The sequence below is a fragment of the Cibotium barometz genome, chromosome 50 (genome assembly GCF_041138505.1).
Source record: "Cibotium barometz isolate CiBa-2024 chromosome 50, ASM4113850v1, whole genome shotgun sequence".
Taxonomy (NCBI): Eukaryota; Viridiplantae; Streptophyta; class Polypodiopsida; order Cyatheales; family Cibotiaceae; genus Cibotium; species Cibotium barometz.
The window spans coordinates 33,565,700-33,637,788 of record NC_141095.1 but is presented as its reverse complement, the minus strand read 5'-3'; the positions used below and the strand labels follow the sequence as shown (position 1 = coordinate 33,637,788).

The 72,089-nt window shown below is 40.3% G+C and overlaps 1 protein-coding gene across 1 annotated transcript; it reads right to left on the bottom strand.

Annotated features, from left to right (window-relative positions):
* Positions 1 to 16,723: 16,723 nt before the first annotated feature.
* On the bottom strand, positions 16,724 to 18,501 carry LOC147610043 (uncharacterized). The gene is made up of 2 exons (XM_086786846.1): positions 17,252 to 18,501; positions 16,724 to 17,128 (listed from the first exon to the last, which is right to left on the bottom strand). The coding sequence occupies exons 1-2, from the start codon at positions 18,370 to 18,372 to the stop codon at positions 16,771 to 16,773; spliced, it is 1,479 nt and encodes a 492-aa protein (XP_086642972.1). The 5' UTR covers positions 18,373 to 18,501; the 3' UTR covers positions 16,724 to 16,770.
* Positions 18,502 to 72,089: the final 53,588 nt, after the last annotated feature.

The window sequence follows — 72,089 nt, the reverse complement described above, 5'->3', positions numbered from 1 at the left end:
ACGCACCTGCCGTCGCCCGTGAGCGTTGCCGTTCCCACACCAGCATGGGAGCCTGCGTTGCCGTTCCCTTCCGCCTGCTCGCCTGCCCGACACCAGCATGAAGCGCCTTCCCGTTCTGACCTGTTCGCCCGACACCAGCATGGGAGCCTGCGTCTGAAGCGCCTTGTCGCCTCTCGCTCACCCGACAGCTGCACAAGGCCCGTTTCTGCTGGTCCGCCTCCGTTCAGAGCATTTTTCTGCTGGTCCGCCACTGTCCAGCGCCCGTCTGCTATTCTCCCGCCTACGACTGGTCCACGGCTGCCGCCTCCGTCTGCTCCGCCTTGCTGTCCTCTGCACACCTTGTGACCTGTGTGCACCCATCTGCAGCTCTGCACGCCTCCGTCTTGCCATCCGTGCTCTGCAACGACTCTCTGCAACAACAACTCCCTCCAACGACTGGCCACCTGCAACGACTTGGTCCATTGCCCTTGCCTGGAGGTCATATGCCGATTTTGCAGACAATGAAATTGCAGATGAAATTTGGGGGTTTTTGAAATTGAGGTCAAAATCAGCAAATTGAACCTCTCTAATTTGCAGAAATTTGGGGGTTTTCAAAATTGAGGTCAAAATTGGCAAATTGAACCTCTTTCACTTGCAGAAATTTGGGGCTTTTGTGAAAATTGGCCAATTAGATGCACATTGAAGCGATTGGAGTGCATACAAATTGGGGATTTTCTGATTGGAGCATGTAATTGGGCATTACAGCTGCGATTTGTCGCGTATGTATACACATTGAGTGTAATTGGACAACTTGGTGCAGGTTTACACTTGCTTTGGTTTGCAGGCATACATTTGCACAGGACATTTGGTTGCCTGGCAGTGCACATTGGTGCTTGGTTTGCTTGCAGTTATACTTTGTTGACATGGCACAAAATGCTACAGATGTATTTGGTGTGCTCACCCAGGAGGACAAGCTGGATGGATCTAACTACTCCCTCTGGAGTTTTATGATCCGTAATTTGCTGGTAGCCAAAGGGCTTTGGGGCATCGTGTGTGGTGATGACACACGCCCACATACCATTCAACCAGCCACGCCTCAAAGGGGAGGTGCTCAAAGAGCTCCTGATGCAGATCCTGCTCCCACACAAGAGCAGAAGAGATGGGACTCTAGAGATGCACAGGCCATGTCATTGATAGCCCTTTCAGTGAAAAGGACTATTATTCCGCACATTCGTTCATGCAAGACATCGAAGCTTGCATGGGACACATTGGAAGCAATGTATCAGGTACGCAACGAGGCAAGAGTTGCCTACTTGAAGAGGCAATTGGATCTTCTTTCTATGGATGAGGGTGACTCCATGGCAGATCATCTCACCAAAGTGAAAGATTTGCAGGAACAATTGCTCAACATTGATGAGGTTATCCCAGACAGACAGATGGTCACCAACACTCTTCATTCTTTACCGCCTTCCTACTTGGGCTTTCATACCTCTCTCAACCTCTCGATGAGAGGAGGTGGTGATCCCGTCACTTTTGAAGAGCTCGTGGGTTTACTCTTGCAGGAAGAGCAAACAAGAGCAAACATATCGAGCAACCGTGGTGGAGAAAAGGCATTTACAGCCAAGGATAAGGGTAAAGCAAAGAGCTTTAAGCATGGGGGACAACAGTCTAGCAAGGCTGGTCATGGACAGCCCTCTTCTAGTGGTGAAAAGTCTGACAAAGGGGATGCAAACAAGCCCAAAAAGAAGGGCAAATGTCACTACTGCCATAAGCCTGGACACTACATCAGTGAATGTAGAAAAAGGATTGCAAAAGAGAAAAAGAAAGAAGCAGGCAATGCAGTAGCAGACTCTTCGGATGACAAAGCAAAGCAATCAGCTAATGTAATCCAGGAAGAGTACACTTTTTTGGTCACATGCACTAGTGACACACCAAGTGCTTCGAACACTGATATGTCTTGCATTGCATCTGACAGACAGAATGCATCATGGTATTTTGATAGTGGTGCTTCGAGCCACATCACTTCATGCAAAGATGTATTTCAGCACTTGGATTATGCTTCAAATGGCCGCACTGTATCATGTGCAGATCATACCACATATCCAGTAAAGGGAATTGGTAATGTCATACTTATTGCAGCCAATGGTGCCAATATATGTATGAAAAATGTATTGTATGTTCCAGGAATAAAGAAAAATCTGCTCTCCGTCTCAGCCATAAACGATCAAGGTTTAAAGGTTGAATTTGAAGATGGGAAGTGTTTGGTAAAAGACCCATCAAAGGGTTATGAAATAGTCACTTCTGGAACACGATACAAAGGCTTGTATAAGCTGGACAGCTATGACAAGCGCACTTATGATGCAAATACAGTGGCTGCCCACACTCCTGCTATGCATCATGCAGAGCTATGGCATGCTCGTTTTGGGCATGTAAATTTTCAGAGTTTGATGCTTTTGCAGAAGCATCATATGGTTGATAATATGCCGCCTCTTGAGTCTCCGCCAAGACATGTATGTGAGGGGTGTATTTTGGGAAAGATGCATCGGAAACCATTCCCCAAAGATGGAGCTGTTAGAGCTGAAAGTAAATTACAGCTCATACATAGTGATGTATGTGGTCCAATGAAGACACCATCCATAGGGGGGCATCTTTACTTCGTCACATTCATTGATGACTACTCCAGGTTTGCTTGGGCTTACCCTTTGAAAGCAAAAGAAGATGTGTTTACATGCTTTCGACACTTTGTAGCAATGGCTGAAAATATGTGTGCATGTAAAGTCCAAACACTCCGCTCAGATAGAGGTGGAGAATACATGTCAAATGCATTCAAGGATTATATGCTTCAAAAGGGCATCAAACACCAATGTACTGTGCCTTATACACCGCAGCAGAATGGTGTAGCTGAGAGGAAAAATAGATCTCTCATGGAGATGGCAAGATGCATGGTGAAAGCACAAAAGTTGCCTCACAAATTCTGGATGGAAGCTATAATGTGTGCAACTCATGTGTTGAACAGGTGTCCAACAAAAGCTTTGAAAACCATAACACCATTTGAGGCTTGGTATAGCCGAAAGCCAACAGTGGATTATATGCGTACATTTGGGTGTTTGGCATATGCACATGTGCCAGAACAACTCCGAACAAAGCTTGATGACAAAGCAATTAAATGCATTTTTGTGGGCTACAGCAATGAAAGCAAAGGATACCGTCTTTATAATCCAACTACACGAAGGATTTTTGTGAGTAGAGATGTGGTATTTGCTGAAAATTCAGAACAGCCCATGGTCAGCTTGTATAAAAGCAATGATACAGGCATACAGGACATGTTTGATGGACTTTTACCCATTGCAATTAGGGGGGATTCAGATCAGCCAGCCCCTACACAAGAAAATCCACATGTAGAACATGTGGACCAGCCAGCCATTCAGCCCCCTTCTGTAGAAGAAGTGGAAGATCTTGTCAGGGAAGAGCAAACAGCCATAGACACAGCCAAGTCAGTGCCAAGATGGTTGCTGAAAACTTTGCAAGAAAGCAAACTTGCAGCTCCACTCACAGGTAGAACAAGGGCTAGTTCCAGCCATGCCTTGAATGTACATCGTGGGGAGTCTGCATTCGCAATGGGTGGTCTCTTTGATTCAGAAGAGCCTTCTTCTTATGAAGAAGCACATGAGAATGAGCATTGGTTGCAAGCTATGCAAGCTGAAATTTCTTCTATCATGAAGAATAATACATGGGATCTTGTGGAATTGCCTAAAGGCAAGCATGTAATTGGCACAAAGTGGGTGTACAAAGTCAAAAGAAAGTCTGATGGTACTATTGACAGGTACAAAGCAAGACTTGTGGCTAAAGGCTACTCCCAGAAAAAGGGAATAGATTATGAAGAGACTTTTGCTCCTACTTCGAGAATGACCACAATAAGATCAGTGATTGCATTGGCTGCCCATAAAAGATGGAAAGTGCATCAATTGGATATCAAAACTGCATTCTTAAATGGGGATTTACAGGAAGAAGTATATGTAAATCAGCCCATTGGTTTTGTAGTTCCTGGTGAGGAACATAAAGTATGCAGGTTGCACAAAGCATTGTATGGGTTAAAACAAGCTCCAAGAGCTTGGTATGATAAGATACATGCTCATCTAACCAGCCAAGGTTTTGAGAATAGTTCAGCTGAAAGCACATTGTATGTGAAGAAAACCGATGACGATATTCTCATAGTCATCTTGTATGTAGATGACATGCTCATTACAGGTACAAGCAAAGCACAAATTTCAGATTTCAAAGCTGATTTGAAAGCTGAATTTGATATGTCAGATTTGGGGCCTTTACACTACTATCTCGGCATACAGTTTATGCATACAGATGATGGCATTGTTATGCAGCAAACTAAGTACATAAAAAGTTTGCTAAAAAGGTTTCACATGGATGAATGTAAGCCCATTTCTACTCCGGTAGAACCAGGTGTACGGCTTACTATGCATGATATTGGAGAGCCTTTTGAGGCTGGCCTTTATAGCCAGGCAGTGGGATGCCTCATTTACTTGTGTAACACGAGGCCAGACATATCTTTTGGGGTGTCTTTGTTGAGCAAATTCATGCACAGCCCAGGCACAAAGCATTGGCAAGCAGTCAAACGCATTTTTCGTTATCTTAAGGGTACCCTGGATCTTGGTTTGTTCTATCCCAGGGGGGACAGCTTGCAGCTTTATGCATACAGTGATTCAGATTGGGCTGGTGATTACGATACCAGGCAATCCACCAGTGGGAATTGTTTTTTTCTTGGCAGCTCATGCATATCTTGGTTGAGTAAAAAGCAACCCACTGTTGCTACATCTACTTGTGAGGCTGAGTACAGGGCAGTCTTTACAGCTACAGTAGATTGTGTATGGTTGAGGAGACTATTGGCTGATCTTCGTGAGTGTCAGCAGACACCCACCACCATTCTCACTGATAGCCAGAGTGCTATGGCTGTGGCACGAAATCCAGTATTTCATGCACGTACCAAGCACATAGAGATTCATTATCACTATGTCAGAGAGAGGCTACATGCAGGGGAGATCAGTTTATCTTATTGCCCTACACAGGATAATGTTGCAGATCTATTCACAAAGGCTTTATCTCGAGAAAAGTTTGAAGCTTTCCGCAAAGCTTTGGGCTTACTCTCATACAGAGAGTGATCTGCTACCTTGTACAGGTTCACACTTCCACTACAGGGGGGATTTGTAGGCATATGCTCACTTATAGTAGTGCTATGTGTGAACAGGGCTTAACCAAGGGCACTTTTTCCCATGTGGTTTTTCCCCTTGGACATCAAGTGTGAAAGGACACTCAACATATAATATTTTGTACTTCTATATTATATGGATGTGGCACACATGCAAGAGTTGACTTGCATTTTGTGGATACCACACTTTTGGCTCTCTCTCTCTCTCTCTCTCATTTCTGTGTGTGAGCTTCTCTACCCTGCACCTAACCCTAATGTGCAGGTTTGTGTGTGTGAGTGTGTGAGTCCAACACTCAACAAGCTATATACTCTATGGGTGATCTGTATTCGGGATATGATCAGTTCCAGCTGGATATGCAAAGCAGGGACTTGACCACAATGAGAACTCCTTTGGGATTAGTAAGGATGTGTACCTTACCACAGGGAGCCACTAACTCAGTGGCACATATGATGAATGGAATGAATAAAGTCTTACGGGACTTCATACCACAAAAAACTATGCCATTTTTGGATGATGTGCCAATAAAGGGCTGTGAGGAGAAAGACAAAGATGGGAATTTGGATTCAAAAGGGTGCCGCAAGTTTGTGGCAGATCATATAAAGGATTGTGACATGATTCTATCCAGGCTTGAAGAAGTGAATCTTACTTTATCTGGGCAGAAATCAGTGTTTGGGGTTGGTGAAGTGCTAATAGTGGGACATCTTTGTAGTACTAGTGGACGCCGTCCTTGTCCAGCCAAGATAGATGCAATACAAAGAATGAAGGAAATATGCATTAATGTTACAGAGCTGAGGAGATTTCTTGGAGCATGCGTCTTTTATGTTATTTGGATCCCACATTATGCACATGTAGCAGATCCTCTTTATCAGCTTTTGAGGAAAAATCAAAAATTTTTGTGGAGTGCAGTACATATTAAAGCTATGCGGAAGCTGAAATATTTGCTCCAATCATCACCCATTTTGAGAAAGGCAGATTATGAGTGTGGCAGGCCTGTGATTGTTACAGTTGATACTAGTCCTACTGGGATTGGATGGGCAGTAGGGCAAGATGATGAGGATGATCATAGGTATGTAATTAGATTTGGAGCAAAGGTATTAAGCTTTCGACAGCGAAAGTATCCACAGATCAAGAGAGAATTATGGGGGATAGTCACTGCTCTAAAATGTGAAAAAGAATATCTTATTGGGGCATCTGTACTTGTGGAGACTGATTGCTTGCCACTTCTTGGGATGATAGCAAGTTGTACCACTCCAGATATTGCTATGCTTAGGTGGATTGCTTATATCAAGTCACTAAATCCTGAGTTTGAGCATATTGCGGGAAAAGATAATCCAGTTGCAGATATGCTATCAAGAGCCAGGTATGAAGATGAGGAAGAGATGGTTAGTGACATTGATGATGTGGGTACAAAGTTTTATACTACAGCATATGCAAAGGGGGATCATATTTGCTTATCAAATGCACTTGAGTCTTTTATTGAGGAAATATATGAAGGAGATTGGTTGCTCATTGGTCAATATTTGAGCACTCTAACAAGGCAAGAAAATTGGTCTGACTCAGAATTTAAGAGGATCCGCAGAAAAGCATATGGTTACTTTCTAAAGGATGGGTATCTCTGGAAACATCCTAAACAGAGGAATGCTATGCCACAGAGAGTCATATGTGATAAAGAGACTCAAGGGAAGCTTGTGAAAGAATTCCATGAGAGTCTCTGGGCTGGACATAGAAGTGTGTGGGCCACCTTTACCAAAATAAAGGAAAAATATTGGTGGAGAGGAATGTACAAGGATATTTCCCAATATGTGGAAACATGCATGGTATGCCAAATGTACTCAAATGTGAGGCATCGTGATGGTTTGCAACCAACCTACCCACCTGCCATGCACTACAAATGGGTAGTGGATCTAGTTACAATGCCTTTGGGAATTTGGCAGATGCGGTATATAGCACTTGCAAGAGAAGATTTGACAAATCAGGTAGAAGGGCGTGCCCTTAGAACAAAGAGTACGGAAACAGTATGCAAATTTCTCTTGGAAGATGTGATCTGCCGATATGGTTGTGTTGGGAAAATAACAGCTGATAGGGGAGAGCTAGATGTTGAAGAAGCAAAGGAATTCTTCTCTAGAATTGGTATCAAACTGTCTCTAACATGTGCTTACAATCCTGAGGGCAATGGGAAAAGTGAGCGAGGACATCCTCCAATTATTAAAGCTTTGGCTAAGGCATGCAGAGAAAGGATGAGAGTGTGGCCAAAGCTGTTACCATATGCCTTGTGGGCTGACCGTACAACTCATAGCTCAGTGACAGGATACATGCCTGCTGAATTAATGTATGGTCAGAAGCCAGTGATGCCAGTTGAAGAAGTAATTCTAACTTGGAATGTATTGCCCTGGGTGGAAGGATTGAGCAGAGATGACCTCCTTGCATTGAGAATAAGACAGTTGGAGAGGAGGCCTGAAGATGTAGAGCTTACTAAAGCTCGCCTGAAAGATGCAAGGTTGAAAAATAAAGAAAGATTTGATAGTAGACACAGACTCCGGCCAAAACCTATTGAAGAAGGAGATTGGGTTCTAATGTATGATAGTAGCCTTGACAACCAATTCACTGTTCAAAGAAAATTTGCAAAAAGATGGTTTGGCCCTTACATTGTCAGGCATGTGCATGGAAATGCCACATATACTCTGTGTGAGCTTGATGAAACAGAAGTAAAGAATCTTGTGGCTGGTAAAAGAGTCAAGATATTTAAAAGAAGGCATGATAGTGATCCTTTTGATTCACAAGAGATTCAGGATGAGAGGCTTGACAGTGGAAGTATGGATATGATTGAAGAGGAAGAGGATGATCTTCCTGGAACTGCAGAAGATGAAGACGACATTCAGTTATATGTGGACCTTGATGATGATTTGGCACATACCAGAGGATGTGCAGGTTTAGAGGGGGTGGATGTCGTGCCATGGCACGTCTATGATGTGAAACCGTGCATGTGAGGCCGTCAAATACACATCCAGATGTATGGGGATAAGTGCCATGACGAATCATTATATGATGCTTGAGTATATATGTTCATACTGTAGATAAGGTTCAATAAGATGAGCTGAGGCTGAGCCAGGTTTTGAAGCCTTTGACAGTGTGGTGTGAATTGTGGAGGATTTTTTTTATGCTTATGGAGAATTTTGGAGCTAGCAGATATATTGTGCCTTGATAGGACTGGCTTTTGCTTGTGACATTAGCACTGAGACAGAGAACTTAATGGTGCATATTGGTCGGGATCTTGATCGTATGCTTTAAATAGCAAAATCATATGCACAATAAGGATGCTAAATGGAGCTAAGGCGTGAGAAAAACCTTTAGAAAGGTTATGGTATAAAGGTGAAAAAGAGTTGATTATATATATATATATATATATATATATATATATATATATAGGGTCAACACTCCATAACAATGGAAGAAAGAGAAACAATAGGTGCATTGAGGATTTTAACCTTAATGCTAAGGTTATGTTTTATAACCTTAGTGCTAAGGTTAACAAAGCATTGGGGAATTTCTGGAAAGAGCGCAGCTTTTAATGGTATATACAGCTGGCGGGTATGGGCACCGAAATCGCCGCGGGAAAGAGAAAAAACGCCGGAGCTTCACGGCGGAAACCAGTGGGAAAAAAATATTCTGCAGCGTTGGAGGAACAGTGTCCATCCAACCAGAGTTTAAAAAAATTAAGAGAGTGCTTCTGTTTATGTCGTGTAGGAGTTAGAATTATAGAGGATAATGAGAGCTATCCAATGATAAAGCTTCCATCAAATGTTTGTAAATTGCCTTCAGTGGTCTGCAGCGAGCCGCCGTCAGAGAAATAAAGAAGAAAAACGATGAAAATCCCATCTATCCTTACTTGCAGTTAAGTGGGATTTATTTTTACTTTGAATGTATAAACCAATAAATGGGAAAAATCGCATGTTTAATATACCTTTGAAGGATTTGAGAAAAGGGAAACCTTTGAAGGATTTGAGAAAAGGGAAGATCTTGTGACTTGGAGTATTGTGGAAATTAAGGTTCCGAAAGGTGGTTTACTTCCTACTCGATCGGATTTTTTTTGAAATTCAAGCCATGGAATTTTCTAAATCTCATGAGCATGATAAAGCTATGCAAATTGCTATATTTTACTTGTGAAATGTTAGTATATTAAGGCAGGTTTTCAGGTGATAAAGTACATCTCGAAATAAAGGATTTGAGGGCACTGGATGTAATGGATGTAACTGGCTACATGTATATTGGAAAAATTAGAAAGCTTTATTATGCCCACATGTGAAAGGTTCAAAGGGATTTCATGCAATTCTGTGCAATCATCTGGATAAATTCAAGGATGTATTGAGGGAAGTGGACACATGTATTTGTCATTGGAAATAATGATGTTCAATACTCCTTGGGAAATCTTGTACGTGAAATTCCTTGTTGGATTTGACATTCACTCTCACAGCTAGAAGTTTCGTACTTTCCTGGCTGTACCGCACACTTCACGACAACGTCACCTCAAATGCAGCCAGCCACCAAATCTCATTTTCGGATTATACACTAAACTGCTTCTCATCAGCATTACTGATACTTGCATCCAAAGCTCTGTTCATTAAAGTCATGCTAACCCTTTCCAGCTTCTATCCTTTGATCACCTCACTCTCATCAAGTTTTAAAACAAATTTCAGCCTTCCATTGCACTCATGTACACTAATGTCATAAAATTTCACCACATAGCCATTTGTAATTTCTGAACATCCATAATGAAATTGTTGAACTCTGTAAGCTCTATGATTTTTTGTTCCCTGCTCTTTTTAGTCACTGTCAATGTACTAGACACGTGACAAGGCTCTCCAACAAGTTCGACCATTCCCAACTTGAGAATATTTCGAGCTTTGTTCACGTGAAATGGTTTTGGAATGGGAATTACTATTTTTTTTCCAAGCTTAGAATTGAAACCTTCTTTAACTTTATTAAACAACATCCTGTAAGACTTTGTGCTTATACCAGCCATGTCACATATACCTTGTGCATCTGCAGGAGTGAATGCTTCACTCACCTCCTACAAGGATTGCTTTGCTATGTCTGATCGAAGTCTTGCAAACTTAGGATGATGTATTGCTGACTCCACGATGTCTTTTGTCAGAACTTTGCCAAATATATCAGAACCTTGCTCTTTTGGACCCACAACATCTGCTGAAGCAACAACGATAGCTATTTCAGTCCATCATTCATCTAACTATACCACCCCCACACCCAATCCCCCATCTCCAAAAAAGGAACTAAAGATGAAAATAAAAAGTGAGTGCTCAAAGAAATTATAGATCCCAATACCTGCAAGCTTTTACACGACGCTTCCATTGGCCACCTCCAACATTGAGTTCTTCCAATGGTTTGATCTGTCTCTTGCATAATCGAGCACCCAATGGTGTGTCTTTCAAATATTGTAATTTTTTATTGAACTTTTCAAGTTATTTTTGAAGGTGTGCATTCTCACTTTCCAATGTGAAATTATTGATTTCTCGAACTGCCAAAATTTCATTCTTCTCTTTAATAGTATCCTGCATCTTACGATTAGTCTGTTTTGCAAATGATCAAACTCTTTTTGTAACCCAGCACAAACTTTTGCTTTGTCCTCATTTGAAGCTTGCAAAGCTGTTGTGATCGATGCCAAGTAAAAATTCGCACCTTCAGGCATTTTTATTCTGGCATCTCTATCACTCAAATGTCTTTTAAATATACTTTGACATTGGCCAAACAATCTTTTGTAATATCCAAGCAATCCATTTTCACCCTCACACACAAACTTGAAGAAACTTATCAACCCAAAGAATGATGGAGATTGAGAGAAGGTTGGATCTGGTGGGTAAATACTACCATCCAACCATAGGTCCATATTTTTCTTTCCTTCATTTCGAAGCTCAGTAATGTGGGCTTCGCATGCTGGCCTAGACCAATTTCTCTTACAGAGCAGGGAGCATAATCGGCTTCTACTTGGAAGTGGATGTCCACCTTTTTCTTCTTTTGTTTCACAGGTTCCATTGCATTGTTCTGTGCTCTAATAACACCAAAAAGCATCATGAACTCACACTTTAACCAAAAGAAACCAAAGATATTACACTTATCTCCCATGGATGTAATGGCCAAAGCAACATGCCCTTGTCCATGTACTCACGCAAGCAAGCAATTATACAAATAGTTCTTGCCTGATCCCCCCGGACCATCTAGGAAAAAATTGTCACCTGCATCTGTCACAATCGCATGCATTACAGCATCAAAAGCAACACGCTGGCTATGTGTTAATGTTGACTCCATAGCACTTGACAGGTTAGATTATTCATCGATAGTATCAAAAGATCTCTCTTCCAAAAGCAATCTATTTTCACCCAAGACTTCCAAATCAGTTCTGTTTAGTTCAGGCATTCCTTCAAAATCTACCAATGTCCGTCTCTGAGCACGAAGAATTTCTTCTAAATGCAGTAGTGCATGAGTTTCGGCTAATTGTTCATCAATACCAGTGAACTGACCCTTGCTTCTCGATAACTAGTATAGAAAATCTTCTATCATTTCTTCTCGATAACTAGTATAGAAAATCTTCTATCATTTCTTCTCGATAACTAGTGCATGAGTTTCAACTAATTGTTCAATACCAGTGAACTGACCCCTGCTTCTCGATAACTAGTATAGAAAATCTTCTATCATTTCTTCTCGAAATCTCTTCCACAATATTCCTGGACAGGAAGGCTCACAAAATAGCAATATAGTACCAAAAAGACATCTCAACTACAAGGAATTTTGCATGGATGATGCTTCCTCCATACATGCAACCCATTTAGAATCATCTTCCAGTATCCCTCTGGCAATGCAAGCTGCCTTGAAAGAAGGATAGATGTGACCATTGAGCGAATACAAATCTTCAAATGACTTAGATCCTTTACATATTGTAAGAAGAAGGCCAACATAGTATGCCTCACCTGCCAAAAAAGCTACAAAGTACATGCACCCTATAGTGTTGCAAATCTTTCTTTTGGTCCATTTCTTCAACCTGGAGTTCCAAACCCATTGTTGAGGGAAATCACTATACAATGTATTGTTTGCTTCAGGATGTTGATTATTACAGGTAAACCATTTAGTCATAGTAGTCTTGCCTACATTTTTCCTTTGAAAAACATCTGTAATATAATCATCATCTCTGAAGATAACATTATGACCCCCATCTAAGTGTACCTACAACCGTTACACATCAGGCTTCTAATTGTGTAAATCATACTCAAAGAGTCTCCAACATGCCTCTGAAGCATAGACATAACGTGCATCCAAATACCTCTAAAACGCATCGACTACGCAAGCAGCATTAACATCCCCACCTTGTAGAGTGCTAAATCTTATTGTTTCTCTATCATTCCTCTTGTATATGTACTTGTAAAGATATTTCACTGCTGCTATTGTTGTGAATATTTCCACATTTACATGAGCATTATATGTGATTAAAAGATAAGGGTTATATGGCACAACCCATCTATTACCAACATTACACTTTTTCAATGCCACATTTCTTCCATCATTTCGACGCATATACACAGGGTAACCATTCTCATCCACAGTAGTCTATTGTGCAAAAGCTCGTGGATAGTTCCTTGTGCATTTCCCTTTATCCATTCAAATTGTACTTGGATTGAATGGCCCACAGGGCCCATGGATATTGCAATGCAACACAACATCATGCAGAGTACGAAACATTTGCTTGTCGGGCAATTCGGCACATACTAATCTGTCATAGTCTTGGACAGTCTTAGGTTTATGGGGACTATCCAAGATCAATAACGTGTGAAAATGAGGCAATCCTCTTTTTTGGAACTCAATGACACTCACATATCCAATCACCTTACCAAAGAGCTCCTTATTCACGATATTTTTCATCATATCTGAATGTTTTTGGTGAAATACTCTAGTAGTCAAATCAAGCCGGTCACATGCACTTTGCCCCGGGAGTAAAGCATCTAATACCTCTGGCCACTTTGGGTTACAGGTGAAAGTAATGAATAAATCACGCTTGTCCTTTGAACGAACAATTGCCATGGCATCCTGATAAAGTTGATACATTTGTCATGGCCCACCAGTAAAACTGGAAGGTAACACTATTCTGCTTCCCACTGTCCGTCTTGCAATACCACTTCCACTTCCTTCTATAGGAAGCATGTCTGCTAAACCACTACAAACCTCTGAACACAAACTTTTTTTATTATGGCCTAGCCAAGATAATCATAACTCTTCAACACTACAATAGGCATCAACCACTGTTGCAACAACAACCTTCCACCACGTAGCTGCAAGCATGCATTTGTATCTGGGTGAATTTGCAATCGATAAGCATAGTATTATCGTTGAGTAGACACCTAGTCGATTTTGTAATTCGTGCTCAGTATCAAACACATACAACTGTGCAAACTGTGGCTTAGGATTGTACATATTATTGGGGAACAAGGACCCAATCCGATGATAAACAGTCCCATGCACCTTGAAAGTATAGACACTACTATTGCAAAAGAGAGAGTCATCTATTTGTGCACCCAATGATAAAAAAGCCAACACACTATTATAAGCCTTGATGTTTTCTCGAAATTTTTTACTTGTAGTGTCACTACCAATCAAAAGAGACCTTAATGAAGGAACATACACACACCCATGTTTACAATAATATTTGCCAAGAACCTATCCACAAAACCCACACTCATGTGTCATCCCTCCTAATGAGTGACTTAAAGTGCACGAATATACCAAAGGCCAAGTAGTTGCATGTATACCTTGTACGTGCAGGAGTTCATGGAGGATAGACAAAATCCCTCCCTTTCTTTTTTCAAATACATAAGAGGGAATTTCTCCGATACTCTCCCTTCTTATTGTATTAGCAAATGGCACTTCTCTCTCTTCATGGGCAAAAAAGGAAGACATTGTAATTGCACTACCCTCATTTACTCTTCTAGCTGCATTATAAGAGGTCCTATTTCTAGCGATGAAGCGACGGTACCTTCTTATAAGTCTCAAACTTTCAACCAGTGATATCCCTAATAAATAAACTCCACTTGCCATTTTCCTTGTTATTTCTTTCAAAAGAGTCCTATTCCTAGCAATTTCACGGCGAACACTTCTAGCACTCTTGTTAGATATCCTTTTATCTCCACCTAGGGTAATTTGAGACCTCTTAGTACTAAATTGAGGTAAATACATCAAAGTTTCTTTTGCTACTTATTTTTGTGCAAAAAAAGGTATCGTTTTCTACAAGAATTCTATGAGTCTCTTGCATCAGTACATCACCGATATTACAGGTAACATTATGCACCCTTACATCACAACAATGAGGTTCACTATCCCTTGACTCCTGTGCACATTTTATTTTTTCATTTCTTCTTCTTTTCCTTGGAGCATTCAAGAAAATGGTCTGAAGAGGATACCTCAAACTACCTGTCTCTACCATTCTTGCTATAAACCTAATTCCATCAAGTATTCAATTAGAAGAAGTGGCACATTGAGTATAAAGTCATTTTCTTTATTATAAAATAGTAAACATTGAATAAAAATAATAATATTTTTTTTCATAATATTTGTGTATACACATAATATACAATCCCTCATGAGATTTTCTCCAATCTTCACATACATACTAAAAGATTATAAAGCTCTCTCTCTCTCTCTTAAGATGACATTTACCCACCTAGGTTCAAGTCTCCCCGTCGATTGGTTAGAAATAACCCTCTAAGTCGATGTTATGCGGTCTAGTCTCAAGTGGGTGTGTGTGTAAAGAGGACAATTCTCACTACCTTTCTATCACCTAAGCGTGGTAGAAATGGCTAGTGGAATTGCCCTTGGGATGACATTTATCCACCTGGGTTCAAATCTCCTCGTCGATTGGGTAGAAATAACCCTCTAAGTCGATGTTAAGCAGTCTAGTCTCAAGTGGGTGTGTGTGTACAGGAGGACAATTCTCACTATCTTTCTATCGCCCAAGCGTGGTAGAAATTGCTAGTGAAATTGCCCTTGGGATGATATTTACCCACCTGGGTTCAAGTGTCCCCATCGATTGGGTAGAAATAACCCTCTAAGTCAACGTTAAGCAATCTTGTCTCAAGTGGGTGTGTGTGTAAAGAGGACAATTCTCAAGTCTACCTTTCTATCACCCAAGTGTGGTAGAAATGGCTAGTGGAATTGCCCTTGGGATGACATTTACCCACCTTGCTTTAAGTCTCCCCATCGATTGGGTAGAAATAACCTTCTAAGTCGACGTTAAGCAGCCTCGTCTCAAGTGGTATGTGTGTGTTAAGAGGAAAATTCTCACTACCTTTCTATCACCCAAGCGTGGTAGAAATGGCTAGTGGAATTGCCCCCCTTGGGATGACATTTACCCATCTCGGTTCAAGTCTCCCCGTTGATTGGGTAAAAATAACCATCTAAGTCGACGTTAAGCAATCTCTCTCTCTCTCTCTCTCTCTCTCTCTCTCTCTCTACACACACACACACACACACACATATATATACACATGTATATGTACATGTATATATATGTATATATATATATATACACACACACACATATATATATATATACATCTATATATACATGTGTATATACATGTATATATACATCTATATATATATACATGAATATATACATGTATATATATATACATATATACATTTGTATATATATATATACATTTGTATATATATATATATATATATATATATATATATATATATACATATACATATATACATATATGTACATACATATATACCTATATACATACATATATACATACGTATATACATATACATATACATATACATATATGTATATACATATATATATATATATATACATACATATACATATATATATCTATATATATATATATATCAATCCCTCTGACTCAAGCTAGATCGTGCTTATATGTAGGTAGGTAAATGTCATAAACTTATTTGATCTTTACCAAGTTTCATCTTTTCTCATGAGCATTAAAATCCTTATGCTCTTTTCAAACTATACCGAACTATTCGTATTTAAAAATCATAAATTCTAAAAATAAACATACAATTAAGAAGAAAAACAAAAATAAAACAAAGTTTTAGTAGCTTACCTCAAAAGACTAAGGAAGACCCAAACTATATGACAAATCAACAATATGGCAGCCCTATGAAAAGCTAATGTACCTACATTGATCCACAAAGTAAAATAGATGAGAGCTCTTTCCATCCCCTTAACTTCATTTCACATTTTTCCAGTTGTCAAAATCTATGGTTCCTAATCCTTAAAACCTACATATATAAAAATAACAGACAAAATCTATAATCCTAAAAAGGATGCTTATTATCCTTTTCAACATGAAAAGCCTTCCTACTGCAAGATTGACAACGTTGCTAGCGAGTGGGTGTCTAGTGAAACCACAATAGCTAGCGAGTGTCTTCCGGAGAGAGTGACTCGTAGCCATTACAATCCAGTAGCACCAAATTCCAATACATTTTTACTAGAAACAGGTAATTAGTTCTCTCTTAGTTCTGCAATTCTTCACAAATCTTCTTTGATTGCGAACTTTTTCCCCTTTACATCCTTAAGTATCAATGCATTTTTTTCAAGCGGTCGTAGATCAACTTGTTCCCTTAACTCATTGAGCATCTGCAACTCCGACTCGAAGATATAGCTGTCCTCTGTTGGCTCGATAGCCTCAATGACAGATTTGCAGGCTTCATCATTAACGTTGAGCTCTTCCATCTTCAATAATAAAGTTCCCGCTAATACTCTCAAACGATGTACTTTGGCACCTCTAAACATGGCTTTAAGTTTTTCTACCAGTTCAACAGACTGCCTCATGGTGTCTTTGCTCAAGCTTACCAAGCTGATAAGCGCTCTTACAAAAACCAAAGACCTGTAAGATCATCCGAAGCAAAGATGTAATGAATGCTTGAATTTTGCAAGTTCAAATGCGAAATTTCACGTGTAGCTATTTGATTTTAAGGTGATGGCAAGAGGTTTAAGGAAGTATACTGACCGCATGTTCGATGGATCCACCATTTCCATCAGAGTGGCCAACACTGTAGTGTTGTCGCTGCCCGTGCTCTTGAGCACTACATGGGCGTCAAGCTTGGCTAAGGCGTCGAAGCTGTTGGCCGCTGCCCAACCCACTTGCCCGGGCCCTAGCTTGTCTGCGAGCTTGGTGAGCAATGACTTGGATAGCCTATTAACGGGCAGCTTCTGCACCGCCCACAAACCCACCACGTTGGCCGCAGCTTGCTGCACAAACGCGTTATCCCGATCCATGTATATCTGCAAGAAATCAACCCCTTGTCGATGAGCATGCATGTACTTCAAGAGCTGCTTGTAATGCTTGAGCACAGTAGGCGGTTGAACATTCCTTGCACACTCCTTCCCCAGCAGCTTGAAGGCGAAATCAAAGAACTCAAAATCATCTGCTTGAACAATGCCACTTTCCAAAGTTCTTTGCAGATATTCATCATAATACTTCTGGATGCTCTGCTCTGTCTTATCAAACAGGTGGATAAGAAGCACGATTGAGCAAAGCACCGCTGCTAAGCCTACAGCAGCGTTGATGAGGGCAAGGATGTAGAAGATCTTGAGAGAGAATAGGAGATTGGGTACATCAGAGTGCAATACCCTTAACCTGATGATGGGCAAGACAATGCTGGGCGAGATGAAGAATGTTTGCCCGACTTGGGAGAGCACTCGCAGTGCTGTCAACAGGGTGGGTTGGTTGTCTTCTAGCTTAAGAAGGGCTGGATTTTGGCTCAGCCTTACGAGGGCTTTACTTGCAAGCTTGCTGCAGAAGATTGCAAAAGCTAGGCGCCCGGCTTCGAGCAGCAGCAAGGTGGTCACAATGCGGAAGTCTGCAGGGCCTAAGTTGGACACAAAGCCCCCTAACAGAACCACGGTAGCCCAGGTGAGATTGCAATAAGCCAAAAACCTGCAAACACCCTGCAGAGCTCCTACCCCGTGCGCCCCCCACTTTGCCTCGGCCAATTTCTTCTCGTAGGGGTCCATCACTTCAGATCTCTTCACAGGCGCTGCTTGAGGCGCTGCTGCTCCTCTAGCGCAGTCATTGACGGCAGGCATGGCGATTCTCACATCTTGCTCATTCGAGTGAACCGCGGCCATGATGTCGATCAGAGAAGAGAAGAGACGGGTCACGGGAGTACACAGCAGACCGGCAGCATACCATCAATTTGATATCTTTCGGCACACGGTAATAGATTCTACGGTTCCAGCCACACGCTGGGCTTGAAAAGTTCCCGAAAAGACAGGGTCCGCACCTGCGTTCTCTCTCTAATATATTACTAATATATTATTAATATTTGACAGGCGCTTTGCTAGTAGACGAAGGTTTCAGTAAAGAACTCGTTGCTCAAAGACCAAGGTTGAACCAACGAGTGCCTCAAGGTCTTGTATTCAAGTCTTAGGGGCCTGTTAGGTACCTACCCTTGATGGGTTGATTATAAGCATGCACGATGGGTTTGCCAGCCCTCATCCTTGTAGGGCCGCCTCCACCTCACGGAGGCTGGGTGTGTGTGTTTCTAAATTTTCTGTACTTTCGAAAAAAAAAACCAAGGTTACAGTAAAGGACTCCCTACACCCATCTCTCTCTCTCTAATATATTACTAATATATTATTAGTATTTGACAGGCGCTTTGCTAAGAGACAAAGGTTCCAATAAAGAACTCATTGCTCAAAGAGCAAGGTTCTAGTAAAGGACTCCCTACACCCATCTCTCTCTCTCTCTCTCTCTCTCTCTCTCACGCACTCCTAGGCGTCCTCCCAACTCTCTTTTCCCCCCTCTAGGCATGCCCCCCTCTCCCTCTCTCACACACATGCATATGACCCTCCCTCTCGTCTCTCTCTCATGCACACACACTCTCTCAAATGTTAAACTCTCTCACACACATGTATACACCTGCACACTCTCTCTATCTCTCCCCTCCTCTCTCTCTCTCTCTCTCTCACGTACACACATACACTCATAGGCACATGCAGGTATACACACTCCCTCTCTCTTCTCACACTCTCTGACACATAGAAGCTCTCTCTCTTACACACACACACACACACACTCTCTTTCTCACACACACACACATGTAAATATTAGTATATACAATATTCTGTTTTAGATACATATACCTATACATAGACACATATAGTTACACATACATATATATGTGCATTTAATAATATAAATACACACATACATAATTTTAATTAATTTTGATCGAATTTTAATGTGTAGAAATGAGTGGTAAGATGTGCTCATTTTTAAATATATAGATAGATATATTATACACACACACATATGTATATATATGTATATACATACATACATACATATATATATATATATATATATATACATATATACATACATACACACATACATATATATGTGTGTGTGTATGTATAAATATATAAATGTAAATAAAAACACACACATATACATATATATTTTTTAATTTAATTTTTATTAAAAGCTACTTTTTATTCTCTATCTATCACTCTTTCTCTCTCTTTTCACCCTCTCCCTCTTCACACCTCTCTCCCTCTCTCTCTCTCTCTCTCTCTCCAGGCTTGCTCCATCTCACTCTCTCTCAAGCACACATACATAGATGCAGATATACGCACACATGCAAACACACACATACTCTCTCTCTCTCTCTCTCTCTCTCTCTCTCTCTCTCTCTCACACACACACACACATGTACACCCGCACATGCACTAATGCAAAAACACTCTCTCCCCTCCCACACAAACTATCTCACACATAGGAATTCTCTCTCTCTCTCTCTCTCTCTCTCTCTCTCTCTCTCTCTCTCTCTCATGCACAAACACACTCCCTCTCTCTTCACACACACACACACACATACTCACTCACATAAAGAAACTCTCTCTCTCTCTCTCTCTCTCTCTCTCTCTCTCTCTCAGACACACATAATTTTAATGGTGGGGATCCATGGTGAGGTTTGCTCACTCTCAAATAAATGCATCTTACATATAATCTCTCTCTCTCTCTCTCTCTCTCTCTCTCTCTCTCTCTCACACACACACACACACACACACATGTACACACCTGTACATGCACTAATGCACACACTCTTTCCCCCCCACACACTCTCACACATAGACTTTCATGTCCTTGTCTCTCTCTCTCTCTCTCTCTCTTTGTTTGTTTGCTTCTCTCGCTTGCTCTCTCTCTCTTTGAATTTAAATGAAAGGGATATGAGCATTTTTCCAAAAAAGATAAGTGGAATCAAAAAAGTCAACCTTTTAATGACACACCTTACACCCTTCATAAATGACCCCCAAAATGGACAAATTGACAACTCATGAGCATCTTCTCATTGAATGCTCATTAGCCTTAATGAGTCATGTAAAAAGATGATTAAAGATTAATCCAAAATTAATCCTTACCTCTTTTACACTAATCAAGGACTCTAATTAACCATTAATCCCTAATTCAAACAATTGAGCACACCATTGGATAGAGCAAGGAAAATCTAATCTTGATGCATCAAAAATTGTATAAATCAATCTAAATTAAGGGAGTAGTTAGAATCTTAATTATAGTCTCCTCTTTAAGGTAAAATTAAGCAAAGATAGTCAAATTTCTTCAATTGATCAAAAAATTGATGTGATTAGGTGTTTTGATGCATCTAGATGCTCTTGTAACACTCAAAAAATCAATTTCGACTACTCATATAATCAATTTAGACCCCAATTAATATATTTTCTAAATTTTAGCCTCTTGAATACGATTAATCACCCTTAATGACAAAAACTAGTCCATTAAGAGAAATTAATCAAATTCAAGGATTTTTTGATGGTTTTAAGAAATTTTATGAAAGATTAAGCTACTCCTAATACTTGCTAGCACTCTAATCCAAATAATTTCAACAAAAAGCACATAATTAAATTAGAATTAATGATCTTAAATCTATGTTTAAACTAAAGAGCTCTAACATTCACTTAAAATTTCATTCTGTTGCATTGTTTGATGCAATGGCTACAAATCAAGCCTAATACAAACTATTTGCAAGCCCTAAGAACATGAAAAACCACCAAAACAACAACAAAAACAACAATTTAATTTAAAAATTAAGCAAAAAGCATTCTTTTCAAAAACAAAAAAGAGAGCTATTCTACACCAAATCTCACACAAATCACCATTAAATCCACATCTTTTTCATGGAAAACTATTAATCAAGATGATGGGCAATGGGTTATGCGTAGTTTAGAGGCAAAATGATGGAAAAAACCAAGGGTTGGCTCCCCGGCAATGGCACCAAAAATGTTACCCTAACCCTCCTTGAAACACATCCAAAAAGAGCTTACCTAGTGAACTGCAATTGTCGTGAGGATCTTTCCAATGGCCGAGCTCGCATATTCCCCATAATTTTGATGCTCTCTTCCTCTTCTTTGTTTTGTTTCTTGTGTTCTTTCTCTCTCTCATATATGTTGCTTTCTTCCTCTTCTTTGTTTTGAAATTTGTGTTCTTTCTCTCTCTCATATATGTTGCTCTATCTTGCCATCAACTATTGCTTCCGTTGTACATATTCCCCATAATTTTGACACTCTCGTCTCTCCTCCTCTTCTTTGTTTTTTTTCTTCTTCTTATGTCTCTCTCTCTCTCTCTCTCTCTCTCTCTCTCTCTCTCTCTCATCTGCTTTATTTCTCTCTCATCTGCTCTCTCTCTCTCTCTCTCTCTCTCTCTCTCTCTCTCTCTCTCTCCCTCTCTCTCTCTCTCTCTCTCTCTCTTTGTGTCTTCATCATACATATTGATGGTATTAAACAAATATTTACCTCTTCCACTTTGACACACTCAAATTTCATTACATCAGCAATTCTTTAAATTTTTCTAGTAACATGTCTCATTTATTTCAATTTCAATAGTACAATAGTACACTCAATATTATTCTTCTAGTTGTTTTCTTTTTCACATTTTTTCAAGCTCCTCTTGAAGGACAATTACTTCATTCTCGATTATGTAGCCATATGCATGCCATGTCCCTATTTGCAGTACTCAATTTTTATTATGGAAGGTTGACATGAATCCAAATAATCAATTGCACCAATATTAAATACCAAACATAAACAGAATAAATAATTTCTCAAGATATAATATTGGATCCAATTTACCCCCACACAAGAGTGATCCCACGCTTCCTCTTGGTGTACTTAAATATATTTCTTAAGATAGATTTTGGGGCTTCAAATACTATACTTTATAAATATGTTGACTTCTTCAAGAATAGCTTGCTTCAAAAATAGCTTGCTTGAGAAAACTATTTTTAAAATATATGTAGGGTAAAAAATAAGGAGCATATCCTATGGTGGTTAAAGTAGAGATGGATTGAAGAATCTTTCTTTTTGATAGAAAGTAGAGTTTGTAGGAAACTTTGGTGAATGTTTGAAAATTTTCAAGATACATGTTCATTTTTAGTGTAAATTTGGTGATTTTTTCTCTAAATTTACCAAAAATGCTACCTTGGGCTAATATATTAAAAGAGTCACCATTTGTTTGGGTCTAAAATAGCCCAGGACTTTTGGAAGACCCTTGAAAATCAGCCTTTGGGTTGAATTTTGCCCCTAATTATTTCCTTAAATATATGTGATTCTAAAACCATATAAAGATGTACATATCTTGAAGAATTAAATATACATATCTTGAAGATGTACATATCTTGAAGAATTAAATATACATGATGGAGCTTTCACATGTTCCAAATAGTATATACATCGTCAATAAGTACGGATGGCACCCAAAATAAATTAATGGTGCTTGTTGTCACAAAATCATATATTATTTATCGACACTCAAAATTGATCATCTCAAAATATTCATGACCACCACCAGCTTGTCTCCATTATCCAATCCAATGATCTGCACTTATATCATCTAAGCCAATCAATTAATTTATTAAAAACGACATGAAACTTATATCATCAAGATGATGTAACCAATACTCTCACGCATGTACAGATTTACCCATGTATGTGTAAAGTAAGCTAAAATCTCTCGGATTTAGAAAAGTGTCCCAATCTAAACCCATTAGGGAGAATTCATAAAAGTGTAAAAATGTGGAAATATATATTCCATGGATTAAATCCAATCCATAAATAATAGAAAACGTGGGAATATATATTCCATGAAGTTACTCCTAACAATTTCAAATTCCATTGATAAATCTCGTTCTTTGAACGACCCTTCTTCATTCATTTTGTCCCACAACTTCTTTGCTTCTAAAGTTTACTTAATGTAATCCAAGATCTCCCGATCATCTTATTCCTTGTCTTTCATATGTACCTTCATCTTAGATATCGGATCGTAGAGATGGTGTGTTTGTTGATGGTTTGTCACCCAACATGTTGTTGGAGATGTGGTTAGGGGTTTGAGATCAAAGATAGAGTGAGAGCCAAAATGTGATGGGTGGTGGCATGGAGATATGTAGAGTCTTCATTAAGCAAAGAGAAGACTCTCGACAAGTATCTCTTCTAAAACCAAAGCTACATCAACGAGCCTCATCACCTTAGCTCATGATTGTAAAAGGCCACCAAATGAGTAGACCTAGTCTTTTGTTTTTATCGCACTTGACTATGTGAGGGTATGTTAGGTTGCTGTAACACCGCCTCCTACGGGCACTACCATAGAGGAAGAATGAGGATTGCCCCTCATCCCCCAGGCTATATAGTGTGTGGCCTACCGTCCACACTAGCCTGGCCGCCCATGACTCCGCATGGGCATCCTCTCCCGCTGAACGGATGGCCACGTCCTTGGCCATCCGGTCTGCCGTCGTCCGTCAGGCGTTACACGCTACGTGACATTACCCCCCCTTAAGAAGAGTTTTCGTCCTCGAAAACAAACTGGGAAAACCTTTTGGAAATTGCACCACAGCGTTCCCAGGTAGCTACCTCCTCATCCCTATCTGTCCATTTAACAAGTACCTCCTGGTACACTTTATGTCGAGTTTGTCTGTCATCATGATACTTTAGAACCTTTTTAGGTTCATGTGGTATCTTTGGTGGCTCTATCAAGTCCACCAAAATCTCTGGAGAAACTGCGTTCTCTAACCCGTGAACTGATTTCTTCAGTTTACTGACATGGAAGATAGGATGGACTTGAGAACTCTCCGGTAACTCAAGTTTATATGCTACGTCCCCAATCTTCTTAAAAGGACACAATATCTCAGAGAAAGTTTATCACACTTTCCCGTTTTCATGGTTTCTGACTGCGCAGGAACCTTGAGGAATACAAAGCCACCTTCTGCAAAGGTCACCTTTCTACGTCCTTTATTCGCATAAGTTTTAGCGCGATCCTGAGTGCTACGAATGCTCTCACGTGCGGCTCTGAGCATATCATTCACATCTTCAAGGAAATCCTTGACAGATTGAATCTTCTCCTTTTCTAGGTCTACAGCCATCGGAGATCTCGGCTGGAATCCATACATTAACATGAATGGTGTAAACGTCGCTGAGTGTTTGGAGATGTTATAGGCAAACTCCAATAAGGGCAAGTACTCTTCCCAATTAGATTGCTTCTTACTAACATAAGAACGCAACATATCCTCTAGAATTTGGTTAACTCTTTCAGTTTGACCATCAGACTCCGGATGATCTGCCGTACTCTTACTCAGAGTAGTATCTAACTTTTTGAAGACTTCCCTCCAAAAATGACTATTGAACTTTCTATCTCTATCCGACACTATATCTGCGGGCAGGCCATATAGCTTGTAGAGATGTTCAATAAAGAGTTTTGCCAACTCTGGCATTTTAACAGTTTTCTTCGTGGTGATAAACTTTGCCATTTTAGTTAACCTATCCACTACCACCCACACCGAGTCATTCCCTTGACTGATCTTGGGTAAACCGGTAATGAAATCCATAGAAATGCTTTTCCATTTCCCAGCGGATGGAATAATCCTCCAACCTTAAGATGTTCATATTTATTGACCTGGCACTTACTCCATTTCAGCACATAAGTCTGGACGTCCTTAAACAAACTAGGCCAATAAAACTGTCTTTTTACTAGTGCATAGGTTTTCTGAATCCCGGGATGACCCGCACTTGGACTATCATGACTTTCTTTAAGAATTTGGGCCCGAAAGTCACCAATAGTTGGTACACATACTCTACTCTTGTAGAGTAAGTACCCGTCGTCAATGGAGTAATTAGCATATTTTTCCCCCCGATGAAGTTTATCACTCCCCTTTGAAGCCTTGGCAGTCAAAGGTGATGAAGGGCCTATGTCAGAGCTCTGCAGCTCCAAACTATACCCAGAAGACATGGCTAGTCTCTCCAGACTAACTCTCGCTTCCCTTCCCGTTGCACCTTCAACCAGTCTCTCCGGACTAGCAATACGTGCCAACGAGGGAGGTGGTCGCATCTGTGAAGAAGTGTGTACGTGTACAGCGCGCCAGACCTCTGTAAAAGATGGATCGTGCTCACATAAACCACGTAGTGACTCTAAGAAATCATTCTTGAAGACTGTGAAACTAAGTTCATTAATTTGTGGCATGCGACTAAGTGCATCTGCCACCACGTTATACTTACCTTTTTGGTAACGTATCTGAAGGTCAAACTCCTGTAGAATCTCCGCCCACACCGAGCTTTTCTACCCTTCAGTTCATTTTGACTTGAAAGCCATTTCAGACTTTCATGGTCCATCCGGACCTCAAAAGTAGGACCATATAAATAGTGTCTCCACTTTTTTAATGCATGAACTATCGCTAGTAACTCTCGCTCGTAAGCTGAGTAGTTACGCTACGCACGATCTAACTTTTTACTCTCAAATGCAATTGGGTGACCCCTTTGCATAAGTACGGCTCCAATGGCCTCATTACTAGCGTCTGTTTCTAAGACAAATGGCTCATTTGGATCGACAATAGTCAAAACAGGTGCAGCTACGGTCACCTTGAGCTTATTAAAGCTCTTCTGTTGGGCTTCCCCCCAACTTATGTTTTTTGTTTTGGACCATAACTGGTCAATCAACGGGACTGCAATCTTTGCGTAGTCCTTCACATACTGTCGGTAGAACCCCGACATGCCAAGAAAAATCTGCAGTTCCTTGAGATTCTTCGGTGGTGCCATTTAAGAATAGCCTCTACTTTTTCTGGCTCCATCCGCGTACCATCGGCGGATATATAATATGGCCAAGGTAGTGAATTTCTGTTTCAAAAAATTCACATTTGCTCTTCTTTGCAAATAGTTTGTGCTCTCGCAACAACTCAAACACTAGACGTAAATGCTCTATGTGTTCTTTCTGTGTCTACTATACACAAGAATATCATCTAGGAAAACTACTACGAATTTTCCCAGATATGGACGTAAAATGCTATCCATCAGCATCATAAACGTCGCTGGAGCATTGGTTAGCCCAAATGGCATAACCAAAAACTCAAAATGCCCGAAACGGGTCCTAAATGCTGTCTTCACAGCATCTTCTGCTTTAATTCTAACCTAATGATACCCAGATCTAAGGTCTATTTTTGTGAAGTATCTCGATCCATAAAGTTGATCAAACAACTCATCCATGCATGGCATCGGATACTTGTTCTTAATCGTTATCTGATTAAGGGCCCTATAGTCTATGCACATCCGCATAGATCCGTCTTTCTTCTTTACCAGAAGAATAGGCGATGCCCACGGACTTGAACTAGGCCGAATGAAGCCTTTGTTCAAATATTTCGTCAATTGTTTCTCCACTTCTTGTGCCTCAGAGTGGCTTAATCTATAAGTAGGTTTACTTATAGGTTTTGATCCTGGCATAACTTCGATGCCATGGTCTACTTCTCTAGATGGTGGTAAACCATCTAGTAAATCATCAGGAAAAACATCCTAAAATTCCTCTAATCAATTCATTAAAGTATCTACGTACTTTTTCTTTAATGTCTCTTTCACCTTGGATTTTTTCTTGTTTGAATCGCATGACAGAATTCAAAAGAGGGTAACAAGCATATACCTCTACTATCTGGTCTCTACGGACCGCTGTACACAGCTCCATGGAGACGGACACTACCCACGAAGGCCCCCCTGCACCCAATTGCACACTACTGGGCCCCACCCCAACCATCGCTACAGACCCCCTGAATAGTAGTAGTAGAATGGACACCCCCCTTTTTGTAACAAAGAGAAAGTCCTTGTCCTCAGCTCTCGGCGTATTAGCTTCATGCACTTTTCTCTCGGATCGGAGCATCCCGGAGTTGCGATGCTTGTAGAGGCTCGCAGCACAACACAAATCGACAGTCGGCGACTGTAAGGGGGTGACTATTCTCTCTCCACCACTGCTCGTTTTATTAGCGTTTTTTTTTGTAATTTTCGAGTTCTCGCATTTTTCTTTGTGCAAGAATTAAAGATGTCTGCTAGGCGTAGTGTGTCCCCACCGCCTTCTACTTCTCTAGGGTCTTCAGGTCTCTTGTCCTCGGTCTCGCGGGTTCGACCCCAAACAAATTGTCAAGCCGTATACACCCGACCGTTGTCCGGTCTGGAGTGCGCTCGTCGATCACGCGTGATCCGCTAGTGCCCTCCTCGTCTGTAGACCTCGCCTTAGAACCCAGTGAGCCCACATCGGCCGCAATAGCAGATGACCCCTTTTTGGCCGATGAGCCAGATGACATGAACACCGACGTCGCCGAGGGGACCGAGGAGGACCTCTTGGAATATGATGACGACGATTATGACCTATTGGACCCTGCCGCCGACGTCCTGACAGAGACGGAGCTCTCTAGTGGACTTTTTAAATATCTTAATGCCAAATTGAACAATATGGGTAAAGTCTAGGTTGACTTAGTCACGATGCTACAGAGCATCTCCACACGGTTAGATGCACTGACAGCCGCCTCGGCTAGTACTCCAACTCCTCGTGAGTGATAGACGAACTCCTGCGGCACGGGTGAGCGTAGCCTTGCCAGTGGGGTGGTTGTAGGAGTACAGGCGGATGTGCCTGCAAGGCCGTCCGTAGAGACAGCTTTGTCGTTATTGAAAGACTTAAAGCCGCCTAGTTTTGGTGGCAAGGAGAAGGAGAGAAACAAGGACTCGGTCAACATGTTTCTAGCGAAGTGGTCAAATTTGCACGCACTGCGACAGCAGCCTAGCCGGATACAGCCCGTAGAGGCTAGCCTCTCATTAACTGGCAAAGCGTACAAGTGGTGTGGATGAGTTTGACAACTCGTCTGCCACTTGGACGGAGTTTGAAACGATGTTTCGAAAAGAGTTTTTTCCTGTTAATGAGGCAGAGAGAAGCTGGGAGTTATGGGACAAGTGCTCGATGGAGAACAAATCCCTGACTCAATACATCTCAGACTATAGGGAGATAGTACTCAAGCTAAAGGGGATCGATGCATTCCAAACATTGCGAGGCTTTAAAAGAGGCCTCAAAGATGATTACCTTGAGTATGTAGAGCCCTTACAGCCTAAAGACTTAGCAGAGGCAATTAAGTATACGTAGATATTCGATGACATCAAGCGCCGTAGTGCACGTGGTGGTTCGAGCAGGGTCGAGGGTAGTGAAAAGAGGAGGTCAGGCCTTAAAAGAAAAGGGTTCCGCAGTGTGATAAACAAGGGGATAGGACAGACCAGGAAGGACAGGGTGGTCATTGGTCTAAAAAACCACGACCATCCAAGAAGAAAAGAGACATCGAAATCCAAAAGAAAGAGCAGTATATTAAAGCGCGAAAGGAAAATCGCTGCTTTAATTGCAATGATGTAGGGCACACAAAGGTTGAGTGTCCAAAGCCTAAAGCCAGCACGAGTGGTAACGAGCCCAAAAAAGATGGTAAATCCTCTAGGCAGTTGCATACAGTGCAGAGACTCCCTCTCAGTTCCGCAGAGTTCAGAGAGGTGACAGTGTGTCATTGTGATGAGAGGTGCATCACGCTTGTTCAGTGACACCAGCGATGTGGCAGCCTACTATAGGTCCGCATGACATGGTGCGCATGTATGGCACCATAGGTGGCTGTAGAGTCACAGTTTTTATTTTGATGGAGCTAGCCACAACTTCTTGAACTACTCGTTAGTCAAGAAGTTGGGGTTGACTGAGACCCGGAGTGATCATGAGTATACTGTTGGCCTAGCCAACAGATATGACAAAACGGTATGGAATACCGTAGTATTGGGGGTCCCATTATCTATGTAGGACTACGAGGCTCCGCTTGACTTTCAGGTCATGCACTTAGCCAGAGCAGACATATATCTAGGCAGGGAGTGGCTGTATGGCTTGGACTAGCTCATAATTACCTACATAATACGCTATGTTTTGAGCACGAAGGTAGAGTCATTACCCTACAGGGCGACCTTACTGTCCCCGCCACACCACTTATTTTTTTCACAGCCGACCTCATCGACGCCTCTCTTCACAGCCATTCTCGGTCTACACCAGACGACGTCTCTCTCTACACCAAAACGAAAACGTTTTTTCGCAGACAAGCTTCAACGCCAAAAAAAAACGAAAAATGCTTACCTGTAGATTCGCTTTGGTGTGTGCGACGGAGAGAGAGAGAGAGAGAGAGAGAGAGAGAGAGAGAGAGAGAATTCTTCCTTTCAATTCTGGCCTCCTCCCTCCACACAATCCATTGTGGAGATAAGGATGAAATTTTGAATGGTTGAAAACCATGGAGTGGGCTCCGGTCCCCCGGTTACGCGCACAGACCCTGACGACCCAATCGAACCGATGCTCTGATACCAGTGTTAGGTCACTGTAACACCGCTCTACGGGCGCTACCACAGGAGGGGACGACCTATGGCTCACCACCCAGCCATAGAGGAAGAATGAGGATTGCCCCTCATCCCCTAGGCTATATAGTGTGTGACCTGCCGTCCACACTAGCCTAGCCGCCCATGACTTCGCATGGGCATCCTCTCCCACTGAACCCCCGGATAGCCATGTCCTTGGCCATGTCCTTAGCCATCCGGTCTGCCGTCGGTCACAAGCGTTACAACCTACGTGACAGGGTAGAAACTTATGCACCTAGGGGGGGTGATGATATATTGTAATACTACACTTGACCACCTTAAGTAGCACGTTGCACTAAGAGGCAGTGATGGATCTTTTGTAACTCACATCCAACCTAGTCTCATTGTTGGAGCTTGAGGAGTGGAGAATCCTCTGATGTAGTTTCCAGAGGTGGAGCTTTCTTCAGAGCAATGATGCTGTAATTTCTAGAGTCTTTTTGGTCTGTGGAGAATCAATTGTTGAAGCTAATCTAAGCTCTCTTTCTTTCTACCCTCTCTCACAATCTTATTTCATATAGTCATCTATCTGGAGATGTTTGATGTATTATTCTTGTCTATGAAGCTTTGTATCCAGTCTCTCAATAATACTTGCTTCCTATAGCCTCTTTTAAAGGATTTGATTGAAGTTCTTGTGAATATTGCTCCTTGGTTCTTTTTCTTGTGAAGTTGTGAGAGGTGTTATAGAGGCCATCTCTCAGAACCATCACACAATGTATGTATAAGCTGTATGCATAGGCCGTATGCATAAGATGTATTCATACGGCATATGGCCTATGCATAAGACGTATTCATATGGCATATGGCCTATGCATAAGCCATATGCATAGGCCGTATGTCATATGCATACATCATACGGCCTATGCATAAGGCCTATGCATATGGCATATGCATAAGCCGTATGCATAGGTCGTATGCATACGGCATATGGCCTATGCATAAGGCCTATGCATATGGCCTATGCATAAGCCATATATTCATAGACCATATGCCATATGCATAAGGCCTATGCATACGGCTTATGCATAGGCCATATGCATAAGGCCTATGAATATGGTTTATGCATAGGCCATATGCATATGGCATACGGCCTATACATACCTAAACCCTAAACCTAATCCCCAGCACCCTAGGGTGCAAAAACACAAATAGATGAAGCATAAACAAAGAGGGCTTACCTCTACTAGACGAATCCGTATGAACCGTATGCGTGGCCAATGCCCTTAGAGGTCGTTTGCTTGAATAGACCTACAAAACATTATCATATAAAATCAAAACATTATTTCATTATGCATGATAGGGATTTTGCATAATAAGGCTATGCCTATGCATACGACCTATACATAAGTCGTATGCTGTATGCATAAGGCCTATGCATACAGCCTATGCATAAGGCCTATGCATACAGCCTATGCATATGGCCTATGCATAAGCCGTATGCATAAGACGTATTCGTACGGCCTATGCATAAGCCATATGTTGTATGCGTAAGGCCTATGCATACGGCCTATGTGTAGGCCCTATGCATATACAACGTATGTATAGGCCGTATGCATAAGCTATATGCATACGGCGTACGGCCTATGAATAAGGTCTATGCATATGGCCTATGCGTACCTAAACCCTAAACCTAATCCCCGGCATCCAAGGGTGCAAAAACACAAATAGAAGAAGCATAGACAAAGAGGGCTAACCTCTACTAGCCACATCCGTATGAACCGTATGCGTGGCCTATGCTTCAAGGTCGTTCGCTTGAATAGACATGCACAAGATTATCATATAAAATCAAAACATAGGGTAGTTCATTATGCATAATAGGGCTTATTCATAATAAGGCTATGTATAAGCCCTATTGCATAAGCAGGCTATGCATAAGAGGCCTATTGTGTGCATAAGAGGCCTATTGTGTGCATAAGAGGGCTATGCATATCCCTATGCGGCATAAAGAGGGCTATGCATAGCTTAGACCTTATGCATAGCCCTATGCATAAAGAGTGCTATGCATATGCCCTATGAATAAAGAGGGCTAGGCTATGAAGAGGGCTATACATAGCCTAGCCGATGAAGGAGTTATGTCTTGTTCGTAGTCTGATTCAGGGTTTGAGTCTGGAAAGGTTCTCCCTGAACTATCTTTCTCGAAGGGTAATATTTCAATTACTACTTTATTGAATTTCATTCATTGAATATTTGCTTAATTGAATTCAAAACTAATCACGAATTCATATGAGGAATAAATTAATCATTTATCTAAAATTTCGACTTCGATAGTTTTTCTGAGTTTTCTCATAACCATCCTAGAGAATATGAAACGATAGAATCTTCTCTCGCACATAGTATTTACTTATTCATTTACCAATATTCATGGGATTTAAACATAGGATTAAAGAGAACTCTTATTTTGATATAAAAATTATGTATGCATCTATTTATGCATAAAATCCAACTTCTATGGAAATAACACTTTTATATAAAAGAAAATCCTTTTATGCATAAAAATCAATTTTGATGAAAGTAACACTTTTATAATAATAAAAAAATTCTTTTATGCATCTATTTATGCATAAAAATCAATTTTGATGAAAGTAACACTTTTATAATTAAAAAAATCTTTTATGTATCTATTTATGCATAAACATTAATTTTGATGAAAGTAACACTTTTATAATAATAAAAATGTCTTTTATGCATCTATTTATGCATAAAAATCAATTTTGATGAAAGTAACACTTTTATAATAAAAACAATTCTTTTATGCATCTATTTATGCATAAAAAACAATTTTGATAAAAGTAACACTTTTATAATTAAAAAAATTCTTTTATGCATCTATTTATGCATAAAAATCAATTTGGATGAAAGTAGCACTTTTATAATTAAAAAACTCTTTTATGCATCTATTTAAGCATAAAAATCAATTTTGATGAAAGTAACACTTTTATAATAATAATAAAACTCTTTTATGCATCTATTTAAGCATAAAAATCAATTTTGATGAAAGTAACACTTTTATAATTAAAAAAACTCTTTTATGCATCTATTTATGCATAAAAATCAATTTTGATGAAAGTAACACTTTTATAATAAAAAAGTTCTTTTATGCATAAAAATCAATTTTGATGAAAGTAACACTTTTAAAATAAAAAAATCTTTTATGCATAAAAATCAATTTTGATGAAAGTACCACTTTTAGAATTTAAAAAAATATTTTATGCATCTATTTATGAATAAAAATAAATTTTAATGTTAGTAACACTTTTATAATTAAAAAAATCTTTTATGCATCTATTTATGCATAAAATCAATTTTGATGAAAGTAACACTTTTATAATAAAAAAATTCTTTTATGCATCTATTTATGCATAAAAATCAATTTTGATGAAAGTAACACTTTTATAATTAAAAAAATTCTTTTATGCATCTATTTATGCATAAAAATCAATTTTGATGAAAGTAACACTTTTAGAATTAAAAAAAATCTCCAATATACATCTTTCTATGTATAGAAATTATTTCTATTGCAAATAACACTTTTATAATAAAAATATTTATAATATGCATTTTTAGAATGAAAATAACACTTTTAGAATACCCAAACGGTGGGGATTACTCTTTTTGAATAATAAAAGATAAAACTTATTTCACAAAATTTAAGAAAATTTTGCCATAACCTCCTTTGTATGACTGACCATTTTTTATTTTTTTAATTATTCTCAAGTTACTTAGAAATTATCCATAATGGTTTAAAGCATTCTAAACTAATCAAATTCCACTTTTAAAGAGAAACAATATGAAAAGTTTAATTGTAGAGCGGTTCTCTCTACCATGCAATATAGTGCTCATAGAGTACTACCGATCAACAAATGTGTTAAGAAACACAATGTCAATCCGAGGACTCGACCCGATTAGTGCATGAAGGCTTATCCCATGAGGGAGAGCTCACATACACAAACCACCACTTGACGATTTAACCATTCAATACCTCAATCAATCTCTCAATCCCTTAAATCCACTACACTAATCAAGAGAACAAGCAATGCATAGCAATCTCTTAATCCCATTCAAACATTGATTAAATCTTAGCTTTCCCTAATGCTAGCAAACCCATAAGCGTGCATCTACTAATCCACAAGCTTAAGCAAGCATAGAATGTAACATTCACAAACCCACAAGCTCGTAGAGAGAGTCTATCCATGAATAACTCATTGCCAATGAAGCGGGCAAGAGCTTGCATCAATGGAGACTACACACACACACTACAAGCATGTAGCATACACAAGAGAAAGAAAGAAGCATTCAACTAATCATAGATTAATCTACTTCAATGATGCTAAAACAGATTAAGAGAATGAAGTGGAGCTATTTTCATTGGAGCTTGATGCTCATTAGAGTATAATAGAGAGAGAGTTAGAGAGTTGCCATAGCTTGAGAGCTCAAGAGCTTCACTCAATAGCTTATGAGAATGGCAAAAAACCGTCTCTTTTCTTTAGCTAACATCTCTTTTGTAGAGATGTCACTAACCCTAACCCTAGGCCTCTTTCACACGTGGGTGGACAACCCCATAAGTGAGCCTTGCTTAATACACTTAGAACTCTCATTTAGAACCTACATTGGCCTAAAACGATTTACATTGCACTTCGGCACAAAAATATGGAAAAATTATGTGCGTCTTTATGTTCCCATGGCTACAATCCTGCTCTCTCGCATTAATTGCTTCCGGCCTCCTTCCATAATCCATGTTCCCGTGAGTGTTCCCGTGGAACATTCCCCCCCTTCCTAAATCGCGCACGTCCTCGGGCGTGGTAGAAGCAAAAGCTGCAAAAAAACAATAGAAGACAAGTAAAGCCTTTTATTGAAAAAAAAAACCAGCAATGACAATCTCACACGTGAGCATGCAAGTGAAAGGCCGATTAGAGTTTTAATAGTTTTAAAGAGTGCTAAAAGAAGTGAGTAAATACTAGTCAAAGTGAGACTAAGTGGTAGATAGTGCTATGCAAAGGCAAGTGTGCTTGTACACCCCGCAGGTTATGACCGCAGTCTCAATGTCCTACAAGTGTTTAAGTTATTCCTAAGTGGCAACCCTACTCCTAAATATGAGCAATGGTGATTGGACCTTTATTTCTTTCTTTTTTTTTTTTCTTTTTTTTTTGTGTGTATGTGTGTGTGTGTGTGTGTGAAAGATGATAAAGAGGAAGGTTCCATCCCAATGAGACCCAAGCAATGGCCAAGAGACCTCCGCTAAGAGAATCTAAAGGCCGCTAATAAGTATCTCAAGGGCGACAGACCCTTTTCTTTCTTTTTGACATAAGGAGTACCCCATGAAGATGAGGGCATCGGTCTCGAGGGCCCATAATGTACCCCAGAGTCCTACCAGCATCTATCAAGGCGATAGAGTCCTTGAAGGTCTTCTTCTTAATCTTTTAGACGTCAGTGTTCACCCCATGGAAACTAAGGCATCGGCCCCAAGGTGCTAAGACAACCCAAGGTCCTACCAAGCATTCCACATGGCTGTAGACACGTCATGTCTCGATTCACTTGTATATATTTTTTAGGGCATTATTTTTGTAAATTTTTTATTAATTGTAGCACCTATCCCATACCTAAGAGGTAGCTACCACTAGGGATAACCAATATATTCGAGAACATAAGAACTTGGCATACTCCGTTGGCATATATCCTACACCATCTTCAAATAGAAATACCTTCTACTAAGTCCTCGAAGAATCTAGAAATCACTCACCACATGGTAACAACTAATTTAAAACTTAAACCAGCCAACTATGTGTGAACATGCAAACAATATATGCAAAAGTGAAAAGCACATAAAGAACAAAAGATTATGATTTGAATACACCTATTGTAGTGCTCGTTAGATTGCTTCTCTTTGCTCTTTGTAGGCATTGCATGTCTCCCCCCTTCCTAATTTGTGTGCACGGTAGGTGGACTATTGGGACGTGTTTGTATGCTCTTGTTTAGCTGAGATCTCTGCAAAATGTCTTATTAACAAACAAGAAAAGAAAAGAAAAGAAATTTGTTATTGGTGCCAATCACCGAATATAGCCGAGGGGAAAAACCCAGTGGGAGAAAAGTGTCCTGGCTTGTTGATCTTATTGTGGAGTTGATGAGCTTACCCTTGCACTGGTGGTGGATCCGTGTCCCTATCTTGAAGAGGTTGTGTTGATTTCCTTTGCACCCACTGATATGAAAAACCAAGAGTGGCTTTTGGAATCTTATTGATACACTCTTCTGCCTCTAGCAAACCATGACATTTGGGAAGCCAAAGTGTTGTTGCACCCTCATAATAGCCTTGTGCTTTAAGAACATGCTTTGGGACCCAATGAGTAACAATCTGAGGTTTAGGCTTGGAAAAGATGTGCTTTTTAGGAGGTTTAGCAACTTGGCTAGATGGTACAAGTTTGTACGCATCTTTGGGTAGCCAAATTGATAATTCCTTCTTGCCTGGCCTTCTTTGAGCAGTGACTAGAGTAGTTGGAACATGCCAGCCATGGCCCTCACTTGAGGACTCATCGATTATCCACATCATTTGTCTTGGAGCTTCAAGAGCAGATTTTGCAAGTGGGTTGTGTAAGGTAGAAATACCACCCTTTTGACATGATAAAGCTCGTGGAGTAGCAAATCCCAAGATGCAATCAGAATCAATTTACAATTTGTATTGTCTATTCTTCCAATCTAATGAACAATTGGTAGCACTTAACCATGATCGACCAAGAACAACCTCTACCACTGCCTTGGACTTACTAGCCACATAAAAGGGAACTGACATCTGGTGATCCTGAATGAACATCATAATGACACATTTTTCCTCTATAGGGTTATCTTCACCTGAGAAGCTTCGTAAGTCAATAGGAATGTGCACAAGTGTTGGTTGTCCCAAGGCTACCCATGTGTCAAATGAGAGAACATTATAATTTACACCAGAGTCAATTAAGGTAGAGACAAAGTAGGTAGTCTCATGAAGATGAAGACACACGTGAATATTGAACGGATCGACATATTGTTCATCAATAGCCAACTGTAAGGTCAACACAGAAGCCTTGCGACGCTCCTTGGCTTTTGCAACTCTAGCTTTAGCTTCTTCTTGAGCCTGACGTTTAAGTAGGTCATGTGCTTCTTTCCGTGTGTGGGCAGCATGCATTTGTTGAAGCATGACTTCAGTTAATGGTTCATTGTATTTCTTGAGACGACTTCCATTAATAAAGTTAGGCATTTGCTCACCTTCTAGTGTCTCTAAACGCACTGCACCACTTGGAGTAAGCTCATTAATCACAAACGGTCCTAGGCCACGTTTCTTGAGCTTTCTCTTATGCTTCTTAAGTGTGTACAAGAGCACAAGGTCCCCACTTCTCGGCATACATCCCCATTACCGCCAATAAGCGGGTCTCATCAAGCTTTTCCAATTCATCAATGCGTTGAGAAAGCTCGTGACCGGTCCAGTCCAATTGTTTAGCAACTCGTAGAGTAGGTACAAGAAATTCAATGGGAAGAATTGCATCTAGCCCAAAAGCAAGCTCAAATGGGGTTGTGCCCACAGATGTTTTATAGGCTGTCCTATATGCCCAAAGAACTGAGTGCAACTTTTGCTCCCAATCAGTCCTATGTCCCTCAACAATCTTTGTGAGTGCTGTGCAGAGAATCTTGTTAGTACTCTTAGCTTGACCATTGGTTTGGGGATGATAGGGTGCAAAACGCTTGTGAATTACCATAAATTCTTGAAGTAAAAACTCTATGACCTCATTCACAAAGTGCACACCTTGATCACTAACGATTTCAATAGGTAAGCCATAGCGTGTAAACATGTACTCATACAAGAACTTGGCTGTGGTTCTGGCATCATTTTTGACTGTAGCCTTTGCCTCTATCCATTTGGTCAAATAGTCAGTTGTGACTATAATATATTTGGCATGCGTGTGATGAGCTGGAGGTTTAATGGGACTGACAAAATCAATACCCCATTTGGCAAAAGCACATGTGCTTAGCATAGGCCACAATGGCATATTGTCCTTTGTGAGATGGGAGGTTTGGTCCTTTGACAATCGTCACAATGTTTTACATATTCTTCGGCATCCATTTGTAAGGTTGGCCACCAAAGCCCAGACCACCTAATCAACTTAGCTGTGTGGTATTGTCCGAAAAGTGTCCACCCCCAACACCTGCATGTGCATGAGTCAAGATTTTCAAGTAGTCAGCTTCACATACACACATGCGTAAGTTGCCATCCTTGCCCCTCTTGTAGAGTTGGCCCTCTATCAGCATATAGTTGGCTGCTTCAACTTCAATATCATGCTTTCGATATTTATTAATTGTTTGATCAGTATGACCATGCTGAAGATAGTCCACAATATACTAACTCCAACTTGGTATAGTTGAAATTTGGGAATAATGTGACATTATGAATTGGCTGTTGAATTTGACATGAAGCACAGTTACGAACAAATTTTTCAGCATCCGCATGCATGGTAGGCCACCATTGGCCATCCTGAGTTATACGTCGCACACAAGTAGTAGCTGATGCATGGATTCCACCAATACCCTCATGTGCCCATTCCAAGATCTCCTCATATTATTGGTTTGGGTTAGGTATAAGCCGCAACACTCCATCATTACCCTGACGATATAATCTCCCTGAGATTAACTTGAATGGTTGCCACCATAGGTCCACATTAGGACCCGCTAGTTGTATCTACCCACTTGTCAAAATTTCTAAGATGGGTTCAGACCATTTAGGAGAGCTGTCTCCACAAGGAAAAGTGTTGAATCTAACATATTATCATCCACACCCACAAGAGCTTCGCTAGAGGTGATTCGAGACAAATGATCTGCCCTAAGATGAGTTGTTCCTTTTCGAACTGCCACTTCAAAATCAAACTCAAGAAGGATGACAAACCACCTCACAATCCTTCCAGTTGCACAAGGCTTATTCACCAAATATAGCAGTGCTTGATGGTCCACAAAAAATATAAATTTGTTTGCCAAAAGGTAATGGCGAAACTTTTTCACTGCATATATCATGGACAAACCTTCTCTTTCTGTTGTGGTATAATTCTTCTCAGCATTGTTCAACTGTCGACTAGCATATGAGATTGGGAAATCCTTATTATGTTCTCCCGATTGAGCCAAAATACATCCAATTGCAAAGTTTGAAGCATCAATATGGACATGAAAGATTTGGTTCCAATCTGGTGCCTGTAAGATGGGTGTAGTCACTAATGCTTGCTTCAACTTTTCAAAGGATTCCTCACACTCGTCAGTCCAATTAAACTTTAAGAAGAGCATATAATGGTCTGGCTAGGACAGCGTACATGTAGATGAATAGACGATAATATCCACAATGTCCCATGAATATATGTACCCTTTAGGGTTGATAGGCCGAGGTAATGAGACAATGACATCAATTTTATCCATATCTGTTGTTGAAATTCCATTTTGCGAGAAACAATATGGCCCAAAATTTTTCCTTGTCTTACCATGAATTTGCACTTGTCTGGATTCAAGCATATACGATAAACTTGACACTTTTGAAACACAAGTCTGAGGTGTTCTATATGATCATCACGCTCTTGTGAGTGAACACATAAATCATCCATGAAGATCTCAAGAAATAGCCTAAGTTACTCCTTGAATACATGACTCATCAACCGCCGCTGAAAGGTTGCAGGTGCATTTGTTAGACCAAATTTGACGGCCCTAGATTGTCCATAGACAATGAGCTGGTTGTCCTGGAAAGGGTATCAAATTGGGATTCGGAAAATGTTTCGGCAATATTTGCCAAATTTTCTACCGATTGGGTCCCACTTTCTTGCGTAGGTACTCTAGAAGGTGCCCTAGGCCCTATGGCAGTGTCTATATGATGTCCCGACCGCAAGTGCATAAGGTCAAATTTTAAGTTTTTTTTAAAAAAAATAAATTTTTTTTCAAAAAAATTCCAAAAAATTTCAAGTTGGCTCAAACTTTGTCAGAACTAATTTTGAACCCCCTCGAACACATTAGGCCAAAAAATTAGCGTATTTTTCAGGATACAAAATCGCCTAAAATTTACCAGTTTTCCATACAGAGCTCACTATGGGAAAATGGTTCCGGGACCGAAATTTCGACGATGGGTGTTTTTCTAACTCCTCTCGAAAAGCTAGATAACCTCCCAATTTTTTGCTGCAAAAAATGAAAAATTTTCCAGACACTTTTTTTTTGCACCCCCCTTATCCGGTGTGCGGTGGCGGTCTTTATGGTGCGATGTGTGGGTCTCTCCGCGCGGTGCGCTGTTCACGCACAATCGTCTTCTTTTTTTTATTATTTTTTTCTTTTTTGAAGTGCGTGTGCAGTGAACTCAATGCATGTGGAGCTATGAGATTTACAGCGAATTCAATACATGTGCAGGGAACTCAATGCATGTGCAGCTGTGAGATTTGCAGCAAATTCGAAATGTTCAATCTTCATGTGTGTGTACAAATTTCAGTTTCTCTACAGGTGCAAGTTTAACAGAGAACTAAAATGCACAAAATTAAAGATGCAGAAAACTAAACTAAGTTAAGAACAGAAAATAAAACAAACATGCAAAAAATTGAAACTGTAAAAATTAACCTCAGACTGTAAAAATTATCCTCAAACAGAATGACAAAAATGCAAAAACAGGCCTCTCTCTTTCGCACACAAATTGAAATTTGCAGTTTTAGTACCTACCTCCAATCCTTCCCGTGTGTTGAATCCTTGTCCTGACCTCAGAAGCGTAGCTAGCCCATCGCACTTAAATTGCAAGACAAATAAAGAGAATTTAACAATAGATTAGTCTTAAATAAATACCAAAATTAGTCCCAAAGCCTGCTCTCCTATCCAACAGTTTCGAAACCGATTGGAGCTTAATAAAGGAGTGGTAGTGTGTGTATGGTGCTCAACTAATGTAGGCACTCGCTCCCCGACAGTGGTGCCATTGTAGAGCAGTTCTCTCTACCGTGCAATATAGTGCTCATAGAGTACTACCGATCAACAAATGTGTTAAGAAACACAATGTCAATCCGAGGACTCGACCCGATTAGTGCATGAAGGCTTATCCCATGAGGGAGAGCTCACATACACAAACCACCACTTGACGATTCAACCATTCAACACCTCAATCAATCTCTCAATCCCTTAAATCCACTACACTAATCAAGAGAACAAGCAATGCATAGCAATCTCTTAATCCCATTCAAACATTGATTAAATCTTATCTTTCCCTAATGCCAGCAAACCCATAAGCGTGCATCTACTAATCCACAAGCTTAAGCAAGCATAGAATGTAACATTCACAAACCCACAAGCTCATAGAGAGAGTCTATCCATGAATAACTCATTGCCAATGAAGTGGGCAAGAGCTTGCATCAATGGAGACTACACACACACTCACTACAAGCATGCAACATACACAAGAGAAAGAAAGAAGCATTCAACTAATCATAGATTAATCTACTTCAATGATGCTAAAACAGATTAAGAGAATGAAGTGGAGCTATACTCATTGGAGCTTGATGCTCATTAGAGTATAATAGAGAGAGAGTTAGAGAGTTGCCATAGCTTGAGAGCTCAAGAGCTTCACTCAATAGCTTATGAGAATGGCAAAAAACGTCCCTTTTCTTTAGCTAACATCTCTTTTGTAGAGATGTCACTAACCCTAACCCTAGGCCTCTTTCACACATGGGCGGACAACCCCATAAGTGATCTTTGCTTAATACACTTAGAACTCTCATTTAGAACCCACATTGGCCTAAAACGATTTACATTGCACTTCGGCACAAAAATATGGAAAAATTATGTGCGTCTTTATGTTACCATGGCTACAATCCCGCTCTCTCGCATTAATTACTTCCGGCCTCCTTCCATAATCCGTGTTCCCGTGAGTGTTCCCATGGAACATTAATTCTAACAATTTGATTACATATCTAGGATAAAGAAAGGCTAAATTCAAGAATGAAGAGACGGAGGGAAAGCCTTTCCAACAACGTATAACATCATTTTTTATTTTAAAAAAAATAAAAATTAGAAAACCATTAAATGGAATAAAGAAAAAGTAGGATTTCTAGCTTGCATGAATTTTTGTGAGCTTTCCTTTGGCTTAATGGTTTGAGGAATCTACTCTTGTTTGCAACAAGTGTGGCCACCAATTCTTTTGAAGAGGAAATGGTCAAAAACTAATGAATTATCAATAAATTCATTGTTTTTGGCTTTGGGGAGGAGTAGAGTAATGGTGCATAAAGCACTATTCAGCTTCTACAAAGTGGGAGGCTTCTATTTATAGGAAAAAGTGAGCTTCTAACCAAACACACTAATTCTAGAATTTTCCAGATCAGTTTGGTCAATTTTTGACCATTTTTGGATCAATTTAGTTCTATTTTTGGATCCAGTTTTGAAAAAGGAGAGAGGAGAGATGAAACATCTAATTTTATTGATTTAAAATTCAAAATCCATGATGGGAAAAAGGCACCTGATTCATGAGGGGGAATCCCCACTCTAAGGTGTCAAAAATTCATTTTTTGGGTATTTCCTTTGGTCCTTAGTCCACTCTTCATCTTATGTGAGTATTTACTCATTTTTGGGGGGATTTTCTTTATTTCTTCAATTAACCTCCTCCCTACATTTGGATTAATCTTATTGGTCCATAGGAACCTTAATTTAAAATTTTTAAAAAATCTGGACCCTTAGGATAATGCCTTTTGGATAGATTTAATTTATTTCTAATGCACCTTCTGAAATTCTTTTTGAACTCTTGTTTCGGGGGAATTTATTTTAATAAGATGAGATATTTTTCCATCCAAAAATATTTAAAAACTGAATCACCTCTCTCTGGAAGATTTTCTCTCTCTAGATCAAAACAGGTAGAAACAAGATCTTTTATATTTTTGAAGAGGGATTTGATTACAGGGGAAGATACTGGACTTTTTGAGAGGCTGAGGAGGAATCTTACATTCTCTCCCACTTGAAAAATGCGAGATGTCCTCATCTCCCAAATTGGGGGTGATCCTGCAGGCTTCTTTCTCCCAGGTGGCATCTTCAAAAGGATAGAACTTCAATTTAACCAATAATTCTCTCAGAATTCTATTCCTGAGAACCTTCTTTCAAACATCAAGGATTTCTTCAGGTTGGAGTTCCATCTGCCCTTGGGTTGAAGAAGTTAAGATTTCATCAAGCACATGATTCGGGCTTGGTACATACTTTTTAAGTAGGCTGACATGAAATACAATATGTACTTTGAGATGAGGAGGCAAAAGAAGTTCGTAGGCTAAGTCACCTACTTTCTTTGTAATCAGATATGGCCCACAATATTTGGGAGATAACTTCTTGTACTTCCCAAGAGATAGAGAACTTCTTTTGGGGCGTACTCAAATGAAGACCATATCTACTTCTTCAAATTTTTTGTCTATCCTGTTCTTATCTGCATACTATTTCTGTCTATCTTGGGTAGCTTTTATATCTTTGTGAATTGACTACATCTGCTGCTCCATGTCGTCAAGCATTTGCTGTCTGGACATCTTTCAATCGAACCAAGTTCATAGAGTTAAGCAATCTTGTCCATACAGAGCTTTGAAAGGGCTCATCCCAACACTTCAATGATAAGAAGCATTGTAGGCAAACTGGACTAGGTGCAGATAACTTAGCCACTTCTTGGGTTCCCTGCCACCCACAGCATGACCAAAGTATATCTTCGATTACTTGGTTTACTCTTTCTGTTTGACCGTCGGTCTTGGGTGGTAAGCTGTGCTGAGATCCAAGAAGGTTCCTACTGCTTCAAAAAATGTAGTCCAAAATCTTGACGTGAATTTAGGGTCTCGATCACTTACTATTCTTCTGGGTGAGCCATGCAATCTGAAGATTTCCTTGACGAACACTCTGGCCACATCCACTGCACTGTAGGTTTCTTTTACTAGAATCAGATGGGCAACTTTGGTTATGTTGAGATTCAAGCTCGATGTCAGTGTGAGCCAACTATGCTATGTGCTGGCATGTTAGATAGGAACATGTGTGAGACATAAATGACCGTGTGTCCAGCTGGTCATAGTGTGTGGACATTAGCTAGGGTTAGATGTGTGTGGACACAACTCATAGTGTGTTGTGTATATTATGGATTATGGCTTTATGCATTGTGTGAGAAGGGAGATGGCTTCCCTCTATGGTTAGGGTTTGCAATATACATTAGGGTTTGCTCCTGTGTGTGGTTCTCCTCCCCCTCTACCGTTCTTTTAACATGGTATCAGAGCCTTGTGCTGTCTATTAGGGTTTATGAGTGAGTGAGAGAAGAGGGAGAAGAACCTGTGAAGAGAAGCTGTGAAGCTAGCCATTGAAGCTGTGAAGCTTGTAGCACACCGATTACTATCAGATCTGAGAGCTTGGCCTACCGGGTAAGGCCTTCTAAACATCCTTGAGCGGATTGCAGGTGATTCAGGCAGAAACAAAGCAATTTAGGGCAACCCAAAGCAAAGAGAAATTCTGGTTTTTTGAAAGCTTTCCATTAAAGCTTGGAAGCACTGATGTATGGTGGAAATACATGTAAATCTGGCAAAAACACATGTATCTGATAAGGAGAAATATATTGGCAACTCATATGCAAGCCCTACTATGATTTTGGAGCAATTTGGAAGCATTTGAATGATTGAAAATTTTTGGTTTTTGAGCTCTCACAAAACAGAGAAAAGGAACTCAAAATTTGATGCATTTGGAGCATGTTTTTGGCTAAAATCAAACCATTGACTGGTTGCACACATACCTAGGTGTGTTGGGCACTTGTATAACTCATCAATTAGCAACTCAAGCACTCCCAAAGCCCTCAGGAGCAGGCGGTGCATTCTGGATAGAAAAACAGAGCAGTTTTTTGATATTTTTGAAGCGAGGAGATCAAATTCCACTTGGTTGCTTGATTACTTCCACAATTGATTTAGAAATTGGTTGCTACACATATTGAGAAGAGGGCTACATGATTGGATTGATCAATTATTCCTAATTGAGCTAGGAATGAGCTGATTAAAAAGCCTGTCCACCACTGGTTGCAGAGAAACAGAGTGACTTTAATCAAGCAATTAATCTTTGGTCTTAAACAATTAGACTAATTCCTCTTACATGGAGTTAGTGGACATCATTGCTAAGCTAATGAATTCTTGGTTGCTCAATTTGGACAAATATTGAAGAATTTAGAGCAAAATTACTACTGGTTTTTCTGGTTTTTCCCAAAACAGAGAAAGGGGTTTTCAAAAATTGATATGTACACATGTCAGATGGTGTTGATACTCTACATTGAGGTTGTTTAGGTGTTAATGCAAGTTACCCATACTTGATTGAACCACTACATTGTGATTTGGAGCCTTGGAAGGCGCATCAAAACAGGGTATCTCGGACTGCGTGAGCCAGTTCATTTTGGATGTATACAGGTTGATTTTCTACATCAAATTTGAAGATTGGTGGTTACTTTGGAGTATCTGGAACACTCATTGGAGTGTGGTTGAACCGAGGAAGGCTCGGTTACAGATTTGGACAAGTGCGGAAGGTGCACATTAAGCAAACATGTCGGATAATCCAGTATAGATTGTTGGTGAAAAGCTGGATAGGAAGAACTTCCAGGCATGGAAGTACAAGATCAAAAGTTTCTTGAAAGGAAAAGGTTTTTGGAATCTCATTACAGGTGCTGAGCCAGAGCCGGAGCTACCTCGACAACCTACACAACAACAGCAAGTTATTGCTCATAAGCAATGGTCAGAAAGAGCATTCAAAGTGTTGCATTATCTGTCTATATGTATTTTAGATGCTATGCTCATACACATACAGGATGCTGAGAATCCCAAAGATGCATGGGATACTTTGGTAAAGATGTTTGATACAAACACGAGTGCTCGCTCGCAAGTCTCAATTGTGACAACAGATACATAATGTGAAGCGGAATAAAAGGAGCATCCATGATTATGTGCAAGAAATAAAGAAGTTTGCAGATGCATTGGCAACAATAAATGCCCCCATGCCTGATGATGATTTGGTGGATATTACCTTGTGTGGTCTTGGAAAGGAATATAAATCTTTTGATACATCCATCTCGGTTCGGAGTACAAGTTTACCAGACTTTGATGAGTTGGTTTCACTCTTGCTTGTTGAGGAAATCAAACTCAATGATTCCTTTCTGGATGCATCTACTAGCCATGATGATAATGGCTTTCTATTCGCAGAGAGGTTTTAGAGGCAGGGGGAGATTCGCATCACGTGGCCGTGGTGGTAATGGTCGTGGATGGTAGGACAAGTCACCACAACAGAATTTTCAGCCTTTATATGGTGCTAGAGGTGGTCGTGGATATACACCTCAGAGAGGAAGAGGTAATCCTCGTGGTAGAGGACGTTGGCAAGGCCAACAAACATCTATGCAAGATGTGGAATGCCATTACTGTGGCAAATTTGGTCATATGGCGCGTGATTGTTTCCACAAACAGAATAATTTGAGAGGGGGAAGAGCACAACGTGGTGGACATTATGGTGGAAATTATGCACAACATGGTGGAAATTATGCATCAAGCAGTAATGATGGCAGCGCAAATCATTTGTTTGCCATGAAACATGTTGTGGGATCTATGATGACAAATGCTGAGAATGATGACACATGGTATATGGACTCTGGAGCATCAAACCATATGACTTGTCATGGTGAATGGTTTGAGCATATGAAGCCTATGGATGTGAAAGGCTATGTGGAAACAGGAGATGATACTTAGCATGCCATTACACATGTTGGAAGTGTACCATTGGTTATGCACAATGGTCAAACAAAATCTATGTCAGATGTATTGTATGTGCCTTCTATCACAAAAAGCTTGGCCTCAGTTGGTCAAATGGTCGAAGCATGTTTGTGAAGCCTGTCAGTTTGGAAAGCAGGCAAGGTTGCGGTTTCCTAGGGAAGGAAACATGAGTAGCAGGCTACTTGAGATAGTACATAGTGATGTATGGGGTCCTGCACAAAACCCATCTATCAAAGGCAGTTTATACTATGTAACATTCATTGATGATTTTAGCAGGATGACATGGATATACTTTCTCAGAGAGAAAAGTGAAGTGTTGGAGAAGTTTATGGATTTCAAAGCTTTTGCAGAGAAGCAATATGGTTCATGGATTAAATGTTTGAGGACAGATGGAGGTGGTGAATACACCTCAAACGCTTTTGAGCATTTCTTAAGAAAGCATGGTATTAGAAGACAATTGACTTGCAGGTATACACCTCAGCAAAATGGTATGCATTGGCAGGTGTTCAGCATGGATAAATTTGGTTTTGAGCTTCTTGCAGACCTGTCCGGAGTAAGGTCAGCAGGGATGACTTTAGCTGTTTGATGGCTCTGAATTTGTGTACGCGTCCCAAAAAAATGAGCGGGCATCGTGGGTTGTGTTGAAGGTATGAAGGCATGGGCACTAGCAGGTTTTATTTTGAAGTTCTATGGAGTGGGCACTCGTATGCTGCATCTTGAAGAGGTATGGAAGGATGGGCAATTAAAGGTGAAAGGGATGTTGCCAAGAGCTTTGGTGTAAAAAGGATGTTATGGTGGCCATTTTTCAAAACAAATAAATAAATGAAATAAGGATTAATATGGCCAATATGGGCAAAGCCACATGGCTGTTTATGTAGCCGCCAGCATTGGTGATACACGTGAAAGAAAGCTGGCCAGCGCAGCAATGGAAACGAAGTCCAAAAGCTTGGTGAGTGTGAGTCGGCGCAGATGCAGATAAAGTGAAGGTCACTTTGTGTTGTTGCGGGGGGCTCTAATTGAATTGCAGAGGAGTTACAGGCGAATGGGGAGCGCCATGCTGCAACCAGAGAAGGGGGGGCTTCCCGTGTGAAGGGAGTGTGGATGCGCAGGTCGGACTGTCGAAGGCGACTAGGAGAGGGCCGCCTTGCAAAGTGCAGAGGAGGGCGACGTGCAGCCAGGCGCGCGCAGGAGGGAGTTGCCTTGTGATATTGGACGGGATTCTCAGGCGGCGCAGCTGCAGTAGGTAGCGCATGAGGCGCTAAAGAAGGCTGCTGGTTGACGGGCTGACGGCACAAGGAGAGAAGCGCAAGGAAAGCTGACGTGGGCTGGTGTTACTGATGGGGCGCCGGCTGTGAAAGAAAGGCAGGGTTCTTGGTGTGTGCGCAGGCAAAAAGGCGCTAATTGACTGGTAAAGGTGAGCGTGGAGTGCCACGTGAAAGAAGAGAAGCTGTAGCTGGTGCTGCGACGTCAGCGAGGTGAAGTGACTGATGGTGTGTGGCGATTGCGTAGAGGCAGAGAGGGCCTCCTTGTATGAAGGTGGAGAGCTTCGTCAGTCTGCGGAGAGAGAGCTGAAGCCGGAAGTGGAAGGAGCCATGAAACTGTTGGGTTTTGGAGGTTCGTGGACAGCAAGAGCAGGTAGCTCGAGTGTGAGTGAAGTGGGGTGCAGCTGCTGAAGGGCCGGTGAATGGAGGAAGCCACTTGGTGGAGATCGCTACTGGTAGTTGGTAGCACTGCAGAGAAAAGATGAAAGGAGGGAAGCGTGGGCTGGTGTGGGCCGCGTAGGTGAAGCCGACAGAAGACAGAGCAGGGTGCCGAGTGAAGCAGAGAAAAAGATAGGTGTTGCTGCTTTGGTGGTGGGCCGGTAGCAGGGCAGATAAGCTTGCTTGGGTTTGAAGAGGCTGGCAGAGGATCAGCACAGAGAGAGAGAGTGAGAGAGAGGTGTTTGGGTAACTGCTGCTGCTGGTAACACATGCAGAAGTGATGGGCTGTAGAGAGAGTTGAGGGTTAGCTGGTGGGGTGCCCTCTGAAGTGAGAGTGGCCGGGTTCATTCTGGTGTGATTGGCATAGCAGGCAGGCGAGAGGTTCGTGGTTATTGGGGATGTGGTGTATCCTTGGGCAGTGTGACAGGTTTGAGTGTTTTGTTTATGGTTGTGTGAGTAAGGCTTCTGTGTCGGGAGAAGCTTGTATGAAGTGTGTTCTAGAAATATATTGCTGGGTATTTGCTTTGTCTATGGTGTCCCTGTTTTGTGCTGTATTTCTGGCGTGGGTTGGGTGGTGAAGTGTGAGAGAGTGTTCCAGTTGGTGGCTGGTGGTGCCTCCGTTCGTGTGTGTTATTCCAAGTTTGGGAGGTGAAGGGCTATAGAGGCAAGGGTTCTTTCTTCTTTTTTTTCACCTCACATCCTTCTGGTGTCCCCACTGAGGATAGCTCTGGCGTTGTTCTTTGCCTAGATGAGCGTGTGTTCCACTGAGGAGAGCTCAGGGATTGGTACAGGTTGCCATGATGTGGTCTTATCCGGAATTTCATGGCAGGAAAGGTGAAGATGTGGTTGACTTTTTGGAGCAGATGGAGTTGGCATGCATTAGCAATCATGTGACAGATGAAGAGCAGGTTCTGAAGCTGATAAGGATCTTTTTGAAGGGAGATGCCCAAAGCTGGCTTAAAGATTTTGAAGCACAGGATGCTGGTGTTTTGACCTTAGACAGGTTGAAAGAAGGCCTTTTGGAGCGTTTTCAGCAAGTGGAGGATTCTAGTGTACTTTGGCAGAAGTTGAGCATCTTGAAGCAGGTCCATGAGCAATCATTGGATGATTTTGTGAAGGTATTTATATGTTTGTGGGGTAAGTGGTGTATGACATTAAAGCAGGAAGTTCCTCCTATGTTTCTGAAGAAGAGCTTGTTTATTGATGGTTTGTTACCCATTTAAAGGTCAGGGTTGAATTGAAGAATCCCAGGTCATTTGATGATGCACTTAAGGTTGCTAGGGAAAAGGAAGGCAAGATTTTGAAGTAGATGCAGATGGGTATTTATCCGTATGAAGGTGTTATGTCTGCAAGGGATATGCATGTAAATTTGGTTGAGGTGGATAAGAGTTCTATGCAAAGTTTGATTAGACAGGAGCCTCAAAGGCCTATACAGGTGCAAAGGGGGATGTTTTATATGCCTTCTGATTTTTTTCCAAAGTTTTTAAAGCATGTGCAGGTGGATGAAAAGCAGGTGGATGAAAAGCGGGATGAGGAATCTGGGTCAAAGTTTGAGACTTTTGCAGATAAGAAGTTGCCAGTGGATTCTTCTTTGGATTTGGACGTCGTGGTTGTTCATGACAGCGATTTGGCAGGTTCTATTGGAGATCATTTGCATTTGGATCTGGATGACATGCATGCACATGGAAGCAAAGAGGATGATGCCTTGGGATTGGCTGGTGATAAGAAGGAAGAGAAGCTGGATACATGATGCATTGAGGAAGATTCTTTGTCAGATTCTACAAGGGAGGAGGATGGGGTAGAGACTTCTGATGAAGTGAAGATGGCTTGTGATGCGGATGTGGAGAGTATGGAGGAAGATCCTATTATTATGGATTTTCTTGGACAACTTGATGGTGGTTTGGTACCTGTGATGGATGATGTGGATGTTGTTCCATTTGATGCATTATGTGCTGGGAAGTCTTTGGACGATGATACCAGGGGGGTTGGCAACACTCAGGAAGGTATGCATGAGGGTTTGGTTGATGACGAGTGTTGTGAGGTGAGTATTGTGCCTGAGGATGATATATGGGAAGTTGCTAGCCTTGATGAGCAGGAACCAGAGGTGGAGATGGATGCTAATATGATTGAGAGTGTGACAAAGGATTCTTTGCAGGTTGCTGATATGCTAAAGGCAAAGTCTCTGGAGGACAAGGGTTTTGAACCTGTTGAGCTGTATGGTTGTGAAGAGATGCCTGAATTGCGGGAGCTGGAAGTGCTGGTGGACACTGCTGTTGGAAAGGATCTGGATTTTTGTGTGCAGAAAGGTCAAGATGCTGGAACCTGGCCTTCACAGGTGTTGATGAATGGGATGCTAAATGCTGTAATGCCACAGATTTTGAAGATGAGGTTTGTTGTGGGTGGTGTTCGGAAGTGATTTTCTGCTGGATATGGTTGACGTTTGGTATGCAATGATGCAGCCATGGTGTTTCATAGATGTTGGGAAATGGGATGGTCAGTTGCTGTTTTCTTTTGATCCTGGTGGATAACTATCGGATTTTGTCTTTTGCTGCTGAGCATGAATGCTCTAGCAGATGGGGGGTTGGCAAAGTATGTCAGGCGTTTTTCTGAGAGGTATTTCGGGCTTGTGTACATATGAATGCATGGTGTGAATAAAGGCCTTGCCCTGGAATGCATTGGCAGGTGTTCAGCGTGGATGGATTTGGTTTTGAGCTTCTTGCAGGCCTGTCAGGAGTAAGGTCAGCAGGGATGATTTTAGCTGTTTGATGGCTCTGAATTTGTGTACGCGTCCCAAAAAAATGAGCGGGCATTGTGGGTTGTGTTGAAGGTATGAAGGCATGGGCACTAGCAGGTTTTATTTTTGAAGGTGTATGGAGTGGGCACTCGTATGCTGCATCTTGAAGAGGTATGGAAGGATGGGCAATTAAAGGTGAAAGGGATGTTGCCAAGAGCTTTGGTGTAAAAAGGATGTTATGGTGGTGGCCATTTTTCAAAACAAATAAATAAATGAAATAAGGATTAATATGGCCAATATGGGCAAAGCCACATGGCTGTTTATGTAGCCGCCAGCATTGGCGATACACGTGAAAGAAAGCTGGCCAGCGCAGCAATGGAAACGAAGTCCAAAAGCTTGGTGAGTGCGAGTCGGCGCAGATGCAGATAAAGTGAAGGTCACTTTGTGTTGTTGCGGGGGGCTCTAATTAAATTGCAGAGGAGTTGCAGGCGACTGGGGAGCGCCATGCTGCAACCAGAGAAGGGGGGGCTTCCCGTGTGAAGGGAGTGTGGATGCGCAGGTCAGACTGTCGAAGGCAACTAGGAGAGGGCTGCCTTGCAAAGTGCAGAGGAGGGCGACGTGCAGCCAGGCGGCGCAGGAGGGAGTTGCCTTGTGATATTGGACGGGATTCTCAGGCGAGGTAGCGCATGAGGCGCTAAAGAAGGCTGCTGGTTGATGGGCTGACGGCACAAGGAGAGAAGCGCAAGGAAAGCTGACGTGGGCTGGTGTTACTGATGGGGCGCCGGCTGTGAAAGAAAGGCAGGGTTCTTGGTGTGTGCGCAGGCAAAAAGGCGCTAACTGACTGGTAAAGGTGAGTGTGGAGCGCCACGTGAAAGAAGAGAAGCTGTAGCTGGTGCTACGACGTCAGCGAGGTGAAGTGACTGATGGTGTGTGGCCATCGCGTAGAGGCAGAGAGGGCCGCCTTGTATGAAGGTGGAGAGCTTGGTCAGTCTGCGGAGAGAGAGCTGAAGCCGGAAGTGGAAGGAGCCATGAAACTGTTAGGTTTTGGAGGTTCGTGGATAGCAAGAGCAGGTAGCTCGAGTGTGAGTGAAGTGGGGTGCAGCTGCTGAAGGGCAGGTGAATGGAGGAAGCCACTTGGTGGAGATCGCTACTGGTAGTTGGTAGCACTGTAGAGAAAAGATGAAAGGAGGGAAGCGTGGGCTGGTGTGGGCCGCGTAGGTGAAGCCGACAGAAGACAGAGCAGGGTGCCGAGTGAAGCAAAGAAAAAGATAGGTGTTGCTACTTGGTGGTGGGCCGGTAGCAGGGCAGATAAGCTTGCTTGGGTTTGAAGAGGCTGGCAGAGGATCAGCACAGAGAGAGAGAGTGAGAGAGAGGTGTTTGGGTAACTGCTGCTGCTGGTAACACATGCAGAAGTGATGGGCTGTAGAGAGAGTTGAGGGTTAGCTGGTGGGGTGCCCTCTGAAGTGAGAGTGGCCGGGTTCATTCTGGTGTGATTGGCACAGCAGGCAGGCGAGAGGTTCGTGGTGATTGGGGATGTGGTGTATCCTCGGGCAGTGTGACAGGTCTGAGTGTTTTGTTTATGGTTGTGTGTCGGGAGAAGCTTGTATGAAGTGTTTTCTAGAAATATATTGCTGGGTATTTGCTTTGTCTATGGTGCCCCTATTTTGTGCTGTATTTCTGGCGTGGGTTGGGTGGTGAAGTGTGAGAGAGTGTTCCAGCCGGTGGCTGGTGGTGCCTCCGTTCGTGTGTGTTATTCCAAGTTTGGGAGGTGAAGGGCTATAGAGGCAGGGGTTCTTTCTATGCACAGGATCGTAAGGCATACAAATGTTACAATCCACAAACTAGGCAAGTTGTTATCTCACGAGATGTGGTGTTTGATGAGCTTGCTAGTTGGTACAAAGCAAAGGATGAGGGTGTCATTGAGTCACTTGAAGCAGATGTACCTGTGAACTTGCCCCACAAGCAAGTTCTAGTTCTACTTCTATGTCTGGGCCAGCACAGCAAAAGCTGAGAGTAGTACTGTACATCCATGGTCAGGACGTTTGAGGCATGAGAGTGTAAGCACTGGGAGTAGTGCTATGGATAAAGGAAAGAAGAAAGTTGAAGGCATTGGAATTACAGGTTATGAGTCATCTAGTTCAGAGAGTTTGGATGAGGAACTTGGCATACCTGTTTTACGCACACCTGGTGCTAGGCAGGATAGATATGTGCCACCACATGCTAGAGTGATAGGTGTTCAGAGTGATCCGCAGGCATTGCGGAGATCCCAAAGAGTCAGATATCCAGTTGACAGGTTGACACATCGAGATTTTGCTATGCATTATGCATATATGACATCTTTGGTGAAGCATGTGGAACCTACATGCTATACAGAAGCTATTGGAAAGCATGTATGGGAGAAAGCAATGGATGTTGAGATGGACGCATTGGTTCATAATGACACATGGGATTTGGTTGCATTACCAAAGGACAAAAATGTTATTGGCTGTAAATGGGTTTACAAAGTGAAGTGCGTCTGATGGTTCCATTGAGCGACATAAAGCAAGATTGGTAGCTAAGGGTTATGCACAAACCCAAGGATTGGACTATGATGAAACATTTAGTCCAGTGGCAAAGATGGGAACAGTAAGAGCAGTCATTGCTATGGCTACAGCTAATGGTTGGGAAATGCATCAAATGGATGTCAAAAATGCATTTCTAAATGGTGATCTACAAGAGGAAGTGTATATGGCACAGCCAGAAGGGTATGTACACCCAAGATATCCCACTCATGTATGTAGATTGAAAAAGGCATTATATGGTTTGAAGCAAGCACCTCGTGCTTGGAGTGATAAGATGAGCAGATATCTTATCTCACTTGGATTTCAGATTTCTATAGCAGATTCTTCACTCTATGTGAAAGATCATGGGATTGTTTTACTTGTCATCTATGTGGATGACTTGATTATCACAGGTGATCATGGTACATATGTGATGCATGTCAAGAAAGCATTGAGTGGGCAATTTGACATGAAAGACCTTGGTGAGTTGAGATACTTTCTTGGAATTGAAGTGATCAAAGACCATGCAGGTACATGGTTAGTGCAACGCCAATATGCATTGGATATGTTGGCAAAATATGGCATGAAAGGGTGTAAGCCTATGAGTACACCTTTGGAGCAAAATGTAAAGTTGTGGGCTGATTATGGTGAGGAGCTGGATGATCCATCTATATACAGAAAGATGGTTGGTAGTCTCATTTACATGACTATCACATGCCCGGATTTGAGTTATGTTGTGGGGCTAGTAAGCCAGTTTATGCAGAGTCCCAAAAAACCTCATTTGGATGCAGTGAGACGCATCATGCGATATGTAAAGACCACTGCACATTATGGTCTACTTTATGAGAGTGGTAAAGGCTTGGATATACATGGCTACACAGATGCTGATTGGGCAGGTAGCTCATATGACAGGAGGTCTATTAGTGGTTATGCTTTTACACTTGGAAGTGCCGTGGTGAGTTGGAGTAGCAAGAAGCAACCTACAGTTGCTTTATCCAGTACAGTGGCTGAATATAGGGGTGCAGCCATTGCTACTTGTGAGGCAGTATGGTTAAAGAATCTCTTGGCAGATTTGAGTGAGCCTATTGATGGCAAAGTTGTCATTCATTGTGACAACATGAGCAGTATACAGTTGGCCAAGAATCCAGTATTTCATGCGAGGACCAAACACATAGAGGTCCATTATCATTTTGTCAGAGAGAAGGTGCTGGATGGTACAGTTGATCTACAGTATGTGAAGACTGATGAGCAAGTGGCAGACATCTTTACAAAGCCACTTAGCAGGGAGAAGTTTGAGTACTTCCGTACTATGTTGGGAGTACATGGGATGAGCTTGACGGGGAGTGTTGAGAGTCTTGATATCCCAAGCTCATCTACATCTTCATCGGCAGTACATCATGAGCTTGAGAGGTGCTGTTGAGATTCAAGCTCGATGTCAGTGTGAGCTAGCTATGCTATGTGCTGGCATGTTAGGTAGGAACATGTGTGAGACATAAATGACCGCGTGTCCAGCTGGTCATAGTGTGTGGACATTAGCTAGGGTTAGATGTGTGTTGACACAACTCATAGTGTGTTGTGTGTATTATGGATTATGGCTTTATGCATTGTGTGAGAAGGGAGATGGCTTCCCTCTATGGTTAGGGTTTGCAATATACATTAGGGTTTGCTCCTGTGTGTGTCTCCTCTCCCCCTCTACCGTTCTTTTAACAGGTTAGCCTATCAACTACCACGAAGATGGAGTTGTAACCTGATTGCACTAAAGGTAATCCAGTAATAAAATCCATACTGATGTATTCCCACTTCATCTGGGGGATGTCTTATAGATGTAACTTCCCAGGCATTTTTTCTCTCTTGGCCTTGACTTTCTGACATGTCAGGCATTGACGTTAATGTCTGACATGTCAGACATTGACATACATGATTAAGTACATCCTTTTTTAGTCCATGCCAAAAGAAGCTTTTCTTCACAGACATGTAGGTTTTGATGAAACGTGGATGTCCTGCAACAATAAGGCTGTTTCATGGGCTTCATTCAAAATTTGACCCTTAGTTCCCTCATCATTGGGAATGCATAGCCTGCGATTATAATACATAATTCCATCATCGAGGTTGTACCCTTGAACTTGGTTCAACTCCTGTGGAGTTTTGCTTTCTTGCATAAGTAGGGTAGCAATAGGGCCAAAGAATCTATCCTGCATGATCTTCTCTCTTACTTCAATAATCAAAGGATTTGACACTACAGTAATTGCAAGCAAGGAGGCTTTTCTGCTAAGGGCATCTACTACCACATTTTCTTTGCCTGGGCGGTACTTGATTTCAAAACCAAATTCCTGCAGGGTCTTCATCCACCTTCTTTGGCGCATGTTAAGATCCTTCTGAGTGAAGATCCACTTTAAGCTCTGACGATCTGTCATCAAAGTGAATCTTTGACCCAGTAGGTAATGTCTCCATAACTTCAGGGTATATACTACTGAAAGTAGTTCCAGATCATGGACAGTATAATTCCTCTCATGCGTTCTGAGTTTTCAGGATTCATAGGCCACTCCATGACCTTCCTGCATGAGTGCACCTCCCAAGGCAAAACCACTGGCATTAGTTACTACCTCAAAGGGTAAAGAGAAATCTGGTAACTTTAGAACGGGATTGGTTACCAAGGCAGTCTTTAGCTTATCAAAAGCACTCTGGCACCTGGCAGACCATTGAAACAGGGTATTCTTCTTGAGAGGATTAGTCAGGGGAGAAGCTATGAGAGCATACTTCGGTATGAAAATTATATACCAACCAGTCAATCCCAAGAGTCCCCTGACTTCTTTCTCTGTTTTGGTTCAGGCCAATCTATGACTACTTGGTTCAGGCCAATCTATGACTACTTGGACTTTTGCGAAATCTAGAGAAATTCCATCTTTGGATACCAGAAAGCCCAAGTACTCAACATGGTCGGATGAGAAAGTGCATTTGCTCTTTTTTGCAAAGAGTTGGTGCTTCCTTAGAATCTCAAGAACTTTTTTGACATGAGCTTCATGGTCAGCTACATTCTTTGAGTAAATCAGAATATCATCAGAGAAAACAATGTTAGTGCCTGAGCTATCAATAATTACCTTTTACTTACTTCGTAGCAATTAAGGTTAAAGATTTGAACCTTAAAGGCATGTTTACACAAGTGCCTTGGTAGTTATATGTACCCGAATGATCTTTTATCGGGAGAGTAGTTTTTCACGCTACATGAGCAGTTAGTTGTTATCATCCTGCTGTTGTACTGTGTGTTATTGGGATTGGTAGTTTAATGATGATGAATACAAGATAGCAGTATCTTTGATTCTCTGTGTTATGATGTTTATTGCTTCTATACTCTGCAGTTTTCATGTTTATATGTGCAGTCTACTGTTGTGTTTTTCCCTGAACTGCATGTGTCCTGATTGAATAACTGTTAGGGTAGTAAGCCCCTAACACTTTGGCGATCCTACTGTTGTATCGAATTCAGTTTGAACCGTATGGCATTCAAGAATACACCAGGGTACTAACATGTTGGTTGACATAGACCACTTGAGGGAATTCTCAAATTGGGTAACCCCACAGGAAGAGGCTGAGGAGTATGCAACAAAGTTTCTGCAAGAATTCTTTCCAAACCAAGAGAAATCAAGATTTCCATTAGTGACAAGGTAGTTACATCATTCTTACCTTTTGGTGCTTGCAATTTACCTAATTGTTATAGCCTGTATTGGAAGAAAGTGCTAGTACAGTACTTAATACAAAGAAGAAGAGGCCATGCATGAGTGAGTCGGGACGAGGGTTCAATGTACCACAGCATTCATATGGCACAAGGTTTAGATTCAGGAGAGAAGCTGCCGCACGAGCAAGGCAAGAAGATAAGTCTGGTAGTTATGGCCAAGAAGAACCTATAAGGGGGGAAGCTATAGAAGTAGAAATTGTTGGGGAGGGGACTGAACTGCAAGGACCTGAACACAGGCTACAGGAGAACCCACCTGCAAACCAACAAGGCCAACAAACAACTCCTCTCATAGAAAGCAAACCCACTCTTGGGGCAATTGGTCAATGTATTGTTAACTCGGATAGTCTTGAAGGTAAGAAGACAGTTACAGTTTGCACCAACAGGGACATCTAATATACCTTTTAACCCACTTCCGGTAAGAACACTCAAACCACTCCGATACCCCCAATGGCTGCACCAAATCCCAAAGTGGGCATGGCAAAGTTCAGCGGGAAAAAGTCCCAAGATGCTGATAGCCATGTTGGTCAATTTCAGACAAGGTGGTCTACAAAGTGGCTATGAGGTATTACATCCAGATGTAGTGAAGAAGGAACATTTTGCAGCAACACTGCAAGGAAAAGCTATGGATTGGTTCTTGCAGTATGGCATGGTAGCTTTTGCTGATTATAATGATTTGAAACAGAGATTTTTATTGAGGTTCAGGGAAGATAAAACACCTGAAGATATTTTGAAGAAGATGAGGAAATTGAAACAAAAGGATTTCTTGGTTGAAGATTATGCACAAAAGTTTAGAAACTTGAATAATAGGTTGGAAGTAGCACAACAGCCTTCCATGGAGCAGTCGGGAGATTACTTTTGTAAGGGTCTCAACCAGCAATATAGAAGTGCAGTAGCAGGGAGACCTCCATTGGCCAATGTACAGGATTTCACTGACTTGGTTGAAGCAACTGCCAGAGCTGAAAGAAGGTATGGAGGTAAGGCAATTGTAAAAGGCAACAAGAAGAAAAAGAAGAGCGAGGACTCAGACTCAGAATCAGAAGATTCAGAGTCCAAAGATGAGGATTCAGATCAGGATACTGAAGTGGAAACTAACACTAATGAAGATGAAGACTGGTCAGAAAAGAAAAAGAAAAAGAATAAGGTTAAGGCAAAGAAGAAGTAGGAGGAGGATAAGGGTACTCCAAAGAAGGAAAGGAAGCAAAAGGATGTGGTGACTGCAGACTCAATCAACAAAATCATTCAAGATAAACTGCAGACAATTGGCATGCACCAGTTTGGAATGTCAGAGAAACCATACTGTGAGGTATGTCAAGATGATTTCAATGTTTTTGGAAAAAAGCAGGATCATCTTGAACACTTGAGGTTGTGTTTTCAAAAATGCAAGGAGTTTTGCCTATCATTAAATCCAGCCAAAAGTGCATTTGCAATTTGCAGTAAAAAGAGGAGTTCTTTTAGGACATGTCATTTTTAAAGAAGGTGTGTCTATTGATCCACAAAAGGTGGAGGCTATCTGTAAGGCACCAGTACCGAGAACAATCAAACAGTTGAGAAGATTTTTGGGTCAAGTGAAGTATCATAATAGATTTTTGAGCTATTTGGCTCATGTATGTACACCATTAACAAAGCTTACAAAGAAGGGTGTTGTATTTGAATGGGGAGAAGAGCAAGACAAAGCATTCAGGGTTCTGCAGAAAATGTTAACTGTAGCACCAGTTTTGATTGTTCCAGATTGGAAGTTGCCATTTCACATTTTTGTTCATGCATCTAATGTAGCAGTGGGTGCAGCTTTAATGCACAAAACAAGCAGGGGCTGGTTCAGGCCAATTTACTATGCAAGCAGGGTCCTGACACCTGTTGTTTGCAGAGAAGAATTACACAGTTACTGAAAGGGAGTGCTTGGGGATGATTTATGCACTTCAAAAGTTCAGGAATTACCTATTGGCAAATAGGGTAATTTTTCATGTGGATTATCAGGCACTGATTTACTTGGTCAATAAACCCCACCTTTCAGGGAGGTTGGCCAGGTGGGTACTACTTTTGCAGGAGTTTGATTATGTGGTTACATACTCTAGGAAGACTTCATGTATTGGCTGATTATCTGAGTAGATTGGAAACAGGAGAAGTTGATTCTTCACCTTATCAGTTGCCTAATGAAGAGTTATTTCTAGTTCAGGTGACTGACCAATCAGGGGACTGGTATGAGGATATGCTTCAGTTTTTAACTGAAGGAGTGTTGCCTGCACAAATGAATAAGGATCAGCGAAAAAGATTAGCATTAAGAAGTAAACCATTTACAGTCATTGTAGGAGTACTATATAAAAGAGGGATTGATCAAGTCATTAGGAGATGTGTTCTTGAGTTCGAATAAAAAGCAGTATTGGCTGAAGCTCATGCAGATAATTCTGGAGGACATTTTTCAGGGGAAGTAACTACAAGGAAAATTTTTCAGGTAGGGCTTTGGTGGCCTACTGTGATAAAGGATGCTCAGGACTTTACTAAGAAGTGTTTGCTATCCCAAAGGGAGGGTAGACCATTGAATGTGGACAGAATGCCTCTACAGCCTATGCCTTTGGAACCATTTCAAAAGTGGGGATTAGATTTTGTTGGTCCCATTAAGCCACCTGCTAGGTTCACACAGAACAGGTATATTTTGGTTGTGTGACTAATTACTGTACAAAGTCGGTAGAAGCTGTAGCTTTGAGGGATAACAAAGCAAGGAGTGTGGCTAAATTTTTGTATAAGAATATTATGACCAAATTTGGATGTCCAATTGAGTTAGTTTCTGATCAAGGAGGGCATTTCATTAATAAAGTGATCAATAAACTGACAGAGTTGCACATGATACTGCATAAAAAATCAATTGTTTACTATCCTCAAGCTAATGGACAGGCAGAGAGTACCAACAAGATTTTGATTAGGATAATCAAAAAGTTGGTGAAAGAGAACAGGACAAATTGGGATGAGAAGTTGGACTCAGCACTCTGGGCTTTCAGAACAGCATTTAAAGTGACTATTGGCATGACACCATTCAAGTTGGTGTATGGGTTGGAAGAAGTTTCTTGTGCCAAGTCTCAGGGTTGCAGTTCAGCAGAGACTATCTCCTGAACAATCAGTCAATTTTAGGAAGGAAACTTTACTGAAGTTGGAAGAAGATAGGATTCAAAGTATATATATTGCAGAGGTGATTCAGTAGAGATGATAGGCTTGGATTAACAGGAACATTAAGTTTAAAATTTTTGTTGCAGGAGATTGGGTCATGGTTTACAACAGTAAACTTGGGCCTAAACCTGGTAAACTGAAGTTGAGGTATGTGGGGCCATTCCAGATAGTTCAATGTGTGTGGCACCCAATACTTTTATTTTAGTTGATGTTGCAGGTCAAATCATTTCTAAGCCAGTTAATGGATTTCACCTTAAACCATTTTTCGGAGAAATAATCGGCCACCATCGACAAGAGGGTAATATTAATGATGTGGAGGAGACAGCGCATATTTATGCATGCGAAGTGATTGGGTTGGTATCTATTTACGCGAGTTGAAAGCTTTTCTTCTTCGCGTTTTTCTCTCTCTGTACGCATGTCGATCCTTCAAGGTGTTTTGTTTGGAGCTGGCACTAGTTCAAAGGGAAACGATGATGAGCCACCATCGTTGCTGCATTCTGGCGGCAGGAAGATAAGATATCAAGGCCCTATAGTTACCGACATAGCTTCAGATGAAGAGGTGGAGATAATTACACCCAATAAGGTGCTACCTTTTGCCAAGGATGACATGCTTGTGGAGTACACATTCTTGGACTTCAGGTATGACTTAATCTTCATTGAAGAAAATGTTGCATGGCTTAGAAAGATTGGTTTATTAGACTTTGCAAGGTTGCCTTGGGAAAGTTGGAGGCAGAATCAAATGCTAGCAGTTTATTTGAAGCATTTGCAGTTGAATGATGCTCATATTTTTGAGGATGAGTACTTCACTGAAGAATTGGTGGCCAAGGTGTTTGATCTTTCTACTGCAGATGATAATGAAGTTGGAAAGGCTACTGAGAAAGTCATGTCTAAGGCTTTTGGTGCATCCTGACTTTGAATTGGGACGACTTGCTGCCTCTTTGGGGGTGGAAAGTTTGAAGTACTTCCCCATAGGGTTTGGAATCTTTTAAAATTAGAGGTTGCGGTTCGGCGGGACCTTAACTACAAAGGCTTTGCAAAGTCCTTTGCCATTCTTATTGCTTCAGCCATTGAGATAGGTTTAGCATTCTTTACTAAGGTGTCCAATGGCTCGTTCATTCCTCGAATGAACTTGGCCATCAACTGCTCTTCATCCAATTGTGGAGAATATTTGAGGAGAAGGGAAAAAGCTTGATGGTACTCTTTAATTGTCTGGCTATCCTCTTTTAGTTCCAAGAACTCATTCATTTTAGTTTCAAGGAAGCCCAGAGGACAAAACCTCTTTCTAAGGTAAGCTTTAAGATCGGTCGAGGTCTAGGTATTCGGGTCGAGACGGTTAGTCTCGCAGTGATTCCTCCAAGCGACCCTGGCCGTTTCCAAAATCTTTAACCTGGCGAGAGCCATCTTGCTTCTCTCATTGTAGCCAGTTACATCAAAGTATTCTTCCGTAGCCTCAATCCACTTTTTCACTACTTCACCTAACTGCTCCCCTTCACCCTTGAAGGGACTAGGTTTGGATCTGTGTAGTGCTTTTCGAACATCCGGATCTAACTCTTCGTCATCAATTAGAGGATCCAGTTGCCTTGCACGGGCCATGCGCCTCATGACTCTGACAAAACGAGATTTTTGCCAGCCATTATAACTTTCACAATAGATTTATGATTATTTAATTTTTGAGATTTATCTTTAAACAGATAATTATTTCATCATACTTCTTGAACAAGATTAACCATATTCACAATCATGAAAGCAATTTGGATTTTTTTTTATAACAAAACCTCATTTATTATCAAAAGTTTTCAATATAAACATAGAGCATCACGGCTCTAAAGCCTACCTCAATCGCATACCCATAAAGAAGCAAAACTGCGAAGGAGACATGCCATGGTACACACGATTCATTACAGAAAGAGGTGCTGTAATTCTACTTCTAGGGATAAAGCGGCTAAGAAGCCTAAAAACTTGACATGAAATTTTGAAGTTCCTGGGTGAATGATTAAAGAGTTGTACATGCTGAACAAACCCTAGCCTTATCAGAATCATGACTAAGGAAATATTTTGCCTGAGCCTCTAACGCTGACTGGTACTGATATTAATACATCGTCCTCCAAAGAACTATATATACCGGCGTTGCTCTACAGGATCAGGAAAGTAAAGACTCTAAAAATGACGTGCGAGTCTCACTCTGCTTACTCGGGTCGTAGCAGAGTTGATGAGGTGCTCGAATGCAAAGGCTATCATATCCTGACTCTGGGAGAGTTCAAGAATGCCAGATAGATTCGGGGTATCCATCTATAAATTTCCAATTCAATTTATGAGTTTTCAAATTTTTAAGTTCATTCAACATAATATTAACAAGAGAAAACGTTATTTCCCAGATTTACTTTAAATTTTTAAGCAATTTTTGTTGCTGTTACGTAAATTTACAACAGTGCTCTGAAACCAACTATGGGATCCCACTACCCCCTCCGCACACCGGATTCCCGGTAGTAGCTGGCAACGGAAGCAGCTCCCTCATGCGCGGGGCAGCGTTTCCCACTCGGGGCCTCGCCCTCGAATGTCTGGGCACGAGACTAAGCTGGTGGTCATTCCGAAAACTGAAGACCGAAACCGAGAAATTTTCCATGCTCGGAAAACGGGGACGATTCTACCATTTTTATTTTCTTAACGAATTTTTCTAATGAAGTCAAGATACTGAACTAACGTTCATCTGAATAAACTAGATAGAAGGGAATTATTACAGACTTAACTTGAAGGGATCAACGCTTTTTTCCTAATTGAATCAGGCACAGCCACCACTGAACTAACCTTCATCTGAATAAACCAAATAGAAGGGAATTATTATAGACTTAACTTGAAGGGATCAACGCTTTTTTCCTAATTGAATTAAGCACAGCCATTGATCTATTCATTAGAGAAGTCTTCAGGCTTTTATTTAACTACTCGAGTTCTAAACGTATTCTTATTAATCAATTTTATTATTAAAACTCTATTGATTCCAGCCTAACCCCATCCGGCCCATGGGTTAGCCACCGCCCAACCACTGGAATTGGTAGAACCAGACAAGTACTCACCCACCCATAATTGAATGCCTTTCTTAACTTTTGCTTTAGAATATAGATACGCACACACTCCTCTTTAAACTTTAACTTATAAAACAATCCATTGACAAACTTGTTGCACAACTGAACTTACCTTAGAAAAACACATATACCAAATGCTCCCTCCAGCATTCTGGCATAAGACAGTCCTTTAAGAAAACAGGGTTTCTATACAAGTTTTCATTTTTGAGTTTCTTTTGAATACAATGAGTATATCTTAAATCCATATCCCAAGACTTTCTAATCTCACAGGTATGAATTCCAAACAGAATTCCTCGAATTCTGTAACCTTGATCCTCAGATCAAAATCAAAGGGTCTCAACTTAGTTTCAGATTTGGTGGGTGATCTGAGTGAATTTTCGTGAACTAGTCACATCGTCTTTTCTTGAAGCTGACGATGAAGGAGTTATGTCTTGTTCATAGTCTAATTCAGGGTTTGAGTCTGGAAAGGTTCTCCCTGAACTATCTTTCTCGAAGGGTAATATTTCAATTACTACTTTACTGAATTTCATTCATTGAGTATTTGCTTAATTGAATTCAAAACTAATCATGAATTTCTATGAGGAATAAATTAATCATTTATCTAAAATTTTGACTTCGATAGTTTTTCTAAATTTTCTCATTACCATCCTAGAGAATATAAAACAGTAGAATTTTCTCTCACATAGAGTATTTACTTATTCATTTACCAATATTCATGGGATTTAAACATAGGATTAAAGAGAACTCTTATTTTGATATAAAAATTTTGTATGCATCTATTTATGCATAAAATCCAACTTCTATGGAAATAACACTTTTATATAACAGAAAATCCTTTTATGCATCTATTTATGCATAAAAATCAATTTTGATGAAAGTAACACTTATAATAATAATAAAATTCTTTTATGTATCTATTTATGCATAAAAAACAATTTTGATAAAAGTAACACTTTTATAATTAAAAAAATTCTTATATGCATCTATTTATGCGTAAAAATCAATTTTGATGAGCGTAACACTTTTATAATAAAAAAATTCTTTTATGCATTTATTTATGCATAAAAATCAATTTTGATGAAAGTAATACTTTTATAATCAAAAAAATCTTTTATGCATCTATTTATGCATAAAAATCAATTTTGATGAAAGTAACACTTTTATAATAATACAAATTCTTTTATGCATCTATTTAAGCATAAAAATCAATTTTGATGAAAGTAACACTTTTATAATAAAAAATTTCTTTTATGCATCTATTTATGCATAAAAATCAATTTTGATGAAAGTAACACTTTTATAATAAAAATTTTCTTTTATGCATCTATTTATGTATATAAATCAATTTTGATGAAAGTAACACTTTTATAATAAAAAAAATTCTTTTATGCATGCATAAAAATCAATTTTGATAAAAGTACCACTTTTAGAATAAAAAAATTTCTTTTATGCATAAAAAATAATTTTGATGAAAGTAACACTTTTATAATAAAAAAGTTCTTTTATGCATGCATAAAAAACAATTTTGATTAAAGTACCACTTTTAGAATAAAAAAATTTCTTTTATGGATAAAAATCAATTTTGATGAAAGTAACACTTTTATAATAAAAAAATTCTTTTATGCATCTATTTATGCATAAAAATCAATTTTGATGAAAGTAACACTTTTATAATTAAAAAATTCTTTTATGCATCTATTTATGCATAAAAATCAATTTTGATGAAAGTAACACTTTTAGAATTTAAAAAAAATCTCCAATATGCATCTTTCTATGTATAGAAATTAATTCTAATGGAAATAACACTTTTATAATAAAAATATTTCTAATATGCATTTTCCCATGCATAGAATGAAAATAACACTTTTAGAATATACAAACGGTGGGCATTAGTCTTTTTAAATAATAAAAAATAAAATTTATTTCACAAAATTTAAGAAAATTTTTCCATAACCTCCTTTGTATGGCTGACTATTTTTTATTTATTTTTCATTCTCAAGTTACTTAGAAATTATCCCAAATGGTTTAAAGCATTCTAAACTAATCAAATTCCACTTTTTAAAGAGAAACAATACTAAAAGTTTAATTCTAACAATTTGATTACATATCTAGGATAAAGAAAAGCTGAATTCAAGAATGAAGAGACGGGGGGAAAGCCTTTCCAACAAGGCATAACATCATTTTTCATTTTAAAGAAAACAAAAATTAGAAAACCATTAAATGGAATAAAGAAAAAGTAGGATTTCTAGCTTATATGAATTTTTGTGAGCTTTCCTTTAGCTTGATGGTTTGAGGGATCTACTCTTGTTTGCAACAAGAGTGGCCACCTATTCTTTTGAAGAGGAAATGGTCAAAAACTAATGATTTATCAATAAATTCACTGTTTTTGGCTCTGGGTAGGAGTAGAGTAACAGTGTATAAAACACTATTAAGCTTCTACAAAGGAGGAGGCTTCTATTTATAGGAAAAAGTGAGTTTCTAACCAAGCAAACTGATTCTAGAATTTTCTAGATCAGTTTGGTCAATTTTTGACCATTTTTGGATCAGTTTAGTTCACTTTTTGGATCCAGTTTTGAATTAGGAGAGAGGAGAGATGAAATATCTAATTTTATTGATTTAAAATTCAAAATCAATGATGGGAAAAAGGTGCCTACTTCATGAGGGGGAGTCCCCACTCTAAGGTGTCAAAATTTCATTTTTTTGGTATTTCCTTTGGTCCTTAGTCCACTCTTCATCTTATGTGAGTATTTACTCATTTTTGGGGGGATTTTATTTATTTCTTCAATTTACCTCCTCCCTACATTTGGATTAATCTTATTGGTCCATAGGAAGCTTAATTTAAAATTTTTAGAAAATCTGGACCCTTAGGATAAGGCCTTTTGAACAGATTATAATTTATTTCTAATGCACCTTCTGAAATTCTTTTTTTGAACTTCTGTTTCGGGGGAATTTATTTTAATAAGATGAGATATTTTTCCATCCAAAAATATTTAAAAAGTGAACCATCTCTCTCTAGAAGATTTTCTCTCTCTAGACCAAAACAGGTAGAAACAAGTTCTTTTATATTTCTGAAGAGGTATTTGATTACTTGGGAAGATACTGGACTTCTTGAGAGGCTGGGGAGGAATCTTACACTTGCGGATGATTGCCAAAAATTTTTGAGCAAAAAAAATAAAAAAACAAAAAAAAAAGACAGCTCACACAAATATCAAAATGCAATCATTCGTAAAAAATCCCACCCCGTTAGGAATTCCCACTACACCACTAACCTCTTCATTCATTAACTATCTTTTCTTATTTCTTCTGGAGAAACAAAGAACATTGAACGGCACTCAACATTAAAGCCATCAACAAAGCTCTTTCATTCTCCCCACATAAAGGTCTTCAACGCGATCACAAGGACGTGATCGCCATCAAGAAGGGGGAAATGTTAACCCAATTCTAGGGTTAATAAGAGCTATCGCCATTATCTTACATTAAGGAGTCACAGTAGATACACCAAAGGGTCATACATTCAAGATGATATGAAGCAATAGGTCCAAAGTTATAACTTGGATGGGCGCCCATAATGGTGTGAGAGTATTTATGGCAATTCCCGCTTCAAGAGCAAGTGGTAGCAAGATAGGATGAAGTCCTAAGTGATGTACTTCATGGATATATTATGAGAGTAGTCATTGTAATAGCATTAGGCCTCTTATGAGCCTAAAGTGCCCGGTCAACCATAGTTTAAGTGAGTGTGAACACTTATGGCCATGTATATAAGTGATTTTCTCTCATAATACAACATACTCTCCCATTATGCAATTGAGTCTTGCTCTTGCTAATCCTCTTGCTAATCTCTCTCCCTAATGCTTGTGTTGCTAGTGAGTGTGTGTGTGTGTGTGTGAGTGAAGTGAGGTGAGAGGAGGGACGAGGACCCGTAGTGTAATGCAGTGGTGTGACAACGCTCGTGGGCGAGAGGCATGGTGGAATTGCTTCTCAAGGAGTTGTAGAGCTTGAAGACCTCAACGGTTATGAGCTCGGCCATTGGAAAGATCCTCACAAATAGTTGTGGTTCACCAGGTAATCTCTTTTTGGATGTGTTTCAAGGAGGGTTACGATGAGCCAATAGTTTATGTGGTGGTCTTTAAGGTGGATGCTTCTGCATCATGTATAACTTTTGGCTCTTTTGGGTTTATGTGCCCTTTTGGGTTTATCTCCTCTACAGGCTCCTTTTCCCTGTCTTTTAATTCAACTTTGGTTTTGATAGTCTGTTGTCCCTTGTCTTTCTTGGGTTTAGAAGGTTTTGCTTTTTCTTTTGGGTTCTATTTTAAAGCATGTTCTTCTATCCATGTTGAGGTATTGTCTTTTGCGTTCTTTTTTACTATTTCTTGTGCCTTGGCTTGTAAACGTGTAAGCACATTCAAGGGTACCGTGGGACAATTGCCCATTTTGTACACCTAAGATGTTAAGAGTTGTATTTTGTGAGACAAGTTGCATTGAAGCAACTTGTCTTGGGTAATCTTGGAACATGTGATCAATGCCACATCGTTCACACATGGGTCATAAAGTGTTAGTGATTATGGGCATGGAAGTATTCCAAACTATGCAGTCTGCCACCTTGTGAGGTCCCCATAATAGAAACACTAAAGTGTTTGATTAACTGCTTCCTGAGCAGTTTCTATCCTTTGTTTCTATTTAGTGCACAAGAGATGGAGGTTTTAAGTCAATTATTGATGAAGCGAGACACTTTTTAGTATCATGGTTAAAGGTTTTACAATATATGCAATATATTGTAAAACAGGTGCCTTGTATGAACAATTGTATGCACAATGGGAATTGGGATGGTCATAGTGATTGCACTCAACACAAGGCATTTTGTTCCTCACTTGTAGAGGCATTAAGGATGTTTGGTTTTGAAGGATCTCATCCTCTCTTAGAGATGTTGGTTGTAAGCTTTTAAGCAAGGCTGCATAGAATTCAGGGAATGACAATTTCAAGATCAATCTTTCTTTTGCCATTGCTTCACTTGGTTTAGATAAGGAACACCTTGTAGCATGAATATCTTCCAGCATGTTGTCATCTAAACATATTGCTTCGTTACAACATTGATTGAATGTTTCCGGATTGGATACAATGATCAAGTTGTGTAAGCAGTTATTCTGTAAGCCCATCATGAAACATCTCTTCAATTGAATATCGTTTAATTTTTTCCATGACTCACATCATGCATCCAAGAGTTTTATCCGAAGGATAAAGTCTCTAATAGATTGATTTGGTTGACGCTCAATTGAATATAGAGTTCTGCTGCTACACTCCATCGATCACCTTGTCTGGAAAAGCCATGTATAAAGGTTGATTTCAAGGTTTTGAAGTTGGTCTTGATCTCGCGAGTATCAATGTGATAAACCATCGACTAGCTTTTCCCTCTAAGCATAGGTTCAATGCATGTACCTTGGTGGGACAGTTGGGATTTCCAAAGGCTTCACATCTATGTTCAAACATTTGAATGAATTGAACAAGGTCTGTTGTTCTGTCATATTTGCCCATAATTTTAGAGATTTGTACAGCTGTAATTCTATATATGTGTCACTGAGGCCGTATATATGAGTGCTCTTGTTGTTGGGAGAGACTCACTGAGTCCTTGGGCTAGCCCCCTTCTTAGACTAGTCGGTATGTCTAAGGTGTGGGCATCCAGGAAAGGGTTGCTACCTATAGGATTCGTGGAGATGTTAGATAAGGGACCAAATCCCGGTAGTAGGATTGAAGTCACAAGGGGTGTAAAACCCAATGACACGCTTGTTATAGGCATAGCCAATACCATTGGGAGGTGCATTTGCGGCATAGATCTCAATGGCTCGAAGGTGTCAGCCATTGGGTTCAGTCCTTATGTGATCCCTGGGCAATCCCTCTAACGTGGCCATATGTCAGAGTGCCTAAATGCTCCTTAATAAACAAACATAGTTTTTTTTTCTTTTTATATTCTCTCACAACCCATTAACAGGCTCAAGAGGCTTGGCGTTCTCTTCATTGGGTCAAATGGGTGTACATTCGCCCTAATTAGCTTAGGTGGTATATGCACACGAACGACCTTATAGAGATAATTTTTTGAAAAAAGTGTATGCTAGTAACTTCTCGGATGGAAGACAAGGTCCTAAAACCTATTTTCCATTACTCTCAAGACAGGCAAAATTTTTGAATTTTTTCCCTGTTTTACACCACGTTTTTTAGGGTGTTCCGAAAGGAATTTTGAAAACCTCTAGAAGAGACAGTAGTAGTAGTTTTGGCGTACTACAACTTTGTTTCCCTAAGTCATCTGTGATTTTGTCGTTTAGACTCTCAAAAAGTAGCCCGAATATGGCTTGTCGTCGTTTTCGAGCTGTTTTTTGCAATTTTTCGTGGTTTTGGGCTATTTTTTGCCTCGATTTTTGGGTTAAATTTTAAGACTGCTAGTCGAATGCCAAATTGATCGATTTTGACTTTAGATGGTTGGTCCAAAGTCGAAGAGCTCGATGTCAGCTTTCTGGTGAGCCCTAGAGCGCCTTCATCGGATACACAATTTAGGAGATACGGGCCTCCAAACATGGATTTTTTTTTTCAACGGACCTCCTTTCATGTCATGAACCAACAGGGTGCAATTCACGCCGTGGAGTGGACTTCACACATTTTATAAATCTTTATTTATATTATTTGGTCGCGTGAACAAAGGTCTCACGCCTTAACGGTTCACGTCGTGAACCGGACTTCACGGAGAAAATAAATTCATTTTTTTTTTGTTTGTGTGAATGAAGGGTCTCACGCCGTGAACCAGACTTCACGAAAAAATTAAATTTGATTTTTTTTTTGTTCGCGTGAACGAAGGGTCTCATGCCGTGAACCGAACTTCACGGAAAAGTTAAATGCGATTTTTTTTCGGCACGGGCTCCTAGGGTGTGAACCCTTAGGCCATGAAGTTATAGAAATGGTTCACGACGTGAACCATTTTTTTATTTATTTTTTTAACCAGCGCGTTGGCTCCTAGGACGTGAACCCTTAGGCCATGAAGTTGTAGAAATGGTTCACGACATGAACCATTTTTCAAATTTTGTTTTTTGGGAGTCTAGTGAGAAATACGAATTTTTCTTTTTTGGGGGGGGGATATTTTTGAATTTAAAATTAAAGAGATATGGGCATTTTCCCAAAAAGTTAAGTGGAAAAAAAAGTCAACCTTTTAATGACACCCCTTACGCCCTTCATAAATGACCCCCAAAGAGGGCAATTTGACAACTCATGAGTATCTACTCACTGAATGCTCATTAGCCTTAATGAGTTATGTAAAAAAAAAAGTGATTAAAAATTAATCTAAAATTAATCCTTTCACTAATCTTTCTCTCTTACTCTAATCAAGGACTCTAATTAACTACAAATCCCTAATTAATTCATACAATTGAGCACATCATTGGATAGAGCAAGGGAATGCTAAACTTTGTGCATCAAGAAATGTGTAAATTAATCTGAAATAACAGATTAATTAGACTCTTAATTGTGGTCTTCTCTGTTAAGAAAACATTATGCAAAGAGAGTCAAATTTCTCTAATTTTAATAAAAAATTTGATGTAATTAGGTGTTTTGGTGCATCTAGATGCTCCCAAAACACTCAAAAACACTAATTTCAACTACTCATATAATCAATTTAGATCCCAATTAACACATTTTCTATGTTTTTTGCCTATTGAACAAGATTAATCACCCTTAATGATAAAAACCAGTGCATTAAGAGAAATTAGTCAAATTCAATGATTTTTTGATGTTTTTAAGAAATCTTTTGAAAGATTAAGCTACTCCTAATGCTTGCAACACTCTAATACAAACAATTTCAACACAACAAACACACAATTAAGCTAAAATTGATGATTTTAGTTCTATGTTTAACACTAAAGAGAGCTAACATTCACTAAAGATTTTAGTTCTATGTTTAACACTAAAGAGAGCTAACATTCACTAAAAATTACAATCTATTGCATTGTTTGATGTAATGGATGCAAACTAAGCCTTATACAAACTATGTGCAAGCCCTGAAAGCATGAAAAACCATAATAACAACAACAAAAATAACAAGTTAAACAAAATGCATTCTTTTAAAAAACAAAAAAGAGAGCTCTTCTACACCAAGTCACACACAAATCACCAAATCCACACCTTTTTCATGGAAAACCATTAATCAAGATAATGGGCAATGGGTAATGTGTAGATTAGAGGAAAAACGATGGAAAAATCCAAGGGATGGCTCCCCGGCAGCAGCGGTGCCAAAAATGTTAAGGCTCACCCTAACCCTCTTTGAAACACATCCAAAAAGAGCTTACCTGGTGAACCGCAACTGTCATGAGGATCTTTCCAATGGTCAAGATCGTAACCCTTGAGCTCTCCACGCTCTACAACTCCCTGAGAAGCAATTCCA

Coding starts and splice junctions, on each gene's coding strand:
- LOC147610043 (XM_086786846.1), bottom strand. CDS start 18,372: ATGGCCGCGGTTCACTCGAATGAGCAAGATGTGAGAATCGCCATGCCT. Junction 17,129..17,251: donor GTGGATCCATCGAACATGCG/GTCAGTATACTT, acceptor ATGATCTTACAG/GTCTTTGGTTTTTGTAAGAG.